We start from the raw sequence: 68,737 nt of genomic DNA, 5'->3' as shown, positions 1-68,737 counted from the left end.
GAGCAGTCCTGTTGTGCTGTGCATCCCTCTGGCTGCCCACACACACACACAGAGTCATGTGCTGCACAACCGAGGCACGGCTGTGCACGTTCCCCGCTGTCACATCTCACTCACAGGCCAGGGAACAAAATCCTGGGATGACAAAGCAGGAGAATTCCAGGGTGAGCTCTACCACCATAAAACAGTCTGGAGAAGGGAGAGCTTTGGGGTTACCCAACTGCAGCCTTCCTGTCTCTTAAGGGGCTCCAGGAGAGCTGAAAGAGAGCTGAACAAGGGCATGGAGGGACAGGACAAGGGGGAATGGCTTCCTGCTGCCAGAGGGCAGTGTTAAGTGGGATATTGGGAAGAAATTCTTGGCTGTGAGGGAGGTGAGGCCCTGGCACAGGGTGCCCAGAGAAGCTGTGGCTGCCCCATCCCTGGAAGTGTTCCAGGCCAGGTTAGACAGGGCTTGGAGCAACCTGGGATAGTGGGAGGTGTCCCTGCCCATGGCAGGGGGTGGAACGAGATGCGCTTTAAGATTCCTTCTAACCCAAACGATTCTGGGATTCAGTGACTCCCTCCTGGAGACAAGAATTTGCTGGGTAACCCCGTGTGCTCCCCAAGCTTGACTCTCAGAGCATGACTAGAAAGCGCTGGCTGCCTCCAACGTGCCGAGGCAAGCGCTGCCTCTTCCTGCAGGTTCTGCAACAAACTGCTGGTGCTTTGCCTTGTGCAACACCTGGAGCCTTTCCAGAGGCTCGGCAGGTAGGGAGGTATGGGAGCCTGTGCCGGGAATGCTGCCGGCTCAGCCTGCGGTCTCGCAGCGTGAGGTTGCTGCTGAGCCCTGCTCCTGGCACAGCGGGCTGGGAATGCTGCTGCACTCATCCCCTTCCCCAGGAGCAGAACCAAGGCAGATTTTATCGTACCTTATTTTATTTTATCCTGTTCTTGAACAGTTACCCAGGGGCTGGGGAAAACTCTCCTCCTGTATTCAGGTTTTGTGCAAAAATTCCACAAATTCTTTCAAGACTCCCGGACTTTTTCAGCTTCCCTGCAATCTCGGGGCTTCACTGTCCTCCAAAACATGTGGAACGAGCAGCATTTCCTGGTGTTGAAATGCTGATGTAACAGGGTGGTGAATCAGTGGGGATCTTTCTGCCCGAACCGTGTTGTATCACTGTTAGTGCTGAAGTTCTGCTATTTTAATCCACAAAGCCCCGCACAATCCAGCCGGAGTAAATGGCGAGTAACCCCGCCGTATCCAATTTCAAACCTAGGAACTGGTGAGAACTGTATTAATGCAAAACTATTCTGGTTCATGGGACCCTGCTCCAAGCAGACGGGATGCCATGCAGTAATCCAAGCGGTGTGTAACATTATAAAGTGTATAAATAGCTCTTGCCGGGTGTGTCGGAGGGGCAGGGGGAATTAGAGGAGCTGTGTTTGCCTTGGAAAGATGAGCTGAAAGCCAGCGGTGGGCCTGGGGCTTGAATTCACACTCAGTCCTGGTTCCTGCCATGTTACAGACACTAAAACAGGTTGGTTTTGCTTAATACCTTCAGCCTGCACTGCCTTTTCTGGGTCTTTAAGTAACACCCATCAAATTGAAGTGCTGGTCCCTAACTGCTGGTCCCCTTCCCTGCCACCGGCTCACCGAGGATGGGTTTGGCTTCTCCAAAGTTAGAGCCGCCTGATGCCTTGAACCCAACTCCTCAGCCAGCAGCATCCTCGTGTTCTCCCAGCTTTTCCAAGAAAAAGCTGACACAGCTGCAGATTGAGGAGCAGAGGCCATGGAGCCACCAAAACAAGGACAAATGAGTCCCCAGATGCCATGGCATGACGTGGGGAGATCCTTGGAAGTGACAGGGGAGCCCATCACCCTCAGGTTATGGCAGCCTGGTCACCAAGGGCCAAGTCCTGCTCAGATCCCAGCGTCCCCCTCCTCCAGGGTGAACGAACTCCAGTGCTGGAGTTTGGAGCGGACACTATGTCCACATTCTTCAGCCCAGGGCCGGGAATGTCAGCTCCTGTCCTGACGCCAGGAGCCTGCATTCCTCCCCCATGCTGCTCCCAAAGAATGCCAGCCCAGAGGGTGCTGGGGAGAGGGTGCCGCTCACTCCGGGGGGATGAGGGGAGACTTGCTAAACCCGCAGAAAAGCCTTTCCCGAGCTGGCAGAGACGGGCAGGGGTTAGCACATGTGTGCTGCCGTGTGTTTACTAAACACTGCTCCCGGCGAGAGGGAATGGCTGGAATTCACCCCCTCGCTCCCCACCAGACCCCAAGGACATGCAGGCGGACCAGGGGAATTCGCTCCTCCAGCCTGTTGCCATGGCTGCATATTTCAGAGACTCAAGCAGTGAAAAAAATAAAAGAAGGAAACCAAAACATTTCAATGGGAGGGAAGAAAAATAGGAGGGGAAAAAATGCAGAAGAGTAATGAGAAGGACGAGCGAGTCCAAGAAATGGATTAGATCATCCTTAGAAACTGGTGTCTGAGGAGTTCTCCGTAGCTCAGGCTGTTCCAATATTTACTGTGTGTTATTTAAACCATGACTCCTGGCACCAGCTGGGGCTCCGCAGCACCGCGCACTGCTCGGGAACATTGTTAAAAGCTGGTCCGGGGCTCCAGGAGCGCTTGAGAGGGGCTGGAAGCAAAACATCCCTGTTGGCTGCGGAAGGCAGCCTGCTCCAGATGAGCTGCTGGCAGGACGGCAGCGGGGCTGTATCCCGAGAGCAGCACCCAGCACGGAGCTGGAAAACAGCAGTGTGGGATGTAAACTCCTAAGTTATAGGATCAAATCCTTGGAGAGGCTGAGCAAGGACAGGCAAGGGCTGGCTCCAGCGTGAGAATGGAGCTGAGGCAAGCAGCGAGCCCAGCCTGAGAGAGGGTGAGATGCACACCTGCAGGCGGGAAGGTATCCTGGCTCCTCTGATCCTGGAGGGATTTGTTGCTATCGGTGCACTGGGTATATAAAATCACTCTGTGGGCAGTTTTTTATGAGCAGGTTTTGGCACATGGATTGCTACCTGTGCTTCGTGTCCGTGACACTCTGGAAAAGCATCCCTTTCTTGTGCAGAGGCAATGCACAGCATCGTGAGCCTGGAGCTCCCACTCTGGCCAGGGTGATGCAAGTCTGGCTCATGTATCCCTGTGGTACCAACTGGAGTTTGCAGGGGAGCCACAGGCATGCCAGAATCCAGCTGGATTTAAAACCCTGCAATGATCGGCACCTTTGGCTCCCATATCTCCTGGAGGAATCTGGATCTGCAGCAATGTTTATTCTCTCGTGGGATTCCCACTGTTAATTATGAGATATGGAACGATGGTGCCACGGTCTCTGCTCCATGCCAGGAGTGCCAGGGCTGTCTGACCACATGCAAGAGCTGGTCTGGAGCTGGATGCGAACAGGAATTTCCCAAGGGACGAAATCAGAGAGAATCAGGGACCTTAAAGATCATCTAGTGTCACCCCCTGCCATGGGCAGGGACACCTCCCACTAGCCCAGGGTGCTCCAAGCCCCATCCAACCTGGCCTTGGACACTTCCAGGGATGGGGCAGCCCCAGCTTCTCTGGGCACCCTGTGCCAGGGCCTCACCGCCCTCACAGGGAAGAATTTCTTCCCAAGATCCCATCTAACGCTACCCTCTGGCAGTGGGAAGCCGTTCCCCCTTGTCCTGTCCCTCCATGCCCCTGTCCCAGGTCCTTCTGCAGCTCTCCTGGAGCCCCTTTAGCCCAGGAAGGTGCAGCGAGGCGATCCCGGCTCCTTCCCGTCCCTTCCCAGGACCCCTCAGCCTGAGGGTCCCTCTCCCGCGCCGACAGCGACACCTGGCGGCCCGCGCCGGGGCCCGCGAATCCCGGGGGCTGGAGCGTGTCCAGGAAAGGGAATGGAGCTGGGAAGGGGCTGGAGCCCCAGGAGCGGCTGAGGGAGCTGGGAAAGGGGCTCAGCCTGGAGCAAAGGAGGCTCAGGGGGGACCTTGTGGCTCTGCACAAGTCCCTGACAGGAGGGGGCAGCCGGGGGGGTCAGGCTCTGCTCCCAGGGAACAGGGACAGGAGGAGAGGGAACGGCCTCGAATTGTGCCAGGGGAAGTTAGATTGGATATGAAGGAAAATTTCTTCATGGAAAGGGCTGTCCAGCCCTGGCACAGCTGCCCAGCTGGTGGAGTCCCCACTCCTGAAGGGATTTAAAACCCATGTGGACGTGGCACTTGGGGACATGGGTCAGCAGTGGCCTTGGTGGTGCTGGGGGAAGAGTTGGACTCTATGATCTTAGAGGGCTTTTCTAACCAAAATGGTTCTATGATTCCATCTTTATATTGCGTTTAGTCACCCACTCCCCATGGCAGAGCGTGGCAGTGGTGTTTTCCAGCCAAGGGCTTTTCCCCATGATTCATTAAGGAACATTTCTCCCTGTCTGGTTTCATTCTGCTCACAATAATGAGTCTTTCATGACAACCCCATTGCATGTTCAGGACAAAGCTTATAAATGAGGGATAGGGAATCTGTTGCCCTCTCCAGAAGGGATTATCAGCATGGGCAGTGAGATGCAAATATCACCAAACTAAAAGCGGTTTTGAAAGTGAAATGCATGGCTGTAAACTGTCCCTACAGCTTTCACCCCATAAAAATGCCTGTGGATGGTTTTCCAAGACCTGCTCTTTGCTTTTTTGTGGTGTTCAAGAGATGTGAAGCAGCAGAAAGTTCCTTTCCAGCTGACCTAACCTCACCCTGCCCCACGAGGAGATGCCTCCAGTAGGAAACAGGGGACAAGATTAACTGCTGTGACCCATTAGTGTCCAGCCCTGTCACCCACAGCTCAAGAAAATGCTGAAATAAGACCTATGGAAGTGGTTCAAGGTCAGGCTTCTGCTTTACAGGGAAAACCCAAGGAAATGCAGCTTATTTTTCTCATGCAAGAGAAAAAGCTGAGCACAGTGATCGCAAAACAATAAAATTCCCAAGGAATTTTGCCACAATGGAGACAAAATTCTAATCAGCTTGTGAAAATGTGTGAGGATCCTGCAGCCATCATCCAAACTAGGGCAAGACCCGGCCCATGCAAGTTCCTGCTTCCAGGATCCCTTCTCACTGTCTCTGGGGCTTTAGAAGATTTCCTAGCACAGAAATCAATGTGGGAATACTGGATGTTTTAAGAGAAGCATTTAAAAATGTTTGGGATTTTTTTTATTTTTTGAAAGAAGTTTTCATTGAATTTTGGTATACAGGGCTTCATGTGGTGGGAGCTGCTGGAGAGCAAATGGTCTGGCCAGGAAATTTCTGATTCTGAAATCACCCACGAATGGTTGGATGGGAGGAGAACAGGTTGCCTTTCCAAAGCCTTTTTCCTGACTCTTCCCACAATTTCAAGATGAGGATCTATGAAAACACAGCAGCACTGAAAGAGCAGAGCCAAAGGCACAAAGCATTTTAATGAGGCAAAAACATCCTGCTAAGTCTTTTGGTTTACTGGTGTTGAGCCTGTTCCAAGCCCAAAGAAAAGGACTCCGAATCTATTAAAATAGTTGGCTTGTGGGATCTGCAACGTAAGCATGATTAAAATCCATCTATTTTTATCCATATGAGAATATATCAGCCAAAGGAATCTGGTTTTTTTAAGAAGTAAAATATATTTGTCTTCAATAAAAGTGTCCAGGTGAGCTCAGTGGGTAACAGCACTGCCCAGTGCTGGGAAGAGAGAAAGGTACCTGGCTTTGCTGCTTCCCAGCCCCTTTGTTGGCTGGTGCTGGTGACATTCCAAGAATTGTAATGCCACTTGGACCGAAAATGGGAGACGAGTTAGATCTCTGAAACCTGAAGAAATTCAGGCTTGCTGCAGCCCAGAGCAATCTAAACCCTGAGAGGAGGGGGAGAGTCCTGCTCTCTCCTGCTTTTAGTTTTGATGGATCCAGGGGCTCCACAACCTCTTCTGTCGAGGGTGTGGGATTTGCTCAGTACTTCTTTCTGCTTCTCATTTATCCCAGTGAAAATGGGGATTTTAATACTTTCTCAGAAAGAAAGTCACATAAGTATTTTCCACTTCCTGGGCAAATGCTCCAATTGTGCTTTTGTAAAAGAGGGATGGGATACAGTGACTCCTACAATTAATTATCTCCATTCCTGTATTGTGTGTGGGCTCTGAAAAACCGTGGTAAACCGTAAACCAGCTCCAACTGCCAGAGCACAGGGAAACACTTGCATAAGTGACCTGTAAAACACAACCACATCAGTTTATAACTGCTGCTCTGGTGGCTTCCCAAGGGAAAAGGGGAAGTCATGGAAAGGACTGAGCTCTCTGAGGATAGGTGCTGCGTTTGGAGTCGTGCTGAACTACAATGAAAGGTCTGTTCTTTGAGCAGAGACATAATAAAACCCCTGGAGACAAAGTTTGAAGGATCATTTGCACTGAAAAGCCAACAAAAGACCAAGCAGGTTCAGGTGCCTGCTTTCTTTCTCTTCCCCCTCCAACAGATACTCACCCAATTTTCCCTCAATTTTTCCATTGAAAATGGTTTTATTTGTAATTTTCTGTCCTGTTACCAAACTCACCTGAGCATCAAGCTCTGATTGAGTTGTGAGCTCTGTTCTGAGTGCAGAACAAATTTTAACAGTATGACAAGCCTTGTTGTGCAACATCCATGGCCCCAAATCCTGGCATCCACTGGCAAGGAACACGCTCCCAATGACACACATGCCAGCCAGCAACCCCCTGGTGTCCTGGGGAGGGAAGAGGTGAGACAGCCAGTCCCCAAACACAAACAATTCATTTCATATTTAGCAATATCATGGCATGCACACTCCCCTTATAAGGCAAACACAAGAATGGCATGTGCCTTCCCAACCACATGCTGAAACCATGTTCTGAGGCTCTGCTCTCCCCCAGCCTCCCTCCCTTGCTTAACGCCACAGCAGCTCCAGCCAGCTTCATGTTCCCAGGATGTTTTTTCCATTAAATGCTACATTTCCAGGAACTTGTACACACATTTCCGTCTGCTGCTGTGTGAGTGACTTTTCCTCTCTGTATATCCCAGCCTGAGCAGTCTGACTCTGCCACAGCGGAGCAGCCTTCCTTCTCCAGGGCAGCTTTATGGGCCTGTGTGCACAATTAGGAAACAAAGAAAGGAAAAATAGAAGTCTGGTGCAAAGGGGAGCAGGTTGGAAGTCTGAAGGCTTTTATCTTTGCCTCAGTGCTATTCCAGAAACAGTGGACACCAGCCTTCCCAGTGCCTCCTGTTTATAGTTGATGAAAAAAAAAGAGTTTGTGGGAAGGTCTGTACATTTTAAACTTTGAAATTTCAGCTCTTCCCTCCCCTGGAAGACTCCATGGGTCAGTGCTGATTGGAGTGAAGCCATCTGTGTATTTATATTACTCAATATGTTGTCTGTTCCCTCCTTCTCAGTACTCCTCAGGCAAAGGGATGGCAAATTCAGAGATGTGGGAGAAAACGAGCAGCAAGCCCCAGTTTGTTCCATCCTGATGAGAGGAAAACTGGAAATCCTGGGGCACCTTGCTCTGTGAAAGACAGAAGTGGGAAACCCCTCAGGAAATGGCAGGAAGTGGAGCAGAGCAAATGAATGGGTTTATCCCTACTCAGAGGTGTGTGGACACATCCTTGCCCATGGAAAGGGGTAAATAAATACTAAATGAAGAGGAACACTAAATAATAAAGGGGTCAATCAATACTAAATTGCTTAGGAAGCCTGCTGCTTGCACAGGCTCAGCTGTGCCATCTTTTCCTAGGTCTCCTAAATCTGAAGCCCCTCTTGCCCATTTCTAATGCCCGTCCACAAGCAAAACCAAAGCTCCAGAGCATTTCTGCAGAGAAGCCTTGTGGGCAGAGGTCCTTGTGCAAACGATGAGCTGAAAGATTCCTGGGCCACAGAACCAAGGTGCAGTTGTGTTGGAAGCCATCCAAGCACTGAGGTCACCTGGTACTCATAAAGAAGAGAAGCTGCTTGAAGGGAAAAATGTTGGAAGACTGATTGGAAGAGGCAGAAGGACTTCATTCCTGTGTCTGTGTGAAGGGGCCAGCTCTCCTCTCCAGGGAATGCTGCACAGTCACTTAGAATCATAAAGAGGAGGTGGGAAAAGCCAGCCCCTATCGCAGCAGCATGTGTGAGCGAGTCTGGACATGGAGCAGTCATTCCCAAAGCCCTGTCTCCCATCTCCCAGCACCCACGTAAACATCCCTATATGTATATCCCCTCTTCCATGGGGCCCTCATGTATCAAATTCCCATCAGTGCCATTAATTGTCAGCTATTTGCTTTTACAGATTTGTTTTACATCCAGAAATGAATCCCAGCTCTTCCGTGTCTCTTGGGACCCGGCCGTGGTAAGTGCTGATACAATCAGGCTGGGAGCACACGCAGTGAAGCATCCCAGTGTCTATCCAAGCAAAACTTTTCCATGTGAGTGCTGCGAGTTCACAGCTATTGCTAGCAGCTTGCCACGGACAGACTTTGTGTATCCTCTTGCAATATAATCTTCCCCAGAATGGTTTTGAAAGACTGTGAACTCGATCCTGCCAAAAATAGTCTGTGCAGCCAAACAAAATCAACACAAGATCTTCAGTGTTTGAGCTGGCCCGTGAGTTGCATTTTTCACCTTTTTCCAATGAGATGTTTCTTGACATCCATGAAACCTTCATTTGGCTTCTAATACCCCCAATTATCCTTGCAGCCTGCATTTTAATTACAACATCAGAGCCGGGCAAGCAATTGGCTTCATGGGCAAGAGGGGCCCAGCCAGGCTTGTAGCCCCGTGAGCGGCCGTGCACAGGCTGGCAGCTGCAGCTCAAGAATGTGTTTATTTGTGTTTGGTTTATGTGGTTTTGGTGACCTTTTGTTAAAATCAGCCAGCGGCTTCCAGGAGGCAAAGTTACATACTCACTGAAAAGAAATGCAGGGAAATAATCCTGCACAGGCCCTTCTGCTGAATGTCACATTTGTGCTGAATATCGTGTCCTTGTGCCCAAGGCAGGGGTGGCTGAGGTTAAGGTTAAAGGCATGTTATCCATGGTGGCTGCACGGATATTGTCCCTTTGATCCTTGTGAAGAAGTACAGCCCAGAAATAAGTGTGGGGAAAATGGGGCGCAGTGGAAAATGGATGTTTGGGTTCCTGTGGGTCCTGCCACCATTACAGGGTGTTACAGCTGAGGAGTGTCCGTGTTTTTCTGTCTGTCCTTCCAACTCTTCGACAAACTCATGGATAAAAAGAGCTGTTTGTCTCCTGCCTGGTGCCTACTCCACGTTTTTGTCCCTGCTGGGCTTGTCCAGCCTCCAGAGAGCAGCAGCAATTTCTGCTGTTCCTTCACGCTCATTGTGAGTGAAGCAGGGATCTCTCCAAGTGATAAATCCATGCCAACACTTGCCTGGCTTTGGCAGTGTCTTCCCACATAAGCTGCCTGCTGATGTCACCAGAAAAGGGCATCAAAATTTTGCTTGGTCTCTGGCTGGTGAGCCTCAGTCTTAGTTCCGATCACACCAGATACCAGACGTTGTCTGTCTGTCCGCGGGTCCCTAAGTGAGGTGCATCAGAAACCACGCGGAGTCTGGGATTTAGGCTACGTCTGCAGGGCAAATAAACACAGATGCCCAGGCGCCGGCTTTCCAGGCTGAGGAAATGGCCTGTGGAAAAGCTGTGGTGTGGAGGGCTCTCTCAGCAACCAGCACTGTGCAGCCTGGACCACATCCCCCAGCTACAGACCTGCATGTAATTTCCAGCTCCATTCCAGTTTGGTATTTTATTTTTTTTATGCCTCACACTGTTTAAGTAAGTGATGGTCATTGTGGGAAGGAGTGCGAGCAATTTCTCTTTCACCCCAGCAATTAGAAGAGCAGAACTTCCTACACACCTTCCACTCTTATGATTGTGAGCTGAAAGACTCACTGATTAAATCCCTCCATGGCCAGTTAGCCTGCAGTGTCCTCCTGTCATGGTGTCCCACAGGAAAAAATTCCTCCTGGCAGGTCAGGAGGGAGCGTAGAATCCAAAGCCATTAAGGGATTTAATGGTCATAAGTGAATATTGTGATGCTTTTGCTGAAAATCTCAACCAAGGAGGCAGCTCCCAGTGATGGATTTGCTAAGAGCGAAGCTGTCGCTGCTCTGGGGATTCCAGAGGAGCTGGAGAGCAGCCAGGTGTGAGCAGGTAGGAAGGTGACAATGCAGGTGCTCTCAATGCAGGAGTGAGGAAGGAGGTGTGTTTAGGTCAGCAGCCAGCTCAGAAAAACAAAACCCCCTTCCTAAGCCAATTGGAACAGAGGTTTTGTGTTTCAGGGGAAAGGTGGACACCTTGAAAAAGGGTTTTGCACCAAACTACCATAGAAATCCTTTTGAAATTTTGTACAGCAGATGATTTTGGGAAAAGGTCAGGAATGTTTGTATAGGAGATTCAAAGCCTCACACTGGAATTTAATGTTGTTTGCATCGTTGGACTTGATTATTATTGCATTCTTTTAAAATATATCAGCTGTCAAGCAGCCCTGCTGCTGGCATTCCGTACTGTAGCAGAACAGGAGACGTGTTTACAGTTTGGATTTTACTTCAGGATTGTTACAGGCAGCAATGGCATGGCTGGACTTGAAATTACCATCCTCTGTGGGCCAAAGGCCCTTTGTTACAGCTAAATGAAATGCTGCTGCTGCTTCTTAGCTCTGAAAGGACTGTAAGATAAAAAAGCAGATTAAAACATTAAATATAACATCAGTATGTTTTATATACTTATAAACAGTGTGTTTAAAAAAAACACCTTATTTTTTAGTTTTAAAAAAATGACCAAAAAAGGAAATTCTCTTAAACTAAAACACTGGTATTCCAGCAGCATTTCCAGTCGGGAAAGCTTCTGAGCAATGTGTTGGGGTTTGGGTAGTGGGGGAGCTATAGGAGTAGCTTCTTTGAGAAGCTGCCAGAAGCTTCCCCTGTGTCAGACAGAGCTGATGCTGGCTGGCTCCAAAACAGACTTCTCATTATTACAATCTGATTAGTAATAAATTCCATAAATCTCCCCAAATCAAGACTATTTTGCCCATGACAGAAATTGCTGAGTGGTCTCTCCCTGTCTTTATCTCAACTTAGGAGCATTGTATTTTCTCTCCCCTGTCCAGCTGAGCAGGGTAGTGATGGAGCAGCTCTGGTGGGCACCAGGCATCCCACAGTCTGTCACTCTGGGATTATCTTTTTTCCGGGATATTTTGGCAGAGCATTTCCAGTCGTGGCTGTGACCCCCTGGCCCATCCTGGATGGATGGCTGGGCCAGGCCGGGAGAGTTTTGGGATGGAGGCAATGACAGCTAAGGAGGAGCATGGGGATGTGCAGGGTCTCAGGGTGAGCATGACCCGGGTGACCTCCAGGATGGGGTCAGAGGCCATAAGGGACCTGCAAAAGGCTCTGGAGATGCTAGTCAACAGTGGCTGGACACAAGCCCAGGTGTGCCCCTGTGGGCAAGAGGCCAATGGGTCCAGCAGGACTAGGGCAGTGACTGGGCACTGTGAAGCCCCTCCAGTGCTGTGTCCAGTTCTGGGCCCCCACAACAAGAACCACATTGAGGGACCGGAGCACGTCCAGAGAAGGGAACAGAGCTGGGAAGGGGCTGGAGCCCCAGGAGCAGCTGAGGGAGCTGGGAAAGGGGCTCAGCCTGGAGCAAAGGAGGCCCAGGGGGGACCTTGTGGCTCTGCACAAGTCCCTGACAGGAGGGGGCAGCCGGGGGGGGGGTTGGGCTCTGCTCCCAGGGAACAGGGACAGGAGGAGAGGGAACGGCCTCAAATTGTGCCAGGGGAGGTTCATATTGGACATCATGGAAAGGGTGGCCAGGCATTGCAAGGGGCTGCCCAGAGAGGTTTGGAGTCCCCATCCCTGTAGGTGTACAAGGAAGGCCTGGACGTGGCACTCAGTGCTCTGGGCTGGGTGACAAGGTGGGCATCGGTTACAGGTTGGACCTGATGGCCTTCGAGGTCTTCTCCGACCTCAGCAATTTTGTGATTCTGTGACCGGCACCACGCAGGGACCGGCGACGTTCTCCCTCCTCCTCTTCCTCTCGGCGCCGGGCGGGATGCGGGAAGAGGCGGGAAGAGCCGTGAGGGGGATCCCGCCCCCCCCCCGTCCGCGCTGAGGGGGCGCCCGCGGCGGCGGGAGCGGCGCGTGCGCGGGGCGGGGCCTGGCGGCGGCCGCGCCGTGCGAGGGTCCGGCGGGGCGGGGGGTCCCGCCCGCTTCCCCCCGGCCCTGCGTCCGTCCCTCCGTCCCCGCGGAGCGATGGTGCCGCGGCGCCGGGAGCCCGGCGGGGGGCGGCGGGGCCGGCCCCGTGAGGCGGCGGGGGAGGCGGGCGCGGGGCCGCGGCGGGGCCGGCGGGTGCGGGGCCCGCGCCGCCATCTCCTCCGCCTCCTGCCGCCGCCGCCGCCGCTGTTGCTGCTGCTGCTGCTGCCCGCCGGCGCCCAGGGGCAGCCCGGCCTCGGGCCGCACGCTCCGGACTGGCCCCCCAGCGGCCCCGGGCCCAGCCTCAGCATCTACCTGAGCGAGGAGGAGGTGCGGCAGCTGATCGGTGAGTGCGGCCGGGGGCGACACGGGGCCCGGGGGCAGTGCGGGGCTGAGGTGGTGGGGCTGGGGTGGGGGGAGTTCGGCCGCTCAGGGGGGGCTGAGGGGACTTCCGCGGGCCGGGGTGGAGGTTTGGGGGGCTGGAAAAGGATGGGGGGCTGTGGGACTGGGCTGGGAATGGTGGGCGTCAGCGGGACTAGAGGTGGCTGTGGGGTCCAGGAGGTGCTTGGGGGTGTCTGTAGGAATGTTGGGAGGGAAGCAGATCTGGGGATGCAGGAGAGGATGGAGAGGGTTTTGAGTGAGGATGAAGGATCTCCAGCTCATGAGAGGATGGGGGTCTGTGGGACTGGAATGGGAATGGGTGAATCCAGAGATCTGTGTGGGTTCTGTGGGAGTGGCTGTGAGTGGGGATGAAGGATCTGGGCTCAGGAGTGTGGGGGGCTGAGGCACTGGAGTGGGGATGGTGGATGTCAGCAGGACCAGGGGTTTGCTGTGGGGACTGGGGATGTCTGTGGGACTCCTGCAAGGGGCGCAGATTTGGGGGTGCAGAGGAGGATGGAAAGGGTCGTGAGTGGGGATGAATCCCCTCCTGGAGCTCAGGAGGGGATGGAGAGCTATGGGACTGGGGTGGGGATGGGTGATATCAGGGATCTGTGGGTTTTGTAGGACTGGGGTCACGGTGAGAATGGACGAGTCAAAGGGGTCTCTGTGCTGCCTTGTGTGTGTGTGGTTGGGGGAAGAAAAGGGCACAGGGCTTCACCCTTATGGTGAGGGACTCCCCAGGTTGGAGGGACCAGGGATGGTGTCCTGTGGGAGCAGGGTAAGCCCTGGAAGAGGTGAGCTCAGGCCCGTGATTTAATTAGCCAGGCGAGCAACATGCAGAGGGCAGAGAGGAGACCTGGCAATAATTGGGTGTGTGTGTGAAAGGAATCTTAATTTCTAGGCAGGCTGACAATTGCTGCGCAAGGACTTGGAGGCAGTTCCTGAAGTCCCCCATCTGGCCTGCTGTGGAAGGCTTTCACAGGAGCTCTGTGCTTGGAGAGTCTGACTTAAACAAAGATTTGTTTTCTGTAGGCTTTGGCTTGCATAGCCTCTTGTTTAGAGTTGGTGGCTGGAGTCTCAAAACAAATCTGTTGGTGTCCCCGGTGATTTGTTTTTCCCAAGTGCCCTGTATCTCTGCAAGCTGGAGAACTGGCAGTGCAAGACTTTATTTGCGTCAAATGGACAAAATAAAAATATCTCCAGTTAATTTGCACTCTGTGAGCACACAGCTGACCCAAGTCAGGGGATCTGGGAACTGAAGGACACTGTAAACATTTTTCCCTCATGGTTTACCCTGGTGATCAGTGTTCTGCTGTTGTCATTTGTACGTGGCACGTGCTTGCTGCCAGATTCTCTGGTACAGATGGAGGGTGAAAATGTCTGGCTTGCTGGTGAGCTGGGATTCTAAATAAGTAGTTAATCTTGGGAGTACTGAGTGGTAAGGTTTGCACTCTGCCTGGTCTAGTGCCTGAAATCTCTGCTAGTTGGATTTGTTCAGGCTTCTCTGGCCCACTGGCATAATTATTCGTCATGAAGTAGCAACTGAGGAGGCAAGATGTGCTGTTACTATTTTTTAAGTGAAATTCCTTCCTGTAGCCTCCCTTACGGGTGTCTATTACTACATGGCTGAAGGCACTTAGTACTCAGCTGTCTGTAGCTGGTTTATATCACTTTAAATATCTGACATGAATAATCTGTTCTGCCTCTGTGACCCCAGAGACTTGGATAAATTGGAATCTAATGTGGAGGTAAACTGGGGCTTCCTTCAGTTAGTGGGCTTCAGATCACTGGAAATCTGTTGCAAACTAAACCTCCAGGATCTAAATTGTGTTGTTGGCATGAGCAGATTTAATTTTAGGGGTATCCTCTACACACGCTCTCTGTTGTAGGCGAGGTGTAGTCTAAGGAGGCATTTAGACACGGGCCAATTTACCAATAACTTCATGTATTCCCCTGGCAGAAGAAAATCCAGAGGGACAGACAGTTTTGTTCCAGGTCTCCATGATTCTGAAAACAAGCCCAGCTGTTTCATATGTTCCATTTTGTAGTGTCTGATTGGGGTTTATATACAATCAAGTTCATGGTTTAAAGCCATGTACTGATGTGTGAACTTGCAAAGAGCAGAGAGGGGGTTCAGCTTCTGGAACTTCTCTGAGAAAAGCTGTGGCTCAGCGGATGCTGGGATAGTCAGTCACGGGGGATAGGAAAATGAGGTTGCTTGTGAAGTGTTAAGTTCAGTGAAGCTGCTGATAGAAACTGGATTCTTTCCCCTTTTGTCTCTAAACAAACTCTGGTCTCTCCTACTGTCTTGCTGTGGCTGAACAGAAATTCTCAGACTTTCTGAACTGCTCATAAACCCAAATGTTACATGGAGTTACTACAATTACTACAGCCTGTGCTGTTTTCATGCTTCTAAATATCACCCCTATACATCTTTAGGTAACAAATTTGATTAGGAATAAATGTAAGCACGCATGTGGCTGCTGAAGCAGTCACAGACAGCGATGCAGAGCTGGAGCATCCCCAGGGTCTGGTGGAAGCTCTGTGGGGCCGTATCCCCGTGCTGTCTCTCCAGCAGCCAGGCTGATACGGTTCAGTGGAGTGTCTGATGCTGCTGCTTTCCCCAAACCTGGCGTTCGGTGTCTTGCAAAACCATGGGCTGTGTTTTAATCAGGTTGTGGCTCTTGTAAGAGAAACTTCTTGCAGATTATTTGTGGCTGCTGTTCTTTGTGGCATGGAGGAAGGACAGATACGGTGATTTATAGTGAAAGTTGCCCGCTGCTTTTCCTGTATGCTCACAGCAGATTTCCACTGTCGGGCTGTGGGATTCTGACCATGTGTCTGCCTTAGGAGGAATTGTTTTGAAGTCTTCAGGACTTTATGTAGAAGAAAACTAGAGGAAACTGGCTGGTCTTGTTGTGTGAGGTGGATTTCTATTTCGAAACGCTGCAGAGTTCTCAGGGTCTAAAAGCAGGACTTGCTATATGGCAGGCAGATGGTGTCTCTGTCAGAAATATCTCTTGCCATTCCCATGGAAAATATTCCCAGCCATCCAGACTGCAAGCCTTTGGGAAAAATAATCTGTGGTTTTCACGTAATTGAATATGTCAGATTCCACTTGCACCAGGCAGGATTTGGAGATAGAGGGGATGGAGGTAGGAGGGAGTTGGTGGAGGGGATTTGGCTGAGATGACTCCAGCGATGGCAGCAGGAGCCAGAGGTGTCAGGATGAGAACAGTGATGAGGTACAGGGTGAGGGAGAGCTGGGGAGGAGGAAGGGAAGTGCTGCTTTTTGGGGAGAGACATCCAGAGCACCACAACCATTTTAGGGGTGTCTGTGAACTCTCTTGGCGCCATCATCCGTAGCTTTTTGGAGCTGGTTCATATGGAGAATCTTTTTTGGGCCTGTGCTTAGACCTGAAGAAAGTTTTGTTAGTCTTACGCAGGTAAGATAACTTAAGTGTGATAACACCACCTGATCCTAGCCGTTTTTCCAGTGGTGCTGAACACACAGGTGGTGTGAAGTTAGTGATGAGTTACTCAGTAGGAGGCCTCTACTTGATTTAGTGACTGTCATTCCAGTTTTCCAGTGAAATCAAGATGTGCTGTTTGCCTCATGTTGAAATGCTCCATTGTTCTGCTTTTTACAGGATCCTGGGCTGTGAAGGCTGGTATATCCCTGTTTTGCAGGTAGCAATCTAAGGTTTAGAGAATAAGGTAGAAAATATTCATTATTATTAGATAGGTCACTCTAATAATTAAGGATTGGATCTAGTCTGTTTCAATACACAGTGTTATTTGGCACTTTGTGCATTCGTGGTGTATCTCTTAGACCTTGATTGTGAGTTCCCAGCAGTTCTGAGCTCAGCCTCACAGGACACTTCAGGATCTACCCTCTGATTCTGAGGACCAGAATCAATAGCTGCCTGTGAAAACTTGGCTTAAGCAGTTCTCCTGGCATTGCAGGCTGTTCTTTTGCAGCATTCATGGCAGCAACAAGGTGCTTAAGCAGCGAGGACAATCCTTTCTGTCCCTGCAGGGGTTTTTTTGGAGACTACATGCCTTTCAGCTGTAAAATTGGTCTTGTGGATAGCCCTCCTATCACATGGCTCTGGGTCTTTTTAGAGGTCTGGTCTGAATGTTAACTGAGACTTGAGTCCCATGGGGGGGAAATACCACCACAGCTAGGGGCTATCATAGTGCATGTGTATGGGGGGCTAAATTAGAATTGCAGGGGAATTTTAAAGTCAGAAGTCCTACAGTGTTTACATCGAGTTTCCAAATTTAGTGTTCTCTGGCCTGGTTTCTTCTGAGTAATCACTGAATGCTGTCTGTTGTTAGTTTTATATTAGCACTCACTTAATTACAGAGTTAAATTAATTTCACTTATGTGACTTTTACTTATGTGTTCTAGGATTTCATTAAAAGCCAGTGTGCAGTTTACTAAAATGAGTTGCCTGGCTGGAAGATGCAACATTGATGCAAAATCTATTACAGCAGGGGATTGTTTGTTTGGTTTTTAAATTGTGCTGCTGACTCACAGAATGGTTGAGGTTGGCAGGGACCTCCGGAGGTCATCTGGTCCCACCTCCTGCTCAAGCTGGGCCACCCAGAGCTGGTTGTTCAGCACCACATTCAGGAGCTTTCGAACCTCTCAGAGGATGGAGACTTCACCACCTCTGTGGGCAGCCTGTGCCAGTGCTCAGTCACCCTCACTGTGTGAGTTTTTCTTGATGTTCAGGCAGACCCTCTGATGTTCAGGCAGACCCTCCTGTGTTTCATTTTGTGCCCCTTGCCTTGGATCTTGTCACTGAGCACCGGTGGGAAGAACCTGCTTCCATCCTCTCTGCACATGTCTTCGATGAGATCCCCCTAAGCCAGCTCTTCTCCAGGCTGAACAGCTCCAGCTTTTCAGTGTCTTCTCATGGTAGAGGTGTTGCAAGTCCCTTTAATCCTCTTTGTGGTCCTTCACTGAATTCTCTCCTGTAGCTCCATGGCTCTTCTCTTGGGGAGCCCGGTGCTCCAGGTGTGGCTTCACCAGGGCTGAGCAGAGTCCTGGGAAATTACAGGCCAAATGCAATTTTATATGTTAGAAATGGAGTCTAAACATCATCTTATTGCAGCAGATGATCTTAATTGTCTTCATTTTATACTGTGAAACAGCTTTGTTGATGTCACTGTTTTTAGGAGTTGGCCACAAGAGTTCACATCAAAAGCGCTTTATGGCACTTGCACGGAGTCTATAGTGACTGGAAATCTTCTTGTTCCTTCCTTGCCTGGTTATTATGAAAGGGAGCTGAAAGCATGTATTCTTTGTGATTCTTGAAAGGCTTCAGGGCCTTGTTAAAATCCCACTCAGCCTGTGTTGGACAGCATCACAGTCTGGAGTACCACCAGCCAGCCAGTGCTGTGCTCTGAGTGAGGGTTGTTAGAAGCACCCAAGATCATTCTCCATGGGAGTTGGGGAACTCACAGATACTGGAAAAAATGCAGCAAAGAGCCTCTAAGGTTGCAGGAGGATGGAGGAGTCGTCCCCCAAGGAGCAGACATTTGAGTACCCCAAGGTGTGGAAGCAGATGTCTGTGTGGTACGTGACTTACAGTTCAAGATCAGGTTCTGTTATATACGTGTTCTGAAATTTTCATTTCGTAGCTTTTAAGTGCTTGGCTCTGAAGAACAGAAGCTTTTTTCCATGCTGTATTTTTGCTGTGGTCCACATGCCCGTCTTTGCAGGAGTACAAAATCCCACTTCGTGGCACCAGTAGAAAGGGAAGATTTACATAGGTGCACATGTGGATGGAAAGCCTACTTCTAATCCTGACAGACGCTATGCACTGAAACAAAACTGATCTGCTGGAAATGTTCTGCTATATCCAGTGAAGTGCAAGTGCTGGTTTTAGGATAATGATTCTGTTACCTCACTCTGCAAAGCCCTTTAACCTGCTGACAGTCCGTGATGGGTGCGCAGTAGCCGGTGGGTTTGGAGTTGCAGGCGGGTGTTACCCAGCCTGCTCTGGAGCAGTGGGGCTGGGGACAGGCAGATGTTCAGGGCTGTGTGCAGCAGCAGCAGGTCGTGACAAGTTCCTGCGTTGTGGTGTCGAGCAGCCTGTGTTCGTTCTGGAGCCTCCCATTGTGCCTGGCTGTCTGTCTGTCTGTCTGATTTACCTGTGTTCATTCTGGAGCCTCCCATTGTGCCTGTCTGTCTGTCTGTCTGATTTACCTGTGTTCATTCTGGAGCCTCCCATTATGCCTGTCTGTCTGTCTGATTGACCAAGTGCCATGCATATTGAGGCTTTAAGAACAAGCTGCAGTTGGGGTTCATCTGGCCCTTTCCATTCTGTTACCTCCCCTTTAGCTTGCAAAGTTAAGTAACAGTGGACCGCCATTTCTTTGGATATGTGCAAAATCGTATAATCCACTGCAGTATTGGTAATGCTTGCAAACCTGCAGAAGAATAAACTTCTAGAAGCTTGAAATAGCCAGCGGAAGGCCTTCCTCCTAGAGAAGGCAGCCTCTGGCCTGGATTAGGATTGCTTTGAAACCATATTCTGTGATGCCACTAAGGCGGAAGTCTGTGAAATAAACTTCAGTCCTTGTGTGTGTTGATCTGCTCAGCATTGCTGAGGTGGGTGGTTGATACCTGAATCCTGCTTTAGCACATCAGCTGATGTGTTGGGATTTAAACTGCTGGGGGTTCTGTCCGAATCCTGCCTGGAGAAGGCTCTTTCCTTCTGCAAACTGGTGTTCAGGCGGGACTGTACGGGCAGAGCGCAGCTGGGCTGCCTTGTGCAGCTCTGTCTGTGCTCAGGCCTGGGAGGAAACAGCCATTTCAGCTCCCCAGAGGCCAAGGTCTGTCTAGTGATAAATGTTTGTGGCTCTTGTAACATTTGTGTGTCAGGGACTTGGAAGAAACCTGACCTCGGAGACTGAAGCTGTCCTGATGGTGGTGGGGGGAAAAATTCCCAAAGCTGCATTCCTCATTGCTGTGGCTTTACACCTGCATTCTGTTTGGCAGCATCCTATTTATCCCTGTTGATTGTTTGGCCTCTTGGAATACATGCTCTCTTTCTCCCTCCAGTGCACTGACAGAATGGGAACAAGAGAGAGGAAATGGAGGCACAGCTCCCTGTGTGCATGCAAAAAGCCAGCAAGAAGGGCTCAGGATACTGGGAGGAAGGCAGGGACCGAAACTGTCCCTAAACACCACCTGCTCAGAGGGAAATACAAGAGATAGGGATCGTGTTCACAGGCATGAAAAATCCCAGGGTGGTGTTTTCCTGAGAGTGGGAGCTGTGGAGGCAGCTGTACTGTACACTCTGGGTATTTTAAAGGATGAAGCCTCGTGTTTTTCTCCTCCCCTTCTGCTATTCAGAGTTGTGTTTGGATACTGGAAAAGCTGAATTAATGAGACAGATTCCAAATGTGTTGATTCACGGTTGTGTGTGCTGAGCTCTAGTGAAATGGCTTGATGACTAATTCCTACCTGAAACTGTCCAGACTGGAATATCATGGAGGCTCCTACTTTCCCTGCAGTGTTTAGTCAGAGTTACTCCTCTGTACTTTAGTGTGCAGGATTGAATCATACTCGAGCTCTCAGCAGCGAGAGCAGGAGGTGCGTGCAGGCTGAAGTGCATTTAATGAGTTGTGCCTGATGAATTGAGTTCTTTTCCCTTTTTCCCCCGGAATGGCAGCAGCACCAGCAGCTCCCATGTCGGGATGAATGCTAACACACTCTGCAAACGCCTTGTGATGGCACAAAGGGCTCGATGGCAGAGGCTTCAAACGCATTATTCCTTTTCCATCGCTGCCTTTGTCCTTCTTTCAAGCGGGTAACTCACATATTTGCACTGACTGCTCCGGAGAGCTGGGAGCAGAAGCAACAGCATGAAACTAATGCGATGCTTTAGAATTTCCCTGCCACTTACTGGGTGTTGAATAGCTGTAATTAAATTAACCAGCATATTGATTTCAGCACGCTGCTTGGGAAAGAGCAGAGCAGGAACACAGGCATGGGAGCTGCTGCTTGGGAGGCTTGGAAAGCTAGAGCAGGCTGATAAACTAATGATGGTTATCCTCTCCAGTCTGTTTCGGCCTTTATGAAATTAGTTGATGGCCTTGCCGAGTAATTCCTAATTAAAGAAAAAAATATTAAGCTCTGTGGGTTTAGAGATGGCCACAAGAGTGAACAGACCTGGCTTAGTCTGTTTAGAGCTTGGTTTTGTGTTAAACAATCTGTGTCACTCTGATGAAAGTGTTCAAAACATCTCAAAAGATGTGGACAGTCCATTATCCCTTCAGCAGTCCTGTTGGACACAGAACCAGGAGTATGGGCTTCAAGGCTGAGAGGCCTGAAGCACTGAGGGAGGAGGTGTATCAGTTCTTCCTAATTAATGTTAAATTTATCTGTACTCTGTTGGGTATTCATTACTGGAATAGCCATGGCACTGGCAAGGGACACTGTTCTGGAGGTGACTTAGGGTCTTGCCTACAGGGATGACTAAATCAACATGTGGATGCATTACTATAACTAAATGAAATAAAAATAAAATGGCACAACTTCTGTGGGTAGGTGACACTGAACCACCACAAACACACGTTATTCATGAGCCCAAATGACATCTGGTATACCGTGGTGGTGGTGTTTTAGCTGGGAAGATGACAGCAGCTCCCTTCTAAAGCTTTGGGGCACTACTGAGCACTTGATCAGAGGTTGTTTTATATTGAGGGCTGTGCTCTTGGCAACTGCAGTTCATGAGGAGTGAACCTTTAGGTTTTCTATTCTCAGTGTTAGCTTTCATTCTAATTCAAAAGGAGCATCAAACTTCTTATTACAGTAATGATGAGATTTGCCATAGCTGCTAAGTTAAATTTTTATTTCATAAGTACACTTAAAAATAAAGTTATTCTCTATTTTTCCCTAAAGTTAGATTTATTCTTTTGTATTATAGAGTTTCCTTTCAGTTGCTTCCAGCCCTGTACCTTTGCCATTCCTATTCCCACTTGTCCTATTTCCCCTTGCCTTCTGTGTAGGTCGTTGCCACTAATTTTCCTCTGCCTTCAAGTATCCATTTTGTACATGTCTGCTGCATTTTTCCTTTGGAATCAGCGCTTCAGGTAACTCATATGCACCATCCTACCCATTAAAGCAACGTGGCTGCTGGTTTTGGTGAGAGTTTACTAGTTTATCTTTTTTTCCTTGAAATGGCCAAATTTCATTTAGAAAGGTGCTCTCAGGAGCAGAGTTCACTTGCATTTTGCTCTGAGGTGAGATATACGGTTTTGGTTTGGGTTTTTCCCCCCCAGTCAGAAGTGTCATTTAACTATTTCTGCAGGCTCTTTATATCCTACTTAGCAGAAAAGTGGAGATTTTTTTTCTGTAGGTGAAGGAGAGAAAAACATGGTTGAAATGTAATTGTTGTTGTTCAGAGACAAAGGGTAAGCAGGTAGGTCCTAGGAACAATAAATATCTTCTATTTAGTATGGATCGAGTTAAATATTGATTGTTTTTCAGCAGCTGGCATCTCCTAGGGGAGCTTCTTCCTGTGGAAGTGAAGAAGTCCTCCCTCTGACTTTCCAAAAGGCCTTTCAGTGGAAAAAATCCCATTTGCCTGGGGTGTTGAACTTGCAAATGGTATTTAACAGCTTCAGTGAGGTGAATTGGGGGTGAACTGCCTGTGAAGATTCACAAGGACTTAATGAGAGCTCGTAGCTAAGAGTTTTTCTCCTGTTTGCTGGATGTTGGGAGACTTCCTGCTAAGATTTCCTGCCGGGGAGTCTTGGTTGGTTTTCAAGGATGCATTAATTGCCTTAAAGATATGTTGAGTATTTCCTCAAATGGAATGCCTTGCGCGTTGTATTCCCCCTCCAGCTCATGAGAAGTTAACTCTGCACAGGTAACAAAATAACCACAGCCCATGTTCCCTCTGCTCCTGCTCCTTGGAGCTGGGTGAGCTTGCAGAGCTGTGAGTATTGCTGGCTTTGTGCTGCTGCTTTGTCTTTCGGCTTGACACTGATCACCATCCTTTGACACTCCCTGGTGCCTGTGTTAGGAGACTGAAAAGCTGCTTCTTCATCATCTCCACGTTGCTGAAGGTTTAACTTGGTTTTGCCCTGTTTGATTTTTCATCAGTCGTCTTTTCCACAGACTCCCAATCTTTAAGGTGTTTAAAAACAAGTATTTCAGCCCAAAATCCTGACCAGCAACTCAACTGGCAGACTGTGGCTTTGTGGAAAGCTTAAGTAAAAATGCAAATGGAAGACTGTGGTCAGTTACTTGTTTTATTAAAGCAAAGTTCACTTTGTTGTTGTACGTACTGGATATGTACAAATAGGATGTAAGAAGGTTTTTATGTGCCTGTATTTTCAGATGCTTAGTATTGCATCCCAAATAGTTTGCTATTTTCTGAACTAAATTGATCCATGTGGATCAGCTTGCATCTTTTTTCTTGTATCTTTGAACTCCCAGCTGTAGTTTCAGCCCTGGGCAAGCTGATTGTTGAATTAAGTGCATTGAAACTAATAAGGCTTGCTCTAGGAACGTGTTCTTTCTACCCTGTAAAGAGAAGAAGTTTCAGTAGTCAAGAGCTGATTTTTAATCCTTCAGTCACGTTTCCTTGTGTTTGGGCTGTATTTTTCAGTGGACATTTGCAGAACCTGCTGCAAAAAAAGCAAAGTTTAGCATTTAAAGTCAGTGTTTCAGACTTAGGGTGCACTTTAAATGAAAGGAAAATGGAAGTAAAAAGAAGCTGTCTTTCTTCAGCAAGGTAAATTGTCCAGTGGCAGGAGAATCCAGTGTGTTTATGGAGTGGGATGAGCAGGCTTGGGAGGGGGGTGACGTTGGAGGGGTGTTGAGCCTTGAGGTTTGTACTCTCTCATGTGAGTGTTCATCCTGGAGTGGAAACTTCTGGTCTGGCCAGAGGACTAACCCAGAAGAGCTGCTCAGGAGCAGAGGCCTCATTCTCTGGAGTACGTAATAGAACAAATAAAATATTTATTTAAGGATCATAATTCACTGAACTGGGTAAATCTTCCCTATTAATTGGTTTCAGTGGCTGTGAGCCAGGATCAGGAGTGGCTCTGCTCTGGGAGGGCTGTGGTGGTTCGATGTCACACTGCAGAGATTTCTCAGCTGCTGATGAAGAAACTCTTTTAAATTACAGACCAGAGCATTAAGAAAACAACCCCCAATTTCACTCATTTCTCTGCTGGAGAGCCACTGGACAGATAATTATGTCAGCTATTGTTACCAGACTGCTTTTAATGAAAATGCTGCTTGTTGCAGTATTCTAGCCCTAGTCTAGTAGCAAACTCTTGCATTGCACACTCATTTTTGATCTCCCCATTTAAGACAAAATCTGCCCAAATTATGTTACAGAGATTTGAAGTGATTTAGTAATGAAGTGTAACCCCAGGTAAGAGACTCCTAAACACTGCTGTCATGTTTAAGACGAACGTGTTAGAACTGGTGCATGTTGCAGGATAGATAAAAATAAAATCCAATTTTCCCATGGTGGCAGAGGCAAGCTTCTTTTGTATATTGTGCTTAAAATGAAAAAAAAAAAAAAAAAAAAAAAAAAAGAGTTGAAGCTAGACCGCATTTGCACAAGGGCGTTTGAAAAGAAGTGTTTTGTTAGGCTGCTAGACTGACATGATTCAATTTTGTCATGAACACAAGGGCTGCCCAGCATCCTTGGCATCTGGGAATGAAAGTTGGCCTCTCCCCTTCCTTTCTGAGCTTCTTCAGATGTTTTGTTATGTTAAACAGTGCAAAGAATGACAGACTTTCTCTGTGCTGCTGCTTAAATTTACCTTTTTGTTTGCCTTCAACTTTAATTTATTCTTTCAACTCTGTGCCCAAGGTACAAAGATGGGGAAGTTAATAATGAGATTTAGAGGTTGCCTGGGTAAAAGGGTGGTGGTTTTGCCTTGAAATCCAGGCAGAGCATTGCTCTGAACTGATTTCATGTGTGTTGGTGTAGGTTAGTCAAGTCCAAGTAAGGAGAAACCAGATCCTTCCGTGCTGTGCGTTGTCTGCATATGGACTTGTTTAGGGAGCTTTGCCAAAGCAAAGCTGCAGCCCAGCTTTTCAAACTGGTCAGCATCGATCACCAATATTCTGCTTAAACCAACAGAAGCCTTTTGGAAAAGCTGCTTTTTCTCCTCTGCATTTTGTGATATTTCTTTGTAAGGTTCTCCACCCCTTTCTTTATGTTTTGCCATTTTGTGTAGAAAATGATTGAGGAGCTGCCCATTTCCTGTAGCTGTTTGTATTGCATCTGTGTTTTCCTCCTAGAGCCACCTGTTTTCTCCTTTTATTATTCCATTTAGGACACAAGACATTAAATCCATCTTGGATTTGCCCTACTTAGTGCAAAGGAAGAATTGAGCACCTTCAGAGGAGCCCAGCATCTTGCAGAATGATGTTTTCCCTCCCCTCACCCACCACGAGGTTTAGGTTTAGTAGTGTACTGAGCATTCTTGAAATCTGAAGCAACTGAGAAACTAGAACTTATTTCTCTTTTCCACTGCAACCTGCTGCCTCAGCTGCTGCATCTTATGCTGCTGCTGACTTTGAAAGAGATTTACATTAAAAAAGTGAAAATTTGAGGTCGCTGCTTTAGGCTGTGTATTGACAGTGACCTGCTTCACTTGATGCCATTTTTCTAAGCTACCTACACCCAAAGAATGCTTTGGAAAAACCTTACAGTATCCAAATGAATTCACAGGACTGTTTTAGTATAAGCTCCATCTAAGTGCTGCTGCAGTCTCACCCTCCATGTGGGATACTCCTGGGCATCCTCACTAATCCAGGGAGTTAAACTCACTGAGGAGTGTTCCCCCACTTGTTCCTCTCCCTGCATAGTGCCAGCTTGACTTCTTGCACTTGGCTTGCTGAAGGCTTGAATAAGGAATGTTGCCAGGCATGTGTGAGTGTGCAAGTCCGAAGGAAAAGGGGGAAATGCAGAATTGAAGCAATTCTGAGTTAAACAACTCCAGCTGTCATGGTGAGACTTGGATCCCACACCCCATCAGTGAAGCACGGCTCTGGCTCTCATTGCTGTTCTCTGCAGTGCCCTGTGTGATTCCTGATGTGTCTGTACCTTCCCAGTGCCTTCCCTTGCAGCTGGAATGTGGTGCAGCTCCTGGCATCGCCGGGATCGGGATTGGCACTGGGCTCCCCTGTGGCAGCAGAACACACCTGCCTCCCTGCAGCACAGGCCGGGGCTTTTTCTCACTGGCAGGTTCAGCTGCAAATTTTTGTGTGTTTTGCTGGCCTGATTGAGATAAATTATACAGAGAGAGTGCTTGGGGAATTCAGGATTGAGTTGGGGAGTCAGTGAGGGGATGAAAAATTAGGAATGGAAGGGTGGTCTGGAAGCAGATCTGTCCTGTGGTGGATTGGAGATGGGGAGATGGGAGCTTGCTTGTCTGGGGAGGACCCTGGTTCTTAGCTGTGCATGGGAAATAGAATTTTGTCTGTAGTTCAGTGTGGAAAGATGTGCTAGAGGAAATGTTTTAATTGCTGATAAGCTTAAAAGGGGAAATTACTGTACAGTATTGAAACACTGACTATTTCCCAAGGGCGTATCTATTGGTTTCCAGGCTTGGAGAAAGCATTGACCCAGATTGCTAGGAGAAGAAATACCTAGTGAGAAGCAATTGGAAGATACTGCCTGTGAGTTTAATCACAGAATCATGCAAAGGTTTGGGTTGGAAGGGACCTTAAAGCCCATCCCATTCCACCCCCTGCCAGGGGTGGACACGTCCCACTAGCCCAGGGTGCTCCAAGCCTCATCCAACCTGGCCTTGGGACTTGCAGGGATGGAGCAGCCACAGCTTCTCTGGGCACCCTGTGCCAGGGCCTCACCTCCCTGGCACAGAGAATTTCTTCCCAGCATCCCATCTAACCCTGCTCTCTGGCAGTGTGAAGCCGTTCCCCCTTGGCCTGGCACTCCAGCCTCTTATCAAAAGTCCCACTCCATCCTTCTTGCAGAACTTCCTAAAGTTTGTGATCCACAAACACTGGAAGCACAGAGGATCTGCCGGTAAAGGGTCACTGCGTCCTCAGGTGTTAATCCTTCCCTAGACACTTTCTTTAGCTCCCTGATGGCAACAGGATGCTGAGCCAGACAATCTTGTGCCTTTTTTAGGAATTCAGAGCTGTAGGACAAAACCTCTGAAATTATTTTTCTGTGCCAGTCTTGAAGCATAATATTTTGAAGCAATACAGCACAACATTGATTCTCGTGCAGCTCTTACATTTTGCATGTGAAATTCATATAATTAGTGTCTCCTGTTAGAGTGGAGCTTTTTCTGGCAGTACAGGCACAAAGCATCAGTGTCCTATAGAATGAAACTATTCAGTGTTGTACCACCACTAAAGCTTAGAGGTTTGATTGATCTTCTGTAGGGTAATTTGGTTTTGTACACCTTTAGATGATATTGCACATCAAGATACTTCTGACAGCTTCAGTTAGGATTGCATTTTGTATTACTTTTATGAAGCTGGGTTTTTGCAACAGGCAGTTTTATTGCCATGTGCCCATTTGATTACAATAACCTGTTTCTCTACAAAGTTTTTATTAAATCAAGGATTATCATCCTGAAATTCTGAAATGTTTTTGTGAACCTCTGGTTGCTGGGACCATTTATCAACAAGAGAAGGTTTTCTTTATTCTGGAGGCAGCTTCCTTGTTCCAATTTCATTATTTCACATTGCTAATCCTTTTGTTTTCCTAATTTTAAAAACAATTTGTACTTAATGGGGCTCATTTGAATGAAGGTTATGCCTTTAAACCTTCTCATCTTGATTGGATCTAATGCCAAGTGTCTGATAGTTATGAGCTCTTCTTCACACTCCGATGTTTTCTAACTCTTGAGTTGAGTTTCATGTATAAACATGTAGACATGTAAAATGATCTGGGCAGGGGTTTTTGAAGTTTGCTGTTGCTTTTATGTGTTTTCAAAGTTGGGGTTTTTTTTCTGGGTCTGTGTTGGCTTCTCCCTCCTCGCTGGTTTGCTGGTGGATATGTTTTTGCATTTCCCATTTATTATTAAGTGAAAATAGGGACTATGTGTACAGGGAATATTGAGCTTCTCTTTTAGGTACTGTCTGAGGCTGTTTACATTCAACACTTAGAGCAGCACCTGCATCTTTTTCTGCTCAACATCTTGTGCAAGACAATTCCTTCCTGGAATTACTCCATTATCCTGATTCCTTTCATGCATCCAATCTTTGGGGTTCTCCCCTTTGCCACCCCCACGTACCTGTGATTAAACTGTGGGGGTTTGGTTAAGTTTTGGGACCCTTATGAGCCAGCAGGGATTAAAAGTATTTAACAGCAACAAGAATGAAGAGGAACATCTTGGCTGCATTTCTGTAGCTTGTGGAAACAAGGTGGATTAAGTCAAGTTCTGAAATAAGAGAAAATGTCACTTTGTACTGATCCATGCCTGGCTTTTGCACTAAACAGGAGGAATTATTTCTTTTGAGCTGATGCTCCCTTTCTTCAAATACAGCTTATCTACACAGTTCAGTGGTTAGCTTGGATTTATTTTTCCTTAATTTCTTAAGAAAACCCAACCTTTCATGATTTGCTGGATTCTTGAAATGACTTCAGGATGCCTTAAATGCTGTTGTCTTGAAGTCACAGCCTCTCTAATATTCTTGACTTTCAAGCCATAAAAAAAATAATTCATGGAATCACAGAATGGTTTAAGTTGGAAAAAGCTCATCCAGTTCCATCCCCTGCCATGAGCAGGGACACCTCCCACTTGCCCAGGGTGCTCCAAGCCCCATCCAACCTGGCCTTGGACACTTCCAGGGATGGAGCAGCCACAGCTTCTCTGGGCACCCTGTGCCAGGGCCTCCCCACCCTCGCAGGAAAGAGTTTCTTCCTAATATTCCATCTAAATCTCTCCTGTTTCAGTTTAAAATCATTCCCCCGTGTCCTGTCACTGTCTCACTTTGAAAAATGTCTCCCTGTTTTTTAAGAGCTCTCTTTAGGTACTGGAAGGCCATGAGGAGGCATCCCAGAATCCGCTATGTTCCCGTTTGCACTGTGACTGTTTGATTTGAACTCCATTCCCTCAGTGTGGAATATTCAGTGTCTGATTTACCCCGTTGTTCTCCTGGCATGTCCAAGAGCCTTGATAGCTCTTGGAGCACTGGAGGAAGAGCTGTATGACACAAGGCCAAATGGTACTGACTGCAAATCCAGTGTGGTTTTGTCCTGGAGGATATGGAGCTGGGATTAATTTTACCCCTGCAGGGAAGCAGTGCTTACTCTACCACTGATTGCTCTTGACACCCAGGGCAAGCTGCAGGGTCCTACTCCGTGTTCAGCGTGACCTTGGATTGTGTGCTGCAAAAAATAACAGCAGCTGCAGTGTTTATAATATCAGGGTCTGTGTCTTATTTAGGGAAATGCACCTTAGTGCTCTGTAATGAATAGTATTGTGGGGCTTTCAGGTCTCTAGGTGTGTTTAAATGTTCAGAGAGCAAAGGGTAGCCACAAAATGTTACTATTGCTGGGTGTACAAATGTCACCTCTCAGTCTGTACGAGGGAGAGTGACTTTCTACACGAGCAGACAGTGATAGGACAAGGGGGAATGGTTTTAAACTATAAAAGAGAGATTTAGATTAGATATTGGGAAGAAATCCTTCCCTGTGAGGGAGGTGAGGCCCTGGCACAGGTTGCCCAGAGAAGCTGTGGCTGCCCCATCCCTGGAAGTGTCCAAGGCCAGGTTGGATGGGGCTTGGAGCACCCTGGGTGGGACTGGATGGGCTTTAAGGTCCCTTCCAACCCAAACCCTCCTGAGATTCTGTGATCTAATTACCTTGAAGCTAATTCCATACTGCTTAGGTGTCTTGGGCTCAAGGAATGAGCTGTTCCAGAAGGAATTACCTATGATTAACCGGCTGATAATCCAGAGCAGTTTGGTTTGAGTGAACGCAGTTGTAAACAAAACGAGCCATGATTCCCAGAAGCAGAACGGGATGTTCAGGAGAGCCGGCAATGACTCTCCTGGATGTTTGTATGAAAAGTTGTGTTTCCTTCCACTATATTCCAGCTTTTACCTGTTCCTTAGGCTGTGGCACTTCTGAAGTGATTGCTCTGTAAGGCTTTGGAGCACTCTGTGAGAGCTGACGTCTGTTGGCCTTGGTCTCCAAACCTGCCTTGGAATTTATGGACTGGGGGAAGTGTTTGCTTGAACTTGCTGTGGAGCTGCTGGTCCTGAAAGCTGTTTGTTCCAATGTGTTTGGTCCTGTTCTTCCCTGTCTTACTCTTCTCTTTCTCCTTACAGGTCTGGATGCAGAGTTGTCTTACGTGAGGAATGATGTGGTTAATCACTATGCCTTGTCCTTCAATCTCCTCATACCCAGCGAGACCAACAATCTCCACTTCACCTGGCATGCCAAATCCAAGGTGAGCAGGCATGACTTCTGCTCTGGGTACTTGAGACATGAGCTGTTCTGCTTGCTGAATACCCACTGCTATCTTTTAAGGGTTTTTTTCTTTGCAAAAATTAGCATATGCAATGTGTAAAATACTTACTTATATGACTGCAGGCAGCAGGTTAAGATGGTATACGTCCAAGCTGTTCCCTATTTTAGAAAGTTTAAGCACTTATTTCAATGTATTTTGTACTTCTTGCTCCTGGCAAAGTCCATGTATGCATGCAAGCCACTGGCTGTGGAATCTCTTCCTTTGGTGCATTGGACACACAGAAGGGCAGCCATGAACTGAAGCCTCTGGAAATCATACATAGAGCAATTGTTGTAGAGATTTCTAGAAACATATGCTTGGAGACATGGAGAGCCTATAAAAGCAGCATCCAGTATGTTATTACTGAGCCCTGATTAAATGGAAAGGGTTTTTATGTCACTTAATCACTATGCCTGGAGCATGCAGCAACAGCTGTCAGAGAGATTGCATATGCTCTTACATTCTGAAGCATTTCCAGTTACTTAACAATTTATTTTCATATATGAAATGATCTGTTTAGTCTCTGCCAGATGTTCATTCTGGTTTTTTTAAACTTGAGTGATGGTTGTTCTTCTGCCCTTAAGCAGGAAAGGCTGCAGGAGGAGCAGTAGCATTAAACAACTCCACCAGTGCAGGTCCTGAAGATTCCTCCTGCCACTGTTGTTCCCTTTGAGATGTAACTTGTTAAGAGAAGTGACTTTGGGCCTGCAGTGGAATTGGGTCAAGTGCCAGGCAGCCCTGATACCATATTCCACATGCACAGTGACACTTCAGTCAGTTACCATTTGAGTAGGAGTTCCCTTGTCACAGCTTCAGCCGTGGGCTGCCTGCATCACTGGCCCTGCCCTGGGTTTCCTTGGGCCTGGCTATGAATTGTGAGGAGGGATTTTGGAGCTTGTGGAGCCCTGCTTCCCATTCCTGTGATTCCACCCATCAGCATCTTCCATTCTAGCTTGGTGTAGTGCAGCTTGGAGGAGCTCAGAAACTTTGTGTCTCTTCTCTTGGCATCTTGACTGAAAAATAAATTCATAACAGAAGTGAACCCTATTATGTTTTAGAAAGGGGGAAAAACTAACTATTGGGGCAAAGTCAAACAAATTCATTCAGCTGAGAGTGGAGGGGTAGGATGAATTTCCAAGATCTTGTGACTTAAGAGTAGGTCCTGTACTTTTTTTTTGAATGAATGTTTGCAGAGTCAGCTTCTTAAGTGGAAACAAAATCTTGACTATAGTTGAATAAACTATTTCTAAGCAGTTTTGTTTGTAAAACTGACTGGGGGAGGGGGAATTTTTTGAATTCTTACGGCTTTAACAAACTGACTTTTGAACAAGTAAGTTAAAAAGTATTATCAAGTGAGGTTTGTGGGGGAATTTTTTTTAATACAGCACTCTGAATTCTGCCCCGGATTTTAAGAGCAGTTTCTCTTTTGGCTTTCTTAATTTGAACTGTCACAAAAGTCTTGATACTTAAATGTCACATAAGAAACTTGCAATATGGATGCCTAAAATTACCAGCACTCCTTGAAAATAATGTATGGGTTTTTATTTTCAAGAAGAATTATGAAAAGGGATGCTGCATTTCTTTATACTCCTGGGCAGATTTCTGATGTGTTTTCTCTCTCCCAACTGTTGTTACAGGTTGAATATAAACTGGGATTTCAGGTCCATGATCCCATGGCTATGGCTCTGCCCCAGGCCAATATTTCTCTACAAGGAGAAGTTCCTCGCACTCTCTCAGGTAAACTTCCCACCCCCATCCAGCTCATGGATGAATAATGGTTATTTAGCCACAAATGCAGTTTTAATAAAATGCTTAATAAAATTGACATAAATTAATTTTAAATCTGCATCCTTTAGTGCTCTGATAGCTGAAGTGATGAGGCGTGAAGACTAAAATAGCATTTCTTGGTATGGAGTTCTTTATAATGTGCTACTTTATGATGTTCATGATGTACTTCATGAACATCATCTCAAAAGGCCCTTATTTAAATGTTCTCTCATGCTAGTGTCTGAGAATGGCTCCCACTCCCCTGTGACCCCTGTGTTGTGTTCACAGTGTTCCGTGTCGAACTCTCCTGCACTGGCAGACTCGACTCCGACGTCACAATACTGATGCAGCTCAACTTAACAATAAATTCCTCAAAAAACATCACAGTTTTGAATTTCAAACGAAGGAAAATGTGCTACAAAAGTAAGAGATTAAGTTTCAGATATTTAAAAGTTCTTGCTGTTTAAGTATGATAGGACAGGGGAGTGGGATGGTGCATGATCCAGGACAGGAGTAAGAGAGTGAATTTTGGGGAGGATCAGAAGAAACCAGGTAAAATTCTGCCTTTCAGAGAGGAATGGGGACTTCTGGTTAAAGCAGAAGCTGGTGAATGAACAACTTTCCCCAAGAGTTCTGCTGCACTGACTGACCTTTTTATAGATATATAACAAAAAGCATTTTCTCTGTGTTTGGAAAGAAAAAAGCAGTTGCCTCAAAACTGCAACATTCTGAGGATTCAGATTGTTCTAAGAATTACCAAGAAAATCTACTTACCTTATAGATTGGGATAAAATTGGCTGTTTAGTGAGTGTAGGAGGTATTAGTCTGTTGGATGTGAAGTACAAAATGATCTTGGGACATGATCCAGATTTTGGAAATCCTGGACTGACTCTTCTGTGTTACCACTTGGGAATCTGCAATCGTAATTTATTCTTGGATTGTTCCTGTTTACTGTTGCTGCTACCTAGAATTTTCATAGTATTTTCATAGGCATCAGAAGAAAATTATTTTGGAGAATCCCAAGAGCTGTGCCCTCCTTAAAAATGGCTGTGGTGTCCCACTCCTAGGCAGTATTGGGGGATGGCCACCTCTCTCTTTGCATGCCCCTCCTGCCTCTGTTCAGCTTCCTTGGAGCCTTTGAGGACAGTAGCTGTCATTCCAAAGGGAGGTTTATCGCTTTTCTTGAGTATAAATTCTAAGGATAAACTTGTGGAAGGTATGGATGGAAGAGGCAACCATTCCTTGTAGCACATAACGTTGGGATACTCATGTTCCATGCATTGAGGCTTCAGGAGGACCATTCTTAATTCAAAGTGTGTATCTCCTTCTAGTAAAAATGGAGGTCTGGCTGATAATGTTGATGTTTTTACCTTTATTTCGTGTTTTCCTGGGTGTTTCTTCAAATACTCCAAGTGAGGGAAGTCAGCCCTGCTGATCCATTCACAGCTTACTGAGCTGTGGATGTGTGATGGAGCTTTCCATAGGCACCACACAATTCTCTGGGCGGTGAGACAGAGCCACTGCCTGAACCATCAGAAGTGCTCCTTACAAAGATCTCATTTCTGCAGGTTCATAAAAACCAAAAAAAGGCTTTGTTTGGTGTGAGTTGATTGGTGTAGAGCATACAGGGGGTTCTGATTGAATTTAATGCATAAGTTAGGAATATGCAGGAACATGCTAGTGGTTTTGCTCAGGGAATTCCTCATAGTTCCTCCTCAAGTTCAAAAAAGGGATAAAAAAATAAAAACTCTGATTTTTCCCTCCCTTGGCTTTTTCCTCCCTTTTTCCTAAGCTGAACTGGCTTACCAAGGAGTGGGAAGGGACTGTGCTGTGTTGGACACAGCCGGGAGTAGGAAGGGGGATGTGCAAGTGGGATTGTGCCTTTGCAGCCACAGAAATCCATGGGATTCCCTCAGCTGCCTGCAGATCCTCAGGGGGGTTCATCTGCAGGCATCTCCACAGCCTGCATTCCCCAGGTTTGCACTGCTCCTCTTGGTAACCAGACTCAGAGGAAGCTTCATGAAGATTTACCCACTTTCTAAAGGACATGAGCTGAGCATTGGCCTCCTGCCTTCAGTTGCATATTTATGAGTATTTAAATGGATATCTCCTTTTTCATCTTGTTTTAACTCTTTAACTCCTGACTGGCATCAGCTGAGAAGGCACAGTGTCCATGGCTGCATCTCTGATCCGTTCCTAGGATGAGCAACATTAGACTGGAGCCAGGATTTCCTCCAAAAGATCAGGGCAGTCTTGACTGAACATCCCAGGAATGATTTTCTCTCCCATTCAGAACTGATTCTGTGAGGTCTTTGTTTAGTGCCTTAGCAAACATGTATTCTGCACCTCTTCTTTCTGCTGCTTTGGACCTTGGGCAAGCTGCAGGGTTTTAGATGGATTCAGGGGGTTCAAGCTTTGCCTCACTGGACATGTGTGTCAGTGGTGAAATACCTGACCTCCTGTGTGTTTCAGTGTGATTTTAATTCTACCATGGTTAGGTATTTAAATGGAAATGTGTGGATAAGTGTAGTCCTTGAGTCAGCTCTCCTTTTTGGAAAAGCACATCCGTTTTTCCATACCTGAGGCAATGTGAAGGGCTGCAATAATAAATGTACTCCAAACTTCATGGCTTTCTCTCATCTCTTTAGAGCTCGAACCAGAAGTCAAATCTCCAACAGCTGATAAAAACAGCAGCAAGGCTATCTGTAAGTAATCCTGAATGTACAACTTGGGGTGTAAAAACTGAAAAACTTGATATGTGCTTTGATTCCACAGCTTTCCCCTATGAAAACAGTTCCCAAGTAGTCTCTGCTATACCCCTTACTGCAGTGGTTTTTTGGTAATTCATTGTTTTAACTGGTGAAGAGGAAAAAAACCTTTTCCAAGTCTTGTTAAAACTTTTGTATCACATCTGAGGGGCTCTGGTTTCCGTACAAGACTCTGATCTATTTTCTTGACCTTAGGACCTGTCTGGTTTGCTGTTCACTATTGAAGGAATAGAATGAGGTAGTTTCCTTTTCTCCCCTTCTAGCTGGAAACGTCACTGTCTGACTGTGGCTCCATAATACCCAAAATGGGAGCGTTTTTGCCAAAATGTTGTTGGAAAGCAGTGGGAAAGAGTGCTCAGTGCTCTCTTTACCTCCCACTGTCTCTTCCAGGGTAGTTGTTCTCCAGGATTCCTGATTGAACATTTGGGGTGGTTGAGGCTGCTGCCTCTCCCTGCCTCCAGCCCCTCTGCTTGTGGTGCTGTAACAAACTAACAAAATGTCGTTTCTTGGAGGTTTTATTTGGGGTTTTTTGTTGGTTTTTCTCCTTTTCGAGGAGGATTCAGTAACTTTCCACCTCTGTTCCAGTCGATCCTGTAAACGCAGCTCCTACCACTTCGACCCGGGTGTTCTATATCAGTGTGGGCGTGTGCTGTGCTGTGATATTCCTGGTGGCAATAATCCTGGCTGTCTTGCACCTCCACAGCATGAAAAGGATAGAGCTGGATGACAGGTATGTGTTCAGGCTTTCCCAGTGTGGTTTTGGGACTCCCAGATTTGTGGGAGTTTGGTCTCAGAATGAGCACTCTGGGGTAGTTTGCAATTTCTGCTCCCAGTGGCAAGCTGTAGCAGATACTGCCTGGGTAGGGTTGTGGTAAGAGCTGTGCTGCAGAAAGGCAGCAGTTGCAGGTGCTCTGCTGTTTATGAGGTGGAAGGGTTGTTCACGTTTTGCCAGAATATTTGTGTGGAGGGGGAAGATTCCGACAGAATCAGATCTGCAGGGATTGTCAGGATTGAAGGAAAAATTGACTTGGGCACACTGGAAAGGCAGGCTGAGAGAGCGGGGGGGTGTTCATACTGGAAAAAAGAAGGCTCAAGGGAGACCTTAGAGCCCCTTCCAGTGCCTAAAGGGGCTCCTGAACAAGGGCCTGGAGTGCCAGGACAAGGGGGAATGGCTTCCCACTGCTGGAGTTCTTACCTTTATTTTACCTTAGATGGGATACTGGGAAGAAATTCTTCCCTGTGAGGGTGGGGAGGCCCTGGCACAAGGTGCCCAGAGCAGCTGTGGCTGCCCCTGAATCCCTGGCAGTGTCCAAGGCCAGGTTGGATGGGGCTTGGAGCAACGTGGGATGGTGGAAGGTGTCCCTGCCCATGGCAGGGGATGGGACTGGATGGGCTTTAAGATCCCTTCCCACCCATAACATTCTGTGATCCACAATTGTGTGAAAACATTTGGGTTTTACTGACATCTGCAGGAGACTGAATTTCAGTTTTCCCTACTTTGATTGATTTTCCAGTGTTCACTTTGGCCTTGGGGTGCAGTCTGAGCATTACAACTGCTTGGTTTTAAAACTAATAATGTTGGGCTCTCCCAGATATATTTCCAGTCTGGAAAAACTGTAGCACATGCATGGGAAAGGGACTTGTAACATGAGTCCAAGGGCATTGGAGTGGGGATTAAACACCGAGGAGAAGGGAGGCTGGAAGAGCAGGTGGACTGAGGCTGTGTGAACAGCCTGCATCAGATGCAACTGTTCAGGAGCAGGCAGTGTGAAACTGGATCCTTTGGAAAACAGTCAGCTTGTGGGTGGTCACCCCTGTGAAAGGATATCTTGAACTAAAGGATGTCTTGAACTGCTTCTGTACTGCCTGCAGCCTCATGGAGTAGCTTTATCTTTTCATCCTCCTCTTTATCCATTCATCTGTTCCTTTCAGTTTTCTCCCTGCCACTCCCTCCCCTGGTGTCCCCAGCCCATGTGGCTTTGGTGGTGCCACTGCATCGAGCAGTTGTGGTTTCTCAGTTGATTGTAACCAAATGAATTTGTCAGCCTTCCTCAAATCCTTTGTGCCTGATTGTCTGATTGAGGGGTTTTAATCAGCTGAAGGTGTTAAAGGATGTGCAGCTTGCTTTAATTCAGAAAGGAAAAACATTACATTTATAGTGTGGGATAGTGTCATCTGTGAGGTTTTGAGGTGGCCAGCCCAGCAGTGTGATCAGGTGTCCTTCCATCTACTCCATTGCACTGGATTTCTGTGGAGATACAAGGTAAAAATCCTAAAAAACCAGCTGACCTTCTGTGGAGATAAAGCTAAAAATCCATCTAATGTTAGTCCTCTTTGGATTGCAGGTGTTAATAATTTGCTCTGAATCACTGTATATCCTGCTAATAAATTCTGATAAATTCAGGGGGCTTCCCCTGTCTGTGGGAGGGGATTGGAACAAGATGATCTTCAAGGTCCCTTCCAACCCAGACCACTGAGGGATTATATGAAGTTTGTGCAGCTCCTGGGGTTTAGCTCTTCAAGCGCCATGAGATGATGACTTTTTTTTTTGAGCCTGAAGGTGCCTGGCCTGGCAGAACTGTGGGTGTGCTGCTGTGTAAAAGCTGTGCTCAGGCAGTGCCGGAGCAAAGGCGTAACAGAAGCAAAATGTGCCTGAAAATCAGGAGCTGTGGGGTTTGTTTTGAACAAACTCACCGAGAGAAGCAACAACTTCTCATTTGGTTGTGAATAATAATCTCAGACTGTTTCTGTAAAAGGTTTGTGAATGGAATATGACAATGTCATAAGGCTTAACGACCTCCCAGGAGCAACAGAGCCTGGAAAACCCACTGGTGCTCTTAATTTCAACCCCCAGAATTAAATAAAACCAAGGAGGGTTGTTAACTGGAAGCTCAAGTCAGGCAGCCGAGTTTACAGGCTGCACATGGATTATTTAGGAACATTGTATTGGAAAGTCCACAGCAAATGCTGCAAATCTCAGAGCAAAGGCACTGGAAGAGTGCCAAGGAAAACTGGCATGGTTTAGCAGCAGGATAATGGGAGTCATTAAAGCAAGAAGGCATCATTCAAATAGCTGACAAAATATGCAAGTGAGGAAGCTCAGGAATTGAGTTAAACCTAAAACCCAGAAAGAAGCCAACCCAAAAGGGAGTTTTTCGAACTTGCAACAGGCATTAAAAGAATAAATAATTCCTTTCTCACACTTGCCTCCAGCCAAAGGAATCCGCAGGGCTGGTGGGTGATCAGGTTACAAAAGGAGTTTCCAGCCAGAGCAAGAAAAGGAAGTGCAAGTTGTGCCTTGGTGTGTGATGTGGACACCATGCCAAGACCTTCCTTCCTGGGGAGCTCGCTGCAGAGTGCATCATCCTGAAGCAGCTCATGGACACCATAGTGGGAACAGCTCAAATAAGCAGCAATAAATTGCCAGCACCAGAGAATATTCATTCAAAAATTCTGAAGGAAGTTAAAGGGGAGTAGCTAGACCAGCATCTGTGGCTTTTAGCCTTGTGCTAAATGCTGTGTTGGAATCCTGCACCTGGAAGCCAGGGAATGTGGGAATAACTGTAAAAAAATGGTTCCAGGGAGAGATGGAGGTCAGCTATAAATGAGTAAGTTTGTATTGTGAGATTCAGTAGATTCTGTTCCAAAGAAAAAATTCAGTGGGTGCATCCATGGTTATGGTATAATGGGGAAGAGTGGACTTGGATTTCTGTTTTTTAAAGGAAGCCTGGCTTCAGAGGTAGCTGTGGGCCTGGAGGGCATCACCAGCCATGTCTGACAGTCCTACAGGGGGTGGCTGGCACTGCTTGGTCAGTGCTCAGCAGCAGCCCAAGAAACATTAAATGTTGATTATTTGGCAAAGCAGAGGTGATATCCTAAACCAATTTCCTCTTTGTCCTCCCAATGCAGTCAGCAGTGGAGAAGCTTTGAAGTTGGATAAAAGGGGAGGGGGATGTTTGTGTGTTTGGAGGGGGGAACATCAGAAAAGCTTCTGGGCCTGCCATCTGACCTGCTGACAGGTTTTTGGTCCGTTACGGCTGCAACAGCCCTTTTTGTAGGGTTTTGATTATGAAAATAAGGCAGAAATCAGCCTGCTGTGGTTTAGGCTGTGGTTTACCTGTATCATGGGTACTCTGTGGCCCCCTGGTCGTTCTGCCCAAAGAAAGCATCTCAAAAAGCACATTTTAGGTGGTGCTGGAAGGGGCAGCAGGTACCCTTAGGGAGGGGAGTGACAAAGTAGGGTCAGTAGAGCAGTTTGGGCTGTAAAACAGAGCCCTCGTCTGAGTGGGACATCAGTGCCATGAGAGAAATGTGTGCAAAGCTTCTCTAGAATATAATAGCTGTTCTTGGTGTGACAGGGTGGTTCTGGTAAGGAATGTTTTGTGACTTTGATTGTTCAAAAGTGAGAAGTACTAGAAAATAGAGCAAATTCTGGAAAACAAATAGGAGGGAGCTGTTCGTGCTCAACAAACTGTAGTGCCAAGATTTATGAGTTACCTGAAATATATTTTCATGTGTGCGAGACTTCAAAAACTCTGCTCATTTCAAGTCTTGCCTGGAAAATCTCCTGATTTTCACCTCGGGAAGTTAATTTGGAATGTGTTGGAGTGGCAAGCAGCGATGTTGATGTGTCATTTTGTTTCCCAACAGCATCAGCGACAGCAGCAGCTCGCAGGGGCTGTCGCAGCCCTCCACGCAGACGACGCAGTACCTGCGGGCTGACACGCCCAACAACGCCACACCAGTAACCAGTAAGTGTTAATCTAAGCACAGACCCTCCTGCCACACTGCTTTGGTGTCAAGTACAAGAGGAGAGCATGAATAATCCTCTGGCTTTGTCACTTTGCCTCTTGAATTCACACAATGTGTGTTTTATCCAGCCATGCCATAGTCAGGAGTGAGTTCGGGGGCATGTGAGTGGTCATATGAGCATGAGACTGTGTTTGTCCCTTGGGTTATTTTCCCTGCACCCAGAGCAGTCAGCCAGCTAGGCTTCACCAGTAGCTGTGAAGCATCTGTTCTTTAACACTGGGAAGAATCTACCTCGTGCAGTCCAAGCAGAGAGAGAACAGGATGTATCCACCCAGCCCTGGGATCAGTTACCAAAGCAGATGATCGATCCCCTGTGCGTGAATCCTGTTGTGTTACTCTTTTCATCTCCTGTTGCTTTCAGCTGTGCTTGAAGTGATACCAAGTAGCTGAAGAGAGAGAGCAGTGAGTGGAAAGGAAGGGTGGCAGCAGTTTCTATACTGATCTGGTAACTGATACCACAGAATCACAGAATATCCCAGCTGGAAGGGACGCGCAGGGATCATCCAGGCCAGCCCCTGGCCCTGCACAGACACCCCAGCAGTCCCACCCTGGGCATCCCTGAGAATGTTGCCCCAGCCTCGGGGCCGTGCCCATTCCCTGGGGAGCCTTGGCAGTGCCCAGCACCCTCTGGAGGAAGAACCTTTCCCTGATCTCCAACCTAAACCCCTCTGACACAGCTCTGGCCATTCCTCGGGGTCCTCCTGTCCCTGGGCACAGAGACAAGAGCTCAGAGCTGCCCCTCAGGAGGAGCTGCAGACGGAGATCAGGTCTCTGTCTCCTCCAGGTTGAACAGACCAAGTGCTCTTGGCTGTGTTCTGAGTTAATTCTGTAGTTAATGAACGTATTTATTATCTGTGGAATTTTTACTCCTCAAATTATTGTCTGGTGGAGGACTATCCCATCCAGCACTGCTCCAGGGAAGGGACTGTTCCAGCTGGAGGGAAGGTGGCCAGCATAGGGACACACACGGGGTTTTTTAAAGCACCCCAAAGTCTCTCCCACTGTCCTCTGATGGCACTTGGTGACAGTGACTGTCCCATCATGAGGGAGCGCAGCAGAAAGGTTGTCATTACTCTCAGCCCTCCTGTGTTCTCCTTTTTTCCTCCCCATGTGTAGAAGCAGGTGTTTACCTGAGGTTGAACTGCAACTCTGGGAGAGATTTGGCTCGCTTCTAAATTGTTCTGTATCTCCCTAAAAAAAAAGGGATCTTATTTGTCACCTGAGTTCATCTTTCCCTCTCAAAGAGCTGCCTTTAAAATTTATTTCTTAAAAGCATTAAATTAAAAACAGTCTTTTAAAAATTTAATGTATGAAATGTTAAAAAAATTCCTTTTCACAGGGTTTGGAAGAGACCTTATCCTGCAACTTATTCTAGAGCTGCTTTCCCTCTTGTCACCTGAGTCCTCCCCAGCCTTTTTATTTTCCATCTCTTAGAGTCACAGAATCATTTAGGTTGGAAAAGCTCTCCCAGATCACCAAGTTCAGCTGTTCCCCCAGCACTGCCAAGGCCACCCGTGTCCCCAAGTGCCACACAGCTTTCAACTCCCTCCAGGAGTGTGGACTCCACCAGCTGGGCAGCTGTGCCAGGGCTGGACAACGCTTTAGGGAATGGGATTTCTCCTCATGCCCAATCTGAACCTCCCCTGGCACAACTCCTGGCCCTTTCCTGTTGTCCTGTCCCTGTTCCCTGGGAGCAGAGCCCAATCCCCCCAGCTGCCCCCTCCTGTCAGGGAGTTGTGCAGAGCCACAAGGTCCCCCCTGAGCCTCCTTTGCTCCAGCCTGAGCCCCTTTCCCAGCTCCCTCAGCCGCTCCTGGGGCTCCAACCCCTTCCCAGCTCCGTTCCCTTCTCTGGACACGCTCCAGGCCCTCAATGTCTTATCCCAGCTCAGGTTGAGCTGTTGATGTCCTGTCAACCTCAGGTTTTTTGTTTGGCTTTCTAAGTGACACAGGTTAATTCAGCTGAGTTCCAGTTGCTGGAATGTTGTCTCCCAGAATCCTCTGGCCAAGGGCAGGGGACCAAGCCCAGGATGATGGTTCAACCCTCCTCACCCTGCCCAGTGTGGTGGCCAATGTGCCCAAGTGGCAGCTGTTTGCTGGGGGCAGCCCTTGCTTCTCAGTGTCTCTTACCTGCTTTGGGACATGCCCAGTAGCACTGGAAATGGTGAAAATAGGAGAAGAGAAAAGGTTGGATGTGTGAAAGAATCAAGATTGACATTCCTGGTCATTTCACAGTTGCATAATATTGTTTTCAGTAACGTTTAAATTTTGAAGAAAGTATTATCAGAGTAATTCTTAAGATTTCTCTAATGATTCATATACGTGTACAAAAATATTCCAGCTTTTCTGACTCTACTGGTATATCCAAATGTCTGGAAGTGCCAGAAGAGGGCACTGGTAGTTTGTTAATGCCCTGCTGGGGTAAGGCATCTTCCCTGCTCCAAGTTTTCCAACACTCTATTTCCTCCTCCTGAGGGCAGTGCAGTGTTGATCACCTTCAGTACAGGAGTTTCCTTCACCTGGAGTTAATAATAAAAGTTGTTTGCATGACACTACAGAGAATTCCTGTGTGATTTCTTTCCCTGCAGATGATTATTCTTGTGGTTTTTGTTGCTTAATATTATCATCTTTCTAAAATTAATATATAACACATTTAAGACCGTGCTGCTCCACTGTGTGTGGAGCCATAGGTGGTGCAGAGGTGAAGCCCTGTGCCTGTTCTCATTCCAAGGGTATTTATGTTGGATTGTTTGGCTCTGCTGGCTCCTCAGGTTATCCCACATTACGGATAGAGAAGAATGATCTGAAAAGTGTCACTCTCATGGAGGCCAAAGCTAAAGTGAAGGACATAGCCATCTCCAGGGAGAGGATCACCCTCAAAGACGTGCTCCAAGAAGGTATTTACAGCACTCAGACACTTCATTCCTACCACACTGTGTAGTTACATGAATAGAAATACATATTTATTGGCAGATTTTTCTGAAATCATTCAGGGATGACATTCCTGATCTTCATAGCTTTGGTGGAGGGGAGGAATGATGAGTTATGTTTGCATTTGGGGTGTGGGGGGTGGGGAAAGCAGCTTCCAGAATTCATTAGGCTGGGGGAGCGACCAAGTGTGCTCAGTAAATCGTTCAGCTTGTCTGCCTTAATGAGCTGCTCCCTGAAGTGAAGGGTGGCTGAGGAGTGAGGTAAGCAGTCAGGGCTCTCAGTCAGCAGCCAAGGTAACTCACTTTTGGGAGCTCCTACAGGAGAGCGGCTCTTAACAACATAAAAATCAAAGCAAAACCAACCCAAAGCCCAGAAAAACTTCAATTGTCCAAATGTGGTGTCTCAGTTTGATAACTTTGATTTGGAAATCTCATCAGCAGATGCAACATTTACAGGCCTTATATAAAAGATTCAGAGATTACCTGATTGTTTTCACGGAATATCGTGAGTTGGAAGGACCCACAAGGATCATCCAGTTCCTGAGTTATTCACTCTTTGTTTAATGTGCACTTCAAAAGTGTTCATGCACAACATGAATTGATTCTTGTTGATACTGAGTTTGAAAAATAGCCTTAAATATTTGGTTTTCTTTGTCACTCACCTTCATTGCTGCAATTTTGAGTCTCTGTTCCCTGAGAAATCAAACTTCCCAAAGCTGGAGATTGGAGATAATCATCCTTTGGAGACAGAATGCTTTGTGTTAGTCTGAGCAGCAATGGAGGATGTTCCCATTCTCATTCAGTGAACCTCTGAGGAGGCAGCTCTGTGCTCACTTCCAGTGTGGGCTCTGCAAAAACCTTCCTTGGCGTGTGGGATGCGCTTTGTGTTCCTGTGGGCTGCCTGGAGCTGGGATGCTGGGAGTCATCCATGACTAGAAGTGACTCAGTGCCCCAGCAACGCTTCAGATGTTTGGTGACAAAGCTGCCCTGTTCTGCCAGATGAGGCACAAAGAGCTGTTGAATGCAGTTTGGACCCAGTTAATTCTGGGATCTCATCTCTTAGCCTCCAGCTGTTAATTTGAGTCCCAAGCTTCGAAAGTTAATCACAGAGTCATTAAGGTTGGAAAAGCCCTTTAAGGTCATGAGTCCAAACACTCCCCCAGCACTGCCAGTTTCAGCCATGTCCCCAAGTGCCACATCCACATGTCAGAGGACTTAAAAGACCTGACCAATTTTAGGTCAGGATCGAAGCAGTGTTGGGTCTCTGCCACTGAAGAACAAAAGAGCTTCAGAGGGGAAGAAGGGGATAAAGTAAATGTGTGCATGGAACTCAGATACATTTTATGGATCTGGGCCACAGATTAATTTTAAACTTCAAGTAGTTTCCACAGCTTCACCTGCTTTAACATTTTGGAAATCTGTATTTAGGCACTTTTCTCGAAGTGTTCAAGAACCAAGACAGGAGGGTTTTAGTTGCTTCAGTAATTCGTGGTGTGTAGTTGTAGTTGCCTGAGAGCCTCCCGAGTTCAGCTGCTGCTTAGTGAGATTGCAGTGTGAAGACCCCTGTCATGCAGGGTTTCCTTGCAGCCCCAGGGTAGGTGACAGAAATGTTGCACTGCCCCTGTTTAAGACCTATATTTCATACTATCAAAGATCTTTCAACCTAGTCAGGGAGGAGGAATGCCTGGGAAGGGGCTGTAATGCTGGAATAGACTGCGTGGAGATGATGCACACCTTGGTGCAGAAAGGTTTTGCCAAGCTGAGCAGTAAAAACCAATTAATTCTCTGTGTGTTGCCAGTTGTTCTCAGCCCAGCTCCTCAGAGTAGCTCCTCTTCCTGCAGCAGCATCAGTAATGTCTTGTGAATGGAAAAATGTTGGAGAGTCTGAAAGACCCCCCCAAACAAACCCAGCACCTTCCAGCTGAGGTGAAACTTTAGAATAATGTGATGCTGGTTATTTCAAACTGTTCCATATGAGCTGGCTGGCCAAAATTCCTGTTGCCTTGTGAATGTCCCCAAAAAAAACTTGGTCCTTGTGAGAAGTGCCTTGGCTTAGAATTCCAGACTGGGTGGGTGAGAAAAAGGACCTGGAGTTCTTAGTGCAGGGAGTTGACTGAAGTGCCACAAATAAACCATCATCATATTGATATTTAATTTCACTGGACTCTGCTGCTATCACTAGTTCACTCTCATGCTTGTCCCCTTAAGTTTTATTTATGTAAAACTTCAGCATTTGCTGCCTGTAATTGTGAATCCCCCTCATGCTGGAGAGTGGTTGGGTTCTCTCTTAGTGACTTTTTAGGGTTTAGGGACACTTGAATTGCAGTTACTCCTCACTTTCTGCTGTGAAAGGTGCTGTTTGCTTAAGACACTCCTAATGTTATCAGTGTTTCTTAACCACACAACACTAATTGGATGTTCTCTTCCTAGGCACGTTTGGGCGCATTTTCCATGGAATTCTAATAGAAGAAAAAGACCCCAGTAAAGAGAAACAAGTTTTTGTCAAAACTGTTAAAGGTATGTTGGCATAAAGGAGCGGGTTTGTGTGCAGGTGTTTGAATTGTGCTGCAGGCTGAGGGTGCCAAAGCTGGCTTTACAACAACCCCCTTCTCCCCAAAACACGCAAATGATGAAAAGCAAAAGCAATTTGGACGCTTCCTTCAGCCACAGAGAACAGCAATCTTATATGGAAGAAAAATGCATGTGTTCTCCACCAGTGCCTTCAGTCATTGCCCTTGAATACTTCTGTTTATTATTCTTCTAAGTAAAAATTATATTGGTTTTTTTTCCCCTGGTATGTCATTGTCTTCCCAGTCACAGCCCTGTCCCCTGCAAATTGCTGAAAAACACCTGAAATGCCTCTTAAAAATCTTTGACAAATGCATGGCTGTACAAAAGACAGGGCATAATTTCTGCCCTCCTTAAGGTTTGCAACAGAAGCGTGAGAACTGGCATTTAGAACTGAATTTATCCAAACAGAGCGCCTGTGCTCAAGAAATAGCTTGTTGGAGTGATTGAAATGGGACTAGGTAGACTTAAGGAACAAGGTAGGTGTAGATGAAAACCATATTGCAAATGTCCTACGTGTCTGTCACATGTATCCTACATATATCCCTACATTACACGTATCCTACATGTGTCCCTTCCTCTGCAATCATCACAAGATCTCTGGTAGCTCACAAGAGTTTTGCCGAATTCCCAGTACAGTGGTTGTTTTACAAGTTATTTTTGTCATTTCAGTTGGGTGTCTTATTGCCTTTGGTTTTTCATTTGACAAATTCTTTAATTATTTCTTGCAAAAAAAATAAGTGTCTGTAAGAATTTCAATTCATTCTACTTTTTTTTTTTTTTTGCCTGGCTATTAATTTTTGAAGATACTGATTGAGAAATGGTGAAGCTGCTGAATTCTGTTGTTGAATCTTTCTGCTACCCATTTATTCTCTGCCACCTTTAAGAAAAGTATTTTACTTAAGGGAAGCAGCTGCCTTGGTCTGTTTCTGACACAATCAGATGCTTGTGCTGCTCTTTTCTCTCACATGTCCTAGAATCATAGAACGAATCATGGAATGGTTTGGGTTGAGGGGGGACCTCAAAGCTCCACCCCTGCCGTGGGCAGGGACACCTTCCACTAGCCCAGGTTGCTCCAAGCCCAGTCCCACCTGGCCTTGGACACTGCCAGGGATCCAGGGGCAGCCCCAGCTTCTCTGGGCACCCTGTGCCAGGGCCTCACCACCCTTACAGGGAGGAATTTCTTCCCAATATCCCATCCATCCCTGCCCTCTGGCAGCTTAAAGCTTGTCCTATCCCTCCATCCCTTGTCCCAAGTCCCTCTTCAGCTCTCCTGGAGCCCCTTCAGGTGCTGGAAGGGGCTCTGAGTTCTCCCTTGAGCCTTCTCTTCTCCAGGTGAGCACCCCCAGCTCTCCCAGCCTGGCTCCTCTTATTTAAAAACACAAAAATATCCTTCTTTCCAGTATTTTGGGTACATTTTCTGAATTATGCCTTCTTCTGTTCCCTTTCCCTGCCAAACAGTTCTGTCTTTTTTTTTCTTGACTCTTATTTAATATAGTTCCCAAAAACTTAGCCCTTGGCACATGAGCTACTTTTTCTAGCATTGGATTAAACAACCCAATGACATCTGTCAAAAGTGATCTTAATTTAGCTGCCTCCCATGACCTCTTATTGAATTGCTTTCCCAAAATGGGACTTCCAGTGGACTCCTCAGTCCATAATTCTCCCTTAGAGTGGCTTGTGTCAGTGACACAGCCATGTCCTAAAGGAAGAAAGCTCTTCCCTTTGCAGGGAAGGATTTGCTGCAGTGAACTGGAGCGAGGTCTTCAGAGAGTGATGGCATTCGTAGGATCCCTGTAAAGAATTTCCCAGCATTAAAAAGGATCTATATGGAAAAAGTGTAGAGTAGGTTTTGCTGATGCTTGTGGGGCTTGGGCAGCAGAAGTTTGCAAGGAAAACAACTGTAACATCCCCTCGCCTCACAGCAGCTCACTTGCAGTGCTGATATTACACAGCTTCATTTTCACACCCTGGCTGTGATTGCTGTGTGTGCAGCTGGGACATGTAATAAGTTGGGAATTTGATCTCCTTGGAAGAAAAAACCTGCAAAACTTCTCTTGTAACCAGAGTTTTTCCTTGATCTCATTCAGTGGCCACACACACACTGCTGTTCTGGCACGAGCAGGAGCAGGGCAGGACCATAAAAGCTTGATGGATATGAGAACATTAAACTGACTTAAGTATCTCTTTGCTGAAGGCAGTAAAGCCTGAGGGTCATGGAAAATAGACAAGGAATAAAGGTTTTGTCTGTGGAATTAAATTATCCCTTCCCAAAAGTACGAGCTGCTCCAGAGCTGTCTTGTTTTACCCAGAGGTGCACTCTGAAAGTGATAAAAGGAAGTCCAGTGGTGCCCCAAATGTCAGGAAACAATGGGGAGGGGGATGGAGTATTTCAGGTCTTTGGAAAATGTGAACTGAGGTTTTTTTAGCAGGTACTGTGAGGAAGAATAACCTCCTTGAGAGAATAAGCACTTCATTCTTCTCACCAGGGTCAGAGCTTGAGAAACTGAAGACACTGCACTGGCTATTCTGACATTAGGGGAGTTGTTATGGCTTTAAACCTGGAATTTCAGGAGAATCCTAGAATCCCAGAAGGGTTTGGGTGGGAAGGGACCTTACAGCCCATCCAGTCCCACCCCTTGCCAAGGGCAGGGATACCTTCCACTGTCCCAGGTTGCTCCAAGCCCCATCCAAACTGGTCTGGGACACTTCCAGGGATGGGGCAGCCACAGCTGCTCTGGGCAACCTGTGCCAGTGTCTGACCTCACCGGGAAAAATAAATAAATAAAATTGTCCTCCTTATGTCCAATATAAATTTACCCTTTTCTCATTTAAAAATGTTGTCCCTTGTCCTGTCTCTGCAAGCCGTCATCAAAAGTCTCTCTCAGTCTTTCTCACAATCCACTTTTTAGTGCTGAAAGGCCACAGAAAGGTGTCCTTGGAAAATTTTCTTCTCCAGGCTGAACCCCCTCAGCCCAACAAGTGTTACAGATGGGCCTTGAGCTGTAGTTTGTGGGCTGTTAGGAGAAGAGCTCTGCTCCACTAGGACAGGTGTCAAGGTTGTGCTGTTCAGGGAATGGTTTCTGGATGAAAATCCATGAGGAAAAGTCATGCCCTCAGTGCCTGTCACAGTGGATCTCTTCTCATGTGTCCCTCCTTCAGCTGTCAGTGTATTACAGCATCCATACCCTTTCAAGAGGGGTTATTTCCAATAATGTGGACAGAGGGAACGTGCTGTCAGTTTTCCCATTTTCTGTGCCAGGGAAGGTGAATGTTGTGGCTGTTGTGCTCATCAGGCAATAGTCACATCTGTGGGTATTTCCTGCTCTGGATGGAGAGTGATTGCAGCCTTGTCAGTTTGTCTTTTCCCTGTATTCTTTCCCCATGGTTGATTGTTGCCCTCAAAGGACCATAAGCACAGGTAGTTGACTGCAGTAACTGCAGCAGCCCTTCGCACTTTCCTTCCCTGGTGTTTTCCTGAGCTCCAGTGAGATGCAGAGCATTGCTATAAACCAGGAGGGTGCCCAGTGAAAACAGGATCCCTGGATTTCTCTGAGCTTTGTGCTTGCTCCCCTTCTGAAGTGATCTGTTCTTAATGGAGTCAGTAAGATGTAAAAACCGAGAGAGCCTGGGACCTGCCTGGGAGGTGGAAGAGCCCATCCAGGGAGTTCCCAGGAATATGCTGTATTCCCTCTTGTCTCAAGCTGGGGTAGAACTGTTAGGTCAGACTCTCAAAGGGCAAGTTTGAGCCTGATTAAGCAGTATCAGTGCAGGGGGTGAATAGGTTGGGGTGTGCTTGTTCAGCATGATCTGACTGGTTTCTCCTCCGCCACAGAATTTGGGGTCTTTCGTTTGAACGCTTCATGAAGTTATTGATGTACTTTTGAAGTGATTTGGTGATTACTTGTTCTGTAGCTCATAAATTGATGGGATGTAGAAGTTGGAGATGCTTCTCTTGAAGTCTCAACACCACATCTCTTATAAAGGCAGGCTGAAGGAGGATTCATCCCTGGGTTTCACTCCACATCCTTGAAAGAGTTTTTTCTTTCATGGAACTTTAGTTCACTCCAGGGAGAAAGTTGTAACATGCCCGTGGCAGTGATAAAGTTTCTACGTGCAGGTTCATGAAATACATGAGTTTATAAAGTTTTTTTCATGCTATATCATCTGTGTCTGGGTGCCTGAGCCTTCTGATATGTGCAGTGCCTTGTGCCAAGGAGGAGAGCTTAAAAGGAAAATGGATCTCTCTCGGCTTTCTTGAAGCTCTAATGACTTCGGACTACAAAGATCCCAAGCCCTGGGGAAAAGGTGTGACTTGTTCAGCCTGTCCCTACATCCTTCATGGTGGCCATACAGTTGTTGTGTTGTCTTTGCACTTTACACTTCCACTGTGTTCATTTGCTAGGCAAGGTGCTCAAAGTCATAATTACTTTCACACTTAGACATTTCAATGGAAAATCCACTTTCGTTCTGTCTTCAGACACTGATGAAGACTGAGGATGTGTGTCATTGCTAGAAGGAACCAAGGATTTGTTATCTAGAATATTTGGGATTCTGGAATCTTTGGATCAACACAACCTTAATAAGTTTTTTTGGAAAGATGAGAGACTTAACTGGCATTTGCTTTCTTTGTTGTTTTTTTTTTGTTTTACAGAAAAACTGTGTTATGAGGGTGAAATGCTTCACTTTCCAATCTGAGGTTTCCAATCTCTCTCAGTGTTGGAAGTGTCTCTGATGGCATGTTTCTCCAAGCTAGCATTGCATCTCTTGCCAGTGTCTAACAGATCCCTTCTGCCTTTCTTGGGAATTATTTACATCATCTGATGTCAGAGGAGGAAAAAACCGCACAGGTTTCACCTTTGATTTAAAGAACACATTGTTTAATGGTGCTTTTCCTGTGAAGTAGAAAATTCTTAGCAAAACAAATGGAATTGTGTTATTCCAGGAACATACGAAGTGAGGGTGAGCTGTGCAGAGCCCTGACTCATTTAGGATGTTCTGGCCAAGGTACACTTTTGGTAAAAACAACCCAGTGTGCTGTTCAAGATAACCCGGCTGCTCCCATTTCATGTTCTAACCACTTAACATTTTTCTGATGTACAAGGAAGGAGTGTTTGGAAACAAACAACCCATGGAAAGCACTGGAAGCAAAGTTGGTGTGTGACCAAGGTCAGCTCTTTAAACTTCATTGTTCTACCAACTTGTAACAAAGCTTTGAGTTTTGTCATCTTAGGTCACTAAAAGACTTTCAGCATTCTTGGCTATCTCTGACATTTTACTCTTTAGAAGTTTTTAATTTATTGCTGATCTAGTTAACAGGAGATGCCCCTGGATCCCTGGAAGTGTTCAGGCCAGGTTGGATGGGGCTTGGAGCATCATGGTCTAGTGGAAGGTGGCCCTGCCCATGGCAGGGGGTGGAGCAAGATGAGCTTTAAGGTCCCTTCCAACCCAAACCATTCAGTGATTGCAAGATTGGTGACCCTTTAGGACTTCATGCACTTGGGAAGTGTAGGAATAGAAATCCTGAGAATTCAGGCTGTGCCAAGCAGGAGAAAGCAATAGGAGCATTTAGGGGACTTAAGCACCTCTGTGCTAATCAAGGTGAAGGTTTCTTGTTCACATTAAACATATACCAGAACTTGGAGCATCCACAGTTGTTCTGAATAGGTCATGTTTAACCTGATGGAATTTGCTATTCTGGGCAGTTCATTCTTAAAAGTACAGCCTTGTGAAAACAGTTCTAAGTTTAAGTTCATACCTTAAACATACGGTATTTGAATTAATTGTTCCAAGTATTTAACTTCCCAAAATCAGAGTGCGGGATCCTGTTTCAGAAGAATATAGTTTATGCCAAAAAAAATTAAAAATCAAGAGCTACTACTCATCTGAGCTAAATTCTTGAGTTTCTTTATAAAGGAAGATACTTGAATTTAAAGAATTGGGATAATTAGCAAATTTCTGAATTTCAGATTTCTGAAATTGCTGGATAAAAATGCACTCGATTTGTCATTTAATCCTAGTTCTTCAAGAAAATACCCTGAGACACATAAAGGAGTACAATATGCTTCAGAAAATACTGAGGGGATGATTTCCAAAGGATTGTACTACATCATTTAAAGATTTGTTATTCCATGTGCTGAAAAATACTCACCTGCAGGACACTTTATTTACATACAGTTAAAATCCCTGCTTTTGTGTATCAATTTTATCACCTGCTTCCCCTTGACCCTTGGGTCATGACATCAGTCATGTCTCTCTTTCCCACTTTCACTTTGCACTTAACACTTTCAGGTTCATTTTGAGTTAAATGGATTGTTGAACAAAGAGCCTTTTACTTCTTCCTCTTTGCTGCTGCTTCTTGGATTCTGGTGTTACTGTTACACAGGGAACTAAGACTATCCCCAAATCCTGCTTTTCTCAGCCCTTCTCTGTGGTTTAAAACTGCGTGTGCATTTGTAATGGAGGAAAACCAGAACAGCATTCCCTATTTTAGTAGTGTCATGTTGACTGACTCCCAGGATTTATGAAAATTCAGCTTGGATTTGTCAGTCTGAGCTGCCTTGCTTTGCAGAATAGACCCACGTGGTTGATACTTGATGCCTGGATACCAGGATTGGAAGAGAAATCCTGCTCTCTGGAGCTTTTAGCAGGACTAAGTGTGGTTTCCCATGCTGTAACCTCCTCCTGCTGTGGTGTGGAGTGCATGTCTTACCTTTACAGGAGACTGGAATTCCGTAGGATGCAGGGCTGCCTTGGAAAGCAGGGGGATGTTGATGTGTGGAAGTGAGGACCTGAACACCTCCTGCAGCTCCGAGCTGCAAACAGGAGCCCGGTGTCCTGTGCTCAGTCCGTGGCAGGAGGAAGCATTGGATGCTCCACTTGACCCTGTCTGACTCCCAGGGCCTCTGGAAATTTTAAAGCTGAAATATTTTTTATATGTACTTTCCTTCCTGCCTATGAAAAAGTAGGTTGGATCATGACTTCTTGCATTCCTTTGATGCCTTTTCCTGGTCTTAAAATCAAGAGTCATACACGGTTAGAAGGGGAAAAGGGATTTTACCTTGGTATTTATTTTTAAGGATCCTTAGGTGCACATGTCCAGGTCATATGCATGGAGAAGCACCCCGCCGAGTGTGTGTGTTCCCCCCACCCCCAACATTGGGTATAACATTATAGGTTTTACTAATTAGCAGATCTATCAAAGATTCCCCAAGGAGAGGCTCAAGTGAGCCCCCCTCCCCAAGGAACCTTCCCCTGGATGGTTCTATCTTGGTTTACAGAATGTGTTCTGGAGAGGACCTTGGGGTCTGGGGCACACTGATCCCTGGCTACAAAGCTTCTAAAATGTTGAGTCTCTCAGCTTGACAAACAAGGCCAAGAATGTAGGGAAAAAGCACTGAGAATACAGAAGTTGTAAAAAGGTATAACAGGGGTATAAAAGAAAAGGCAAAAATCTTCATGGCATCACTTTAGCATCCTTCTGGTGAAGGAAGGTTGTGAAAGTTACCTGATAGGAGCATTAAAAATGTCCTGTGCAACAGATGTGAGCACGGGCGTTGAGTTTCTTCCAAAGACTCGTGTAGAGGGGTTAAAGCAATACTCAGGCATGCATTCTCTTTGAACTGGGGTGAAATTCTGCCTTGGGAGCAGTTCTACCTAATTAATTACAATGCAGAAGCAGCAGTAATTAACAAGGATGTGTTGATACTGGGAGCATTTATCACCTGGAGCTGTTCTAGTCCTGCACTCTCAATTCCTGTGGCCACACTCAGTGACCAGTGTGCCTGCCTGTGTGCCTGTCACCCTTCAATAACTGGAGCTTGTGCACTTGGGTTATTTGGCAAAGCCCACAAGGCTGAAAAATAATAAGGGTAATAGAAGCTTGTGAAAACAGGCAGGTGTGTAGAAAATGGGCTGTGTAAGTGTTGTGATGGGGGGGAGTATTACTTTGCAATATGAAGCAGGAAGAGGTTCACAGGGGAACAAGCCATTACAAATGGTCCAAAGATGAGAAAAGCTGCAGGTAAAACATCTTAAATATTGCTGTTGGAAACATTCATCAGAAGCCTTGGAGCTCCTGGCTGTAGCGTTTGCTGAGGTGCTTCTGACAGGAGTGCTGAGAGAATCTGCTGTTACTGCCTGTAGCAGGCTGTGAGAGGGTTCAAATGTGACTTAGTTCAATTTTGAAACCTGTGGTTACATGGATTTTCAGGTTCTTCTTTGTCTTCTGAAGAAACAGATTTCAGTGACCACTCTACAATCAGAAGTCTTTTAAACTGTAGTGCTGCCTGAGAGGGGGTTGTAGTGAAGTGGGTGTCAGTCTGTTCTCCCAGGGAACAAGGGACAGGACAAGAAGAAATTGCCTCAAATTACCCCAGGGGAAGTTTAGGTTGGATATCAGGGAAAATTTCTTCCCAGAAAGGGCTGTCCAGCCCTGGCACAGCTGCCCAGGGCGGTGGTGGAGTCCCCATCCCTGGAGGATGTGGCACGTGGGGATGTGGGTTAGGAGTGGCTTTGGCAGCACTGGGAGAATGACTGGACTCGATCTTGGAGGGCTTTTTCAACCTAAAGGATTCTGTGATCCTACTTAAGCTGTGTTTTGCTATTTTGGGATTCTGGGAGGTCTGACTTACAAAGTGACTCATGAAAGCATCCAGCTACTCAGTTACCCTCTGCAATATCCAGGTAATTGCTGCTTTTCATCTCTGCTACGTCCTTTGGGGTGTGGAGTGACTTTTCCTAGCAAAGCAGAGCCTGGTGCCCTGCAGCTGATGAGTGCCTGGTCTCAGAGCAGGCAATTTCCTTCAATTTAACGTCATCACAGAACTTCCCTGAGATCTTTTCACCTGGTGTTTCATGTGGTTGATGAGTGATAATGAACAAAGATTTTAAAATACATTTTTGCAGCTGGATTTTGAGAAATTGGTAAAAATGGAATAGGTGTTTTTTCTCCCCTTGAACCAGGCAGGGCCCCAGCACATCCCAGCACAGAGGGATCAGCCTCTTCTATAAAATCAACAGTGCCAGGAGCCCCATTGTGCCTGGCTGCATGCAAATCCTGTGATATCAGGAGATAAACCTGCAGCTCTGTCAGAGCTTGGAATCCTGCCTTATTCTTGCTCTGGGCCTCAGGGCAGGCTTTCACAGCCAGGCTTTTGGGTAAAACCAGGGCTTGGAGAGCACCTTCCTCTCTGGAATGCATTTACATCCATCTCAGTCTTGGTTTTAAGCACCTTCTGAAAGTTGGACTTCTTTGGTCCTAATTGAACATCTGGAATATTACTGGGTGTTACATCTTCCTCTGAACTCACCTGAAGTTGCTGCTCTTTGGTTTCTCAGCTGCTGGTGCGTGATCCCCTTATGGAAACCTGGCTGTTCCTCACGACCATCCAACTGCAACTCCATTCAAGGCTGAGCACTGACATGTTCTTAATCACAAATAATGTAAATACCTCAATTTAGCTTTTTTCACGGCTTTGAGGAAGTCTTACAACAAGCCCTTGTTGCCTCGCCCTGGAGCGCTCAACTTAAATTCAGGGCTGTTCCTGGTGCCCAGATTTAATAAATGGGAAACTGTGACCTCCTCAGTTGTGTCTCCAAGCAGCTGCTGTAATTTCAGAGGTTTCTGGCTCTGTGGGAGGCTTCCCCCCCCTCCCCTCTGTAGCTGCGTGTGTGGCTGTGCTCATATCCCACAACTTCACAGATCTGGGGCAGACAAAAGGAGCCAGAAAAGCCCATGGGCATCCCGTGGGTTTAACAGGATCCTTCCCCTGTCTCCTTTGAGTGGCTGCACAAACAGCTCTGAGAAGAAAACGAAGTGTAACACTCAGGGATTGACACAGCTTGGGGAATTTGGGATTCTACGTTGGCCCAGGCAGGAAGATGAAATCAGTAGGATTCATCTCAGTATGTCCTTGGAACAACGTCTCACCGAGCTGGGATTGCTGTGGCACAGCGGTCACTGGCTAGGCTCTGGGACTCTGGTTCTCTTATCAAAGCCAGAAATGGTGGGTTTGCTGGATTGGTTTTAAGGGTTTTCAGTACAGGATGGTCAGATTCACCAGGCCCTCACAACAAAAATGTCAAATTGCCAGAATCACCTTTGTCCTGGTCTGTGAGGATCTGTGTGTGGGTTGCTCAAAAGTGGTTATAGTCTACTAAATGTGGCAGAGTTTGTTTAACTGAACTTTCTTCTTTGTGACTGATGAAAATGGCCTTTAAAGGAAGTCTGATTGCAGTGGGGACTGTTGCAGTAGCAGTATTTTTGTGTTGTTTCCCCCTTTTGACAAGAATCACTCCAAGAAGTGGTGATTAATATTGTGTTTTGAATTATATCTAGTACAAACCCACAATAATCAAATTGTGTGGTGATTCTAAATTGGCACTGGTCTCAACTGGGGGAAGATTAGCCTTGAACTGCTATTGTTTGCTCTGAGTCTGTTGAATTTGTTGGTGTTGGGTACGTTTTTTTCCATGCAGAAAACAAGGAAATAATATTGATAAGCAAACACAATGTGGATGGTGGGACTGTTTCACAAGATAAGATTTTAGTTTCCTTATATACTCGCCTGGGAGTCAATCGTCCTTTTGGGTGCTCAACCACTGTAACGTGGAGAGAAAACAACAGAACGTCACAGTGACCTGCTGGAAACTTCCCTGAGTGCTGGAAAGGGAAAGGCATCGGCAGAAGAGCTACCATGAGGAGATGAATGAATGGGTGCATTCTCCAAACCAGCCTGACTCGTTCTGTAGATTTTAAATCCACTCTTAAACAATCTCTGATTGAAAGCTTCAGATCATTGCTTGGTGGCTCTTATAATTAAAAGCAAACCAGTTCAGCAAGGGCCAGAGGGTGTGTGAGGAGTTAATCAGCTTAAACTCACACCCAGGAATCTCTTTCCTCCCTTCATCATGTGCTGGGTGAAGAGGTTGAGGTCTTTGGGCCCTGTAATTAGTGCTTTTACACCTGAAGCTCTGTACAGGTAACCTGCTCCTCTGACTTACCAGAATCTGCTTTGCCACGTCCATTTTTAATGCTGGCTTTTAGAACTGCCTGATTCAGTCATTCAGGGCTGTGTAACTTTGTTTTAATGTAGGATCTTGGTTTTTCTTTCCTCTTTCCAAGCCTTTTGCATCTGTCTCATGTGTATCAAATTCATCAAGTGTCCAGCCCACAGGGGTAGGACCTTCTCTTTCTCATGCCTCTGTTGGAGTGCAGACCAGAGACTTCAGCTGGCCATGGCTTAAGTGTCTCCTGCACTGCAAGAACCTGTTCATACCATCCCCACATATGCACTTGTTATCAAACTGAGGGATATCTGGCTTTGTTGGTGTTGGAAAAACCCCCCCCAAGGCCATCGAGTCCAACCATTCCCCCAGCACTGCCAAGGCCACCACTGACCCATGTCCCCGAGTGCCACATCCACACAGATTTAAATCCCTCCAGGGGTGAGGACTCAACCACTGCCCCAGGCAGCCTGTTCCCATGTCTGACCATCCTTTCTGTCAAGAAATACTCCCCAATATCCAGCTTAAACCTTTCCTGGCCCAGCCTGAGGCCATTCCTTCCTGTCCTGTCCCTGTTCCCTGCGAGCAGAGCCCGACGCCCCCGGCTGCCCCCTCCTGTCCGGGAGTTGTGCAGAGCCACAAGGTCCCCCCTGAGCCTCCTTTGCTCCAGGCTGAGCCCCTTTCCAGCTCCCTCAGCCGCTCCTGGGGCTCCAGCCCCTTCCCAGCTCCATTTCCTTTCCTGGACACGCTCCAGCCCTCAATGTCCTTGTAGTGATAAGCCCAAAAACACTGGTTGATGTATCCCATAATATACCGCAGCCATAATTGTCACTAATTTCGTGGCACCTCTGGGCTTCTCCAGAGTGCTCCCATCATTCTTCACTCAGCCAAAGTTGTTTTCTTTTGCAGGGCTCAGGCTCAGTTAGGAAAGGGTGTCAGGGCTGTACAGGGAGCAGGATCAGATCTTGAAGGAGGGAAAAGAGCAGAGGATTTCTTGCCTATTCTTCCTCCCAGGGCAGTAAAACCTTGGCTTGACTCATCCACAATGTAAATTCCCTCTAGTGCAGCAAGGAGAGCTCATTGGGCTGTGCTGGGCTCTCCTGTGCCAGCTCCCTGCCAGAACTAGTCCCAGCACGAGGGAGAAGAGGAAAATGCTCCCAGGTGTGAGGAGGGTGGGATTGGGAGAGCTCTCGTTGACGTCTCCTTAAGCTTCTCTGGAGGTTCTTGCCACCAAAGGGGGCAAAACCCCCCAAATACACAAATGGTGCTGGGGAAGGGGTTCCAGGCACCACTTGTGCTTCTGCCCTGTGGATGCTCTGGTTGCTGTGGGTCACTGGAGTTATCACAGGTGCCTGAGTTTTAGCTGGCAGCAGTGAGTTTTATTTATTTATTCATTTTCAAAGGTGGGGAAGAGAACAGCAAACAGTTCTAAGGTTACCAAGAGTCAAGTGTGTCAAGCAGAGAGCATGGAGATAAGTACATCTAGACATAAACAGCCTCCAGCCATGGGGCAGTAAACACAACTGTACCTGCAGTGGTAACTCAGCAGCAAAGCAGTGTCCTCGGAGCACATCCGTGGTGGGGAAGCACTTGGCACATCCCACTGCTTCCATGGGCACCAGTCCCGTGCAGGATGGGGATGGGACCACACTGCCCAGTGCAACTGGCTTGTGCCTGCCCAGAAGCTGTCAGAAAGTGCAGAGCTACACCCTGCCAGCACCTGGAATGTGCTTGATTTCCTTTCTGGGCTTCACCCCACTCCTTTCAGCAAAAATGAGCCTCAGAACTTGGCCTTGAACTTCGGGGCTTTTTGTAAGTGCCATTTTAAAAAAGGAGGCAAACAAGTTCTGTTCGTGCTCAAATGACCTCAAGTGACTTGCAAATCTGGACCGAATTTTAATTAATGTGTTGATTTGTTTCCAAAGTTTATCTGTGGTTCCTCTCTCCCTCAGATCAAGCCTCGGAGGTGCAGGTGACAATGATGCTGACGGAAAGCTGTAAACTCAGAGGGCTTCACCACAGGTAGGGCAGGCAGGGCTGGTGGCAAATCCATGTCCCTGTGAGGTGGAAGTACCTGGGCTAAAGCTCCCTGGGAAGAGGGAGCTGTTTGTTGGGAATTCAGCAACACTTCTGTAGAATCACGGAATGCCGGGGTGGTTTGGGTGGGAAGGGACCTTAAAGCCCATTTCTGCCATGGGCAGGGACACCTTCCACCAGACCAGGGTGCTCCAAGCTCCGTCCAACCTGGCCTTGGGACACTTCCAGGGATGGGGCAGCTCTGGACAACCTGTGCCAGGGCCTCACCACCCCTCCATGGAAGAATTCCTTCCCAAGATCCCATCTATCCCTACCCTCTGGCAGTGGGAAGCCATTCCCTGTGTCCTGTCCCTCCATGCCTTGTCCCAAGTCCCTCTCCAGCTCTCCTGGAGCCCCTTTAGGCCCTGGAAGGGACTCTGAGGTCTCCCTGGATCCTTCTCTTCTCCAGGCTGAACATTCCCAGCTCTCCCAGCCTTATATAGTAAAGGCCTTGCCTAAAATACAGGAGTAGCAGGTTCTTGGTGAAACATACTTAAAATAGAAACCAAATGAACCTGCCCCGCTCTCATCATTCCAAATGAGCTCTTGTCCTCCCTTTTATAAGGCAAACTCTTTAAAAAAATTCCAAAAAGCTTTTCTCCCCTACCCTGCCTTTAAAGCTGGGACCTTCATGGGTCTCTAGAGCTCATGGATGTGACACCTGGCTGTGAGAAATCTTCAGGAAAGAGCAAGAAAATTCAAAAGTCAAAATTAAAAACAATTGTAAGTCATTGGTGACTTTTACTAATGGTTTCCAATGGAAAATACAGGTATTTTAAAAAGTGATTAATGGAAATTGAAACTGTATCCAGTTTGGTTTGAGTTTCTATGAATTTACATATTGATATATATATATATAATAATATATTCCTTCTGAGGAAGATGGGCAGAGTCACTGCAGCGTGGGGGTTACCTGAGCCACAAAAGGCTTGGAAAGGACCTTTAAAGTGGCTGGTTCAGAACTCAAATGTTCTGTTCTGTCACTTTGCAGTGAATCAAACATGATGTCGTGACTTTTTTTTTATTAAACTGCTGTAACGGAATTAAATGTTTTATATCTGTAGTTGATTTAGAATGCTACACTTAGCAGTTCAGGATATAGCACTTCTGAGTACAAATGGTAAATAACCTGTATTCACAACAGTTTATGTCAGCCCTCTTGGACCAAGTGAAAACATTTGGAGGGTTCTTCCTAGCAGGAAAGTAGTCAAATATTTTGTTTATTAAAAGAAGTAATGTCTAGGGCTTCAATTACTTGGACACGTTGTGCTCTGCGTCTCCTAATACAAGATTCAATGCTGTTCTTCCATGCTGAATTAATTTTGTTACCACGTTTAGGAATCAAAAGTATTTTTATCAAATTCCAGTTCCATAAGGTTAGGAATTTCTCTGTCTTCCAGGAATCTGCTGCCTATCACTCATGTCTGTATAGAGGAGGGAGAGAAACCAATGGTGCTGCTGCCCTACATGAACTGGGGGAACCTTAAACTCTTCCTGCGACAGTGCAAGTTGGTGGAAGCCAACAATCCTCAGGTACCCTCGGGCATGGGGGACTTTGTGCCCATTAAGTCTCCAGTTGGTCTGGCACCTGAGTTTGTGCCACCAGAGGAATGGTTGTGGCACTCTCCTGTTTGGTGTGACAGCAGGAGAACTGCAGAGGTGGCTCCCCAGCAAGTGTTTGCCTTGATTCCCACCCGGAAAACATTCCTGGCTGTTTATCCTGGGTGTTCAGAGGGCAGGAAGCTGAGTCACATCTCATTAGGGTAGGAGCTCAATCAATGCATCCTAAAATAATATCAACAAATAGAGAAAATTATGGATTAAGTTAGGGGAAATTGTGTATGGAGAAATTTCAGATTTGCTGATACTACTTTTGGTATCCCAAGCTATAAATGCGTGGAAGATTTTAATTACGATGGGACAGTGAAGTTGCAAAAGGAGCTGCAGGAACAGCCTTTGACACTAGTTTTGGAGAGCAAAAAGGATTTTGACTGGAAGTAAGCTGGTTTCCAGGGAAACAAAGTGAAAAAGGTGTGGGAAGAGGGGTAAAATGGACCATTTTTGTCTATGTCCACCTCTAATCAAAGGAAAAGTAGATACAAAGAGTGAGGCAGTTGCAAGATGGGAGTATTTTCCCTTGGCACATCAAAAAAAAGAAGTTAAAAGTGAGGCACTTCCATGAGTGTCAGTAGGTGGTCGTGTCTGTGGGGACTACAAGGGGAGGGGAGGGGGCACTGGGACCCAGCAAACCCAGTAACCCTGCAGGTGCTGGGCTGAAGGGGCTGATGGTTGCTGCTCTGGGCTCTTGCAGGCCATCTCCCAGCAGGATCTTGTACATATGGCCATCCAGATCGCCTGTGGGATGAGCTACCTGGCCAGACGGGAGGTCATCCACAAAGACCTGGCTGCCAGGAACTGCGTGTGAGTACTGTCCCCTCAGCAGCTGCAGCTCCCTGCAGTCAGCCTGAGCTGCTCTTCAGAAGGCAGGTTCTGGGTCACTGGTTTGGTCCGTGAAATTGTTTTCCTCCAAAGCCAAGGAGAAGCAGGAAGAGTGGTTTTAAAGGACACAGAACATCCTCTCTGTAAATGCTTCAGCTGGGTTTGTCTATCACTTTTTCAAAGGCTTGGAAAGAATTAAAGCTTCCCTTCAACTTTAATAAATCTTGGAATATCTTTGACAGTTTATCGATGGATAGATTTTTGTTTGAAGTTGGTTTTCTTCATTTTTTCCCCTTAAAAATAGAGTTAAAGACTTTGTTCCTTGGTAGATTTCTTAGTTGCCAAATGATGGATAGATGCAAATGTGCTCTGGAATGGCAGGAATGCCAGAGTGGGGTTTGAGACCATCTTCAGGCTGGACTATACCCCAAAATGCAGAGATGGAGGTGTTTGGTGGCCTTCTAGAAACCCAGTCACTCAGTGACCACCATCTCTGCTCACTCTCCATCTGCTCTTGTGCCATGTAAGGATGTTCAGGATGAGAGATTCTGTTCCTCATTTCTGCTGCCTTTCCTCACTGGTGAGCACACTGAGGAGGAAGTGGGACCACAGGAGACAGAGATCACAAACATCAGGGACATCACCTGGAGCTTGATGTTTGGAAAGAGCAAGAGCTGCCAGTAGCCAGGGTCCCCTGAAGGACTTCGTTCCACCTGCCCCTCCTTGTTCCCCAGGTTTGCTCTGGGTGGTGAAAGGCTGGGAAGTGCATCAGACCCGTGTCCTAATTTTGGGAAGGGAGCCAGGATTCCAGTGATCTTGGCAGGTTTAAGGGAGGAAATGCTTTGGGTCTCATGTCCCTTTGACACAGTTGGGTCTAATTACAGTGGACATGAGGATTACACAAGTCAGGGCTCTCTAATCGCTGGGGAACTTCCCTTTGGATTGCATTTGTTTTCAGATGGGTCTTCTAGGAAATTCCCTGACTAGATCCTGGTCTGTAAATTTTGAGGATAACAAACTGGCCTGAAAGTGCATAGAGATAAGATAAATAAAAAGGTATCTGAGATAGTAAAGAGGGAACCACACAGATTGAGCATTTATATTTCATTTTTCTCATCAAAATAAATAAATAATTGGCAAGATGAGAAGACAACAAAAACCAATTTGTTACAATGCCCCCAACCCAATGTTCCTTCTGTATTTTTGCCCTACAATGCTGAAGCCAACATCTTTGCCATATTCTGACATCATCTGTTCATGAGAACACTGAACTTTATTACACACAGTTTTAAGTTCAAAGAGTTTGAATCACACCCCAGAGGGGGCAAATTCTCTGAGCTATCTCAAGTCATCTTTTCTTCATTAAAATAAGTTTCCCTTAGTACCCTATTTCTGACAAGCATCAATATCTTGTGGAGGGAATAAACAGTTTTTCACCAGATGGCTTGATTGGAGACAAGCTTTTGGACCACAAAGAGAACTGGTTGCTTAAAGAGGTTACTGGCTCTTGCTTTGCTTAGATCTTTGCCTCATTATTGCCACAGAAGTACTAGAGCTAAAAGGTGTTTAATTGCTCTGATAGGGCATCTCCTAAGGAGCAGGAGTAACTTGAGGCAGTTACTTGTTTGCTTTAACGGTATTTTTTTGCACTTGTAAATGTTTGGTTTTATTTAATCAAGCCTGCTGATTTCTTTAGTGCTTATCAGTTGGCACAGAATAAATAGGTGCTGTGATAATATTTGCTAATCACAGAGTAAGTGTGTCTTGATGCAGGAGAGTGCCAGTGCTTGAGATGTGGATTAGCACTCCCCAGTTAGATCCTGAGTCTGCAATTTAGGGCTGAGCTGAACTGTTTGCTGTGAAGCTGTGCTGCTGGCTTGGCTGAACGTGCTGTTCTCTGTGCCCAGCATTGACGATGCACTGCAGGTGAAGATCACGGACAACGCGCTGTCCCGGGACCTGTTCCCCATGGACTACCACTGCCTGGGGGACAACGAGAACAGACCAGTCCGCTGGATGGCTCTGGAAAGCCTGGTCAACAATGAATTTTCCAGTGCTAGTGATGTGGTGAGGTTTTTTTCCCCACCTCTTATATTTTGAAAATGTGTTTTGTTGACATTTTTCTCTTTTATCAGCTGTTGGAGAATCACTGAATCCCAGAATGGCTTGGGTTGGGAGGGACCTTAAAGCCCATCCAGTTCCACCCCCTGCCATGGGCAGGGACACCTTCCACTAGCCCAGGTTGCTCCAAGCCCTGTCCAGCCTGGCCTGGAACACTTCCAGGCATGGATCAGCCCCAGCTTCTCTGGGCACCCTGTGCCAGGGCCTCACCACTCTCCCAAGGAAGAAATTCTTCCCAAAATCCCATCTGATGCTGCCCTCTGGCCATTCCCCAGTGCCCTGTCCTTCCATCCCTTCTCCATAGTCCCTCTGCAGCTCTCCTGGAGCCCCTTTAGGCACTGGAAGGTGCTGTGATGTGTCTCTGGAGCCTTCTCTTCTTTGGGTGAACCCCCCCAGCCCTCCCAGCCTGGCTCCAGCGCAGAGGGACTCCAGCCCTTGGAGGATCTCTGTGGCCTCCTCTGGACTCACTGCAGCAGCTCCACATCCTTGTGATGTTGGGGACCCCAGAGCTTGAGGCAGGGGATCATGGCACTGGATAGATAACAGTGGCCTGTTCAGAGCAGCATCTCTGCACCCACTCCTGCATCAGCTGCTCATGGCAGATGGCTCAGGGCTCAGTCAGGCCTTTTGTGCACACCCACATTGCCCCTTGCTCCCTGTTCCCTTGGCAGGAAACACAATCAAGTTCAGGGAGCTGTACTGGAACTAGTCTGCTTTTCATAGAATATTTCAAGTTGCAAGGGACCCACCGGGATCATCAATCCAGCTCCTGGCCCTGCACAGACACCCCAACAATCCCACCCCGTCCCTGGAGCATTGTCCCAGTGCTCCTGGAGCTCTGGCAGCCTCGGGGCCGTGCCCATTCCCTGGGGAGCCTGGGCAGTGCCCCAGCACCCTCTGGAAGTCAAGATGGACATCCATTGTTCTCCCTGTGCTCTGTCTGCTCAGCAAAGATCTGGTCAGGCACAGCTTCCCTTCATGAATCCACACTGGCTCTTCCCAGATGTCTCTCTGCTTCCTACTCACGGGAGCGAGTTCCAGGATAACAGGAGCTCCCTAACAGTAGCAGGAGCTGATGTTTGACTATGTGGCCCATAGTTCCCTGGATCCCAGCTCTTCCAGAGGATGCCTTTATTCCAGTGACCAAGGACCTCCCCTGGTGGGAGGTGACCTTTCAAAGATAAGAGCACTGTTGCAGTGACCTCAGCCTGCTCCCTCGGTGTCCTTGGATGCCTCCCATCCAGGATGGTGGTCAGGTGCCAGTTTGGGAAATTTTAGAGAAGTTTTGGTTGTTTTTTTTTTTCCTTCTTGGTCTCTGTACTAGTGCTGCAGCCACATAAACAACAAGGAAAAGAAGGAAGGAAGGGAAGGTTCCAGCTCTGCTCCATGTGTATTCATTGGAAAACACGTGAGGGTTTGTGTTACACCAAACTTGAAGACAGAAAAGGAAATGGAGGTTGCCTGTAAAAGCATGTTTTTAGAGTGCTAAATGAACTCAATTAAATGGTGGGGTTTTTTTATTTCTCCTTTTTTTTTTTTTAAATCTGGAACATGAAAGCATTTGCTGTTTGTGAGGACTGGGAAATCAAAGCTTATGTAACAGTGGCAGTGAGATGTGGAATTTTATTAGGATGAGTAAATCTCAGTAATGTAACCATTTTTGAAAACTCCAATGCAATTCAGCATCTCTTCCAGCCCATTTTAACCCAGAAGTCCTTTTTTCATTGCACAGGGATAAATGCCACCCACCTTTTAACACACAGTTCTAACTGCAGACACGTGACCATCTGAGTTTCGTAGAGTTCAAAAGTGGACATTTTTTCTGGGTGTAGAAAACACCATCTGCCCTAAGTATCAGCTTTGCATCTACCTGGACTCTTTTCACAAAAAGCTGATGTCAGATGTTTTTGTGGGTTTGGTAGGAACAAACCCGTTCCGTGTAACAGGGAACGGGTGATGAAGTGTGGTACAAACAGTGTCTGCGTCTGCAGAGATGCCTTGGGACGTGTTCCAGGCTTGCTTTTTGGATGACTTTCCTTCAAATGTGTTCGCTGGCTTGAAACTTTCCCAATAATGTGTTGCTCCCCTGCCAGCAGCTCTATCAGTCAGCCAGAGTGTAGGAAAACAAACCACGATTCCTGCTGAATCTTAATTCCGTGGTTTTCCTGCTGTTGGACATGAAGCTCTGCACTTCTTCTTGCTATTTTTATGCAGCTACCTATGGAGTTAGAACAGCTGTATTCCCAGAGTGGTTTTGCTTGAATCACCCTTTATCTCATCTTCATGACCACCCCTTGTCCCTCAGCACTCTTCTCCACCGCGGGTAAAAAGGGGCTTTATATCCTTCTGTGGCTGTTTGGAGCGTGGCCACATCTGCACCCCTGCCCTTCTCTGCCCTTCCCACCTGAAAACATTCCTTCCCTAAGGCTTTGCTCAAGGCAGTGGTGGGATTTCTCTCGATTAAAACAAGAATCGTGTGAGCCTTGCAGGATTCTGCCCCTTTTTAATAAACGATGATGTGTAACTTGAGCAGTGAGTCACAAGCATGCAGTGTCAGCCCCATTTCTGTTTGCTCTCCCGGGTCTCTGGATACCAGATAATAAATCATTTTCCTTGTACTCAGCTTACGCGTGCATTAATTGATGGATTTTTCATCACTTTGAGCTCCTTCTGGCAAGGATTGTCGGCTGAATGTGTTGAATGCTGATCCAGCTGTCAGGTTTGCTGAGATGAAATCTCTTTTTTTCCCTGAGTCCTGTTCCTGAGCATACTCTCCAAATACACAGATGATTCGGAATCAAAAAATTAAAATTTTATTCAGTCTGCTCTTCTGAGCCTTTGAATTTCACAGACTTCTTTGAGGCATTTTGAGACATTTTGGAGAAGTAAAATGTAAAACAGTAGATAACAGTTTTATACTAGACAATGGTGCAGTGTTCAGTTTTGTTTAGATTTAGGTGTTCTGTAATGTCTTGTTAAAAAACACATGATTTTTAGCACTGAAATCTTAGTGCACTAAGATTTTAAGTTTAGTTCAACTTCTTAGAATCACAGGTTGGTTTGGGTTGGAAGAGACCTTAAGACCATCTGGATCCTACCCCCTGCCATGGACAGGGACACCTTCAACTAGCCCAGGATGCTCCAAGCCCCATCCAGCCTGGCCTTGGATACTTCCAGGGATTGGGCAGCCACAGCTTCTCTGGGCAATTTAACGCCAGTTCTGTGATTCTTAATTAGCCTAATTCCAGACACATTGAATTTGGTTATATAGAGCATTTCTGTAAAGCTTTCTTACTGTGTGTAATCTTCCTTACAGCTGATTTGTGCCCTGCCTGGAGGAGCTCTGGGGGTTCAGCATGTTTCCTTAATGCCTGCCCTGTTCCTTTGCAGTGGGCCTTCGGGGTGACGCTGTGGGAGCTGATGACCCTGGGACAGACCCCGTACGTGGACATCGACCCCTTCGAGATGGCAGCTTATTTAAAGGATGGCTATCGAATAGCTCAACCCATCAACTGCCCTGATGAACTGTGAGTGCCTCTGCTGGGGAAGGACAAAGGGGCTGCTTTGTGTTTGGTGTGTTAAGCCAGGCTGGCCGAAGAGAGAGCTGGGCTTGCCTTTCCCTGCCTGTTTGTTCTGCCTGTCAGACAAACCCTGGGGTAAACATTCCTCATGGAGCACTGCCTCCAGCTCTGGGGATGTGGAACTGATGGAGCAAGTCCAGAGGAGGCCATGGAGATACTCTGACAGCTGGAGCCCCTCTGCTCTGGAGACAGTCTGGGAATGTTCAGCCTGGACCAGAGGAGGCTCCAGGGAGACCTTAGAGCCCCTTCCAGTGCCTAAACAGGCTCCAAGAGAGCTGGGAAGGGACTTGGGACAAGGGATGGAGTGACAGGACAAGAGGGAACAGCTTCCCACTGCCAGAGGGCAGTGTTAGATGGGATATTGGGAAGGAATTCCTCCCTGTGAGGGTGGGGAGGCCCTGGCACAGGTTGCCAAGAGAAGCTGTGGCTGCCCCATCCCTGGAAGTGTCCAAGGCCAGGTTGGAGGGGGGCTTGGAGCACCCTGGGCTAGTGGAAGGGGCTGGAATGGGATGATCTTCAAGATCCCTTCCCACCCAAACCATTCCATGCTTTTACGGCAGTTGAGCAATTTCCAGTGACCTGTGTACTGCTCCTGCCTGGATTGCCATGGGTCATATCCTAAATCAACCCAGCACCTCTGGTCACAGCCCCTTTGCTCGTCATTCCTGGTGTCCATCCTTGGGAGGAGCTGTTCAGCATTGTGAACCGTAAGATCCAGGGCTCCTTGTCGATCTCTGGTTGCTCAGCCAGTTTTCCAGTGGCAAATGCTGTTTTGCCTTTCAGGCTGGGGCTGTGGTTGCCTGGCTGACGTTCCCCTGTGCTCTGTGTGCCTCTGTGTTGCAGGTTTGCTGTGATGGCCTGCTGTTGGGCCCTAGATCCTGAGGAGAGACCCAAGTTTCAGCAGCTGGTGCAATGTCTCACTGAATTCCACGCAGCGTTGGGAGCCTACGTCTGAAACAGCAGCAGAAGGTGGAATTCCCTGCTTGGGAGAAGCCATGGCATCCATCTGCAGCTCCATGCATCCCTCGGACTCGCACACGTGATGTGTATAAAGCAACACTACAGGGAGAAAGCACTTCTTCCAAAACACTGTGCCTTAGAATGCCTTAGTAGTCTCAAGTTTTTTTGTAAGACCTCTTGGTGTTGAATATTTTCTAGATATCACTTTTGCTAAGTTAAATTGAGACCTTTTGGTTTGCCATCAGGATTTGTAAAGTGTAGAGATAGTGAACTGAAACACGAGATTTGGATGGACTTTGCACTCTGACAACAGACACGTGATTTTTTTCAGAAGGGTTTATGGAACTGGTATAAAAGTGAGGAGAGGGGAAATGAAAAGCCACACTGCAGAAAATTTTCCCTGCTTTTAAAAAAAAAAAGTTGAAACTGAATCTTTCTGACCAGCTCTAGTGTTTGTACTTGTATGTATCTGGAATAGCTTTTTAGTATCAACTTCTTCTATTTTGAGACAACAGCACATTATGGTTGGATCCACACATCTTACCTTTTAACCCGTTCACAAATGTTCTTGGAAAAGCTGGTCTTCAGGATACAACATCTCCTTTCTAAAGTGATGATGTAAAAGTGATCCCAGTTTACCTCATACAGAGAGTGGGGAAGGTGGGGTAAGAATGGTGCCCCTCCTTTCACATCAAAGGATTTTTGAGATGGTTTTATGTGCTAACTAAAGGCCTTCAGAGAAGCGCCAGAGCAGCCCCTCCTGGGTGGGAGTCTGTCATCTCAGGCTTCTGCAGTTTCTCTTGTTCAAAAAGGTACTGGTTGTTTTTTATGGGCTTTTATGGCCTGAAATGGGCTTAAATATATAAATATATATTTGTAAAGACACTTGCAGAGTAAAGAATGTTTTTCTATTACACCTAATGTGAAAGCTTGGTCCCTCACCTTGCCCTTTGTATGGATTGTGCACGTTGGTGGTGGTTAGGTTGGAGTTGGCAGGAAGGGAAGATGGATAACCTGCCTCCCTGTGGAACTGCTCCCTGAGACTTCAGGTGTTATCCTGCTGCCTTCCTTAACCCAAAGATCCATTCCACCCCGGGTTGTTTTTAAGTTGAACATTGCCTAAGAGGACTGAGCCTGTTTTTTCAGCAAAATATGTGATAGATTCAGGCTTTTTCTATGTGTAACGAAGTTACTTGCAGGATCGCTCCCAGTTTTCCTGGTGAACTGGAGGCTGCATCCTCTGCCTGGTGGCACCACGAGGCGGATTGTGCTTCAGCACAATGTGGGGCATGAAGAGTTGCCTTTTGTCTCTCACCATGTGCAGCCGAGCATCTGCTGCCTCGAGTGTTTGTGCAACTGCAGGGGTGGGACATTGCCCTGACAGGCTCCGGAGCCATCGGAGCATTTCGGGAGACTGCTGTGCAAGTACGAGCAGCTGGATTTGGCTGGGTCATGCAGATGTGCAGCTTCTGTTCTTTCTGCAGTTGCTGAAGAAAATTAATCCTCTCTAATTAGAGTGACGTGAGGTAGAGCCTTGTGTGGTCTGTGTCCCTCAAAACGCCGGAGCTTTCCTGTCTGTACTCCAGGGTTTGGTACCTGTGGCCAGTGACCCAAGCCTTGCTTTCTCCTGGAAGGAAGTTTTCCTGCTGGCTCAAGTTTGGGCATGTTGTGAT

General features: G+C 46.9%; 1 protein-coding gene and 1 long non-coding RNA gene across 3 annotated transcripts; one reads left to right on the top strand and one right to left on the bottom strand.

The window, feature by feature from the left end:
• Window positions 1-12,169: 12,169 nt before the first annotated feature.
• Window positions 12,170-67,978, top strand: RYK (receptor like tyrosine kinase). 2 transcript variants are annotated; one of them, XM_032119700.1, is made up of 15 exons: window positions 12,170-12,513; window positions 29,857-29,978; window positions 31,676-31,775; window positions 32,094-32,228; window positions 34,454-34,510; window positions 35,159-35,303; window positions 39,224-39,324; window positions 42,145-42,279; window positions 44,743-44,829; window positions 57,840-57,909; window positions 59,364-59,496; window positions 60,275-60,384; window positions 62,310-62,469; window positions 65,914-66,050; window positions 66,948-67,978. In XM_032119700.1, the coding sequence occupies exons 1-15, from the start codon at window positions 12,228-12,230 to the stop codon at window positions 67,057-67,059; spliced, it is 1,890 nt and encodes a 629-aa protein (XP_031975591.1). In that variant the 5' UTR covers window positions 12,170-12,227; the 3' UTR covers window positions 67,060-67,978. The 2 variants fall into 2 exon arrangements, with proteins under 2 accessions (XP_031975591.1, XP_031975592.1); XM_032119701.1 differs by having other exon boundaries at window positions 42,154-42,279; window positions 66,948-67,433.
• LOC116448779 lies at window positions 39,697-43,973 on the bottom strand. The gene is made up of 3 exons (XR_004242112.1): window positions 42,975-43,973; window positions 40,516-40,576; window positions 39,697-39,771 (listed from the first exon to the last, which is right to left on the bottom strand). It is a non-coding gene; the product is annotated as an uncharacterized LOC116448779 (long non-coding RNA).
• Window positions 67,979-68,737: the final 759 nt, after the last annotated feature.

The sequence above is a fragment of the Corvus moneduloides genome, chromosome 10, assembly GCF_009650955.1.
Source record: "Corvus moneduloides isolate bCorMon1 chromosome 10, bCorMon1.pri, whole genome shotgun sequence".
NCBI lineage: Eukaryota > Metazoa > Chordata > Aves > Passeriformes > Corvidae > Corvus > Corvus moneduloides.
The sequence above is the reverse complement of the archived record's forward strand: the minus strand, read 5'-3'. Positions and strand labels throughout refer to the sequence as shown.

What these genes read in the sequence shown, in the direction of transcription:
- RYK (XM_032119700.1), top strand. Translation starts at nt 12,228, where the DNA reads ATGGTGCCGCGGCGCCGGGAGCCCGGCGGGGGGCGGCGGGGCCGGCCC. An exon ending in AAGGAAAATGTGCTACAAAA is followed by an intron (nt 32,229 to 34,453) that starts GTAAGAGATTAA and finishes TCATCTCTTTAG; the next exon opens with AGCTCGAACCAGAAGTCAAA. An exon ending in CAACGCCACACCAGTAACCA is followed by an intron (nt 39,325 to 42,144) that starts GTAAGTGTTAAT and finishes TTGGCTCTGCTG; the next exon opens with GCTCCTCAGGTTATCCCACA.